Source organism: Microcebus murinus, chromosome X (assembly GCF_040939455.1).
Source record: "Microcebus murinus isolate Inina chromosome X, M.murinus_Inina_mat1.0, whole genome shotgun sequence".
NCBI classification, from domain to species: Eukaryota; Metazoa; Chordata; class Mammalia; order Primates; family Cheirogaleidae; genus Microcebus; species Microcebus murinus.
In genome coordinates, this window is record NC_134136.1 from 114059083 (window position 1) to 114130678 (window position 71596).

General features: G+C 50.1%; 1 long non-coding RNA gene across 1 annotated transcript; it reads right to left on the reverse strand.

Annotated features, from left to right (window-relative positions):
• Positions 1-5014: 5014 nt before the first annotated feature.
• On the reverse strand, positions 5015-30232 carry LOC142865835 (uncharacterized). Its single transcript, XR_012915933.1, has 3 exons — positions 30156-30232; positions 20889-20974; positions 5015-5185 (listed from the first exon to the last, which is right to left on the reverse strand). It is a non-coding gene; the product is annotated as an uncharacterized LOC142865835 (long non-coding RNA).
• Between the last annotated feature and the right edge of the window lie 41364 nt (positions 30233-71596).

The following is a 71596-nucleotide window of genomic DNA, read 5'->3' on the forward strand; positions in this document are numbered from 1 at the left end:
TAAATGCCAGTAGCACCCCCTAGTCATTGTGACAACCAAAAATGCACCCCCATTTCCAGATGCCCCCCAGGGTGGTGCAACGGTGCCTGAATAGGGAAGCGCTATTCATCTCAGGATAAAATTCTTTCCCCTCCACAGCAATCACCAAGCAGCATCTCCCGGCAGGATCAGTTGTATGCGCTTGATTGGCTCAATCTCCATCATGTTATTAAACCCGGAGCCAACGACGCGGCACAGCAGCTCTCTTCTCTCGTTCCTGCACTCGCAGGCTCACACTGTGAGCAGGGACTCCAAACCACCCGAGGAATGCAGTCCCTAAATCTATTCCTGTTTATTAAGGATTAGGTGTGGGTGGCCCCTGATAGATAATTCTCAGCAAAGCGTTTACTGAGAAGTCATTTGTTTAATTCCACATGGCCCCTCTTCCATCACTGGCATCACTTGGAAAAATATAAAAAATAAAAGAGCAACCATTGTTGGAAGAGTTCCATTGGAGCTGTTTGTTCGTCAAGGTCTATTGAGTCAAAATTCCCAGTTTAACCCCGAATGCTCGGCTCCCCTGCCTCTAATGTGAGGTTGGCGTTTGTACCATCAAAAGGGAGGGGGAAATAGAGTCTTTGAAAGAAAAAGAAAAGAACATAATCCTCCCTCTACAATGTCTGTACTTTTCAACGTAACATGGGAGTGTGAGCCCCTTCCACCTGGTTCTGCCGGGAGGGAAAATCATCTGCTCTGACAGGGACATGGCTTTGTACACACCTGCTGACAACTCTGCGTGTCTATGGGTCTAGCTGTAGCATATCCAGATACCTTGGGCCGTTTTCCTTTTTGGAGCAATAGTTCTCAACACCTGTAGCTTCTTGCTGGGGCCATAGAAACCCACTTTCCCAGTGACAGCCTAAGCCTGAAGCGTTAGGGGGTTTTAGTCTCCTGGTGTCCACTCGTGTGGCTCTGATGAACACTCTGGCCTCTCTTCCCAGGAGAAGACACACGTGTGTACACATAGAGTGTGTAACACCCATGCGCCCACTCCCACGGAATTTTGCGCAGCCATGAAGCCTCCCGACACCTGCCCACGGGCTGTGGCTGAAGAACCACCCCTGGTTCAACCCAAGAGGAAATCTACTGTAAAAGTAGCTTTGGTGGTATGTACAGATATGATTCAGTTCCGAAAAGGAAGGAGACCAACTCTCAAATCGTTCTTCCTGAAACGAGCCAAGAGCCTCGTAAAGACGATGGCCCCTATAGATAGCTTGAAAATACAGCAAGAGATAATGAGAGAAAGCTTCCGAAGACCACTGTCGCTCCTCAACACACCAAATTTATGTGGACTACTAAGGAGAGAGCCCATAAAGCAAAATGACCTTGAAAAACTCAAAGCCCATTGCCCCGAAGTGAAACAATTCGTGCTGATGGCAGTTCCTGTAGATAATAACACTGCATTGCCTTACGCTTGCACAATGCTTTACACGGCTGGAATGGCTTCCACCGGCATTAGTCATCAGTCTCACAACCACTCCGTGAAGGCAGGACCAATGTGATTGTCCCCATGTAGAGGCTGCAACAAAAACAGAGGGCTTGAAGAGTTGAGCTGATGCCTGAAAGGACACACTGGTTGGCAGCGGTAGGACTAGGAGAACTTGGGTGTCAGCTGACCTGAAGTCTAACGTTCATAGGAATGCTGAGGGGATAACGTGCCATCATAGAGTAACCTACTAACAATTCAGGTAAAAGCCACACTCTATGCTAGTAACCCAGATCTCTATAGGCCTACGTGTGCCACAACCTCCAAATATTTCCCCTTCCCTCCCCTCTGTCAGACTGCAGTTAGAGAGTGTTGGAGTGGGAAGGGGCTCAAAATGTTGGAAACACTCTCCTAGACATTGGCCTAGGCAAAGAGTTTATGAAGAAGCCCCCAAAGGCAATCACAGCAGCAACAAAAATAAATAAATGGGACATGATCAAACTAAAAAAAGCTTCTGCACAGCCAAAGAAATAGTCATGAAAGTAAACAGACAACCTACAGAATGGGAGAAAATTTTTGCATCCTATGCATCCGATAAGGGACTGATAACTAGAATATACTTAGAACTCATGAAAATCAACAAGAAAAAATCAAATAACCCTATTAAAAAGTGGGCAAAGGACTTGAACAGAAACTTTTCTAAAGAAGACAGAAGAATGGCCAACAAACATATGAAAAAATGCTCAACATCTCTAATCATCAGGGAAATGCAAATCAAAACCACAATGAGATATCACTTAACTCCAGTGAGAATGGCCTTTATCAAAAAGTCTCCAAACAATAAATTCTGGCGTGGATGCGGAGAGAGAAGAACACTCCTACACTACTGGTGGGACTGCAAACTAGTTCAACCTCTGTGGAAAGCAATATGGAGATACCTTAAAGCGATCCAAGTGAATCTACCATTTGATCCAGCAATCCCATTGCTGGGCATCTACCCAAAAGATCCAATGACACTCTACAAAAAAGACACCTGCACTCGAATGTTTATAGCAGCACAATTCATAATTGCAAGGCTGTGGAAACAGCCCAAGTGCGCATCAATCCAAGAATGGATTAATAAAATGTGGTATATGTATACCATGGAGTACTATTCAGCTCTAAGAAACAATGGTGATATAGCACATCTTATATTTTCCTGGATAGAGCTGGAACCCATACTACTAAGTCAAGTATCCCAAGAATGGAAAAACAAGCACCACATATACACACCAGCAAACTGGTATTAACTGAGCAGCACCTAAGTGGACACATAGGAACTACAGTAATTGGGTATTGGGCAGGGGGGAGGGGGGGGCGGGTATATACATACATAATGAGTGAGATGTGCACCATCTGGGGGATGGTCATGATGGAGACTCAGACCTGTGGGGGGAGGGGGGGAAATGAGCATTTATTGAAACCTTAAAATCTGTACCCCCATAATATGCTGAAATAAATTTTTTAAAAAAAAAGGGAGAGAGAAAGTAGGAAGAGACGAGGGAAATTATATAAAAGAGAAGCCTCGTACTGAAGCAGCAGGTAGGGAAGTAATGGAATCTGCGAGCAGCAGCCAGTGGGGCAGGAAGCACTGACGCCAGCAAGACCCAGACGCGGTTTTATCAAATATGTAGCCCCTGCCTAGCACAGGTCTCTATCCTCCCAGCCTCCTGACCACCTGCCACCCAACTCCAAGCCAGTGCCATACATCTGAGCATTGTTATGGCTGAACCTCACTTCTGGCACCCATTCTGTATAGGCTAGGACCTTTCATTAAAAGGATTTGTTCTGTAAAATTTGGATTCAGTCAAAAGGCCACACTTAAGGAGCTAGAAGGCCACATGTGGCCTGAAGGCTGCAGGTTCCTCACCCCTAGACTAGGTTACCCTGGGATAACAAGCAATCTCCAACATCTCGCTTCCCGATCCCCCAAGTCTGGTTCCTTCTGTCTATGTGGTCTTTTCATCTCAAGGAGGCTAGACCAGGTTTTGTCACATGGTGAGGGCAGTAGATAAAGTAGCTGTCTTAGTCTGTTCTGACTTCTATAACAAAGTATCGTAGACTGGGTAATTTATAAACAGGGATGTATTATTTACAGTTCTGATGCTGGGAAGTGCAAGATCAAGGCACCAGCAGATTTGGTGTCTGCTGAGGGTTCTCTGCTTCCTAGATGGTGCCTTGTTACCATGTCCTCCCTTGGCAGAAGGGGCAAACAAGCCTCTTTAATAAGGGCACTAGGCCCACTTATGAGGTCAAAGCCCGCATGAACTTATGCCCTCCTAAAGGCCCTACCTCTTTCCCGGGCTAGAGTGCCGTGGCATCAGCCTAGCTCATAGCAACCTCAAATTCCTGGGCTCAAGCAATCCTTCTGCCTTAGCTTCCTGGCTAGCTGGGACTACAGGCATGCGCCACCAGGCCCGGCTAATTTTTTCTATATATTTTTAGTTGGCCAGCTAATTTCTTTCTTTTTTTTTTTTTTTTTAGTAGAGACGGGGTCTTGCTCTTGCTCAGGCTGGTCTCAAACTCCTGACCTCAAGCGATCCTCCCGCCTTGGCCTCCCAGAGTGCTAGGATTTCAGGCGTGAGCCACTGCGTCTGGCCAAGGCCCTACCTCTTGATACTATCACATTGGGTGTTAGGTCCCAACATAGGAATTTTGGAGGGACACAAACATTCAGACCATAGCAGTAGGCAAGCCTCAGTACTCAAGTACTTGTCAAATCTTATTTGTACCACGCTGGCTGATGTCCCATTGGCCGAAGCAAATCCTGTGGCTAAACTCAGTGTGAGAAGGGACTCCCCTTTCCTGTGGTTATGGAGGTGTGACTGATTGGGGGTCACGTTTATAATAATCTACCACACACGTGAGAAAAGTATCTCCCCACCCACATCATGACTGAAATACCATCATTTATCTCTCAGACCGTTGGCCTAAGCCAGGAGTCCTCAAACTTTTTAAATAGGGGGCCAGTTCACTGTCCCTCAGACCATGGGAGGGCCGTTGGAGAGTGCGGCGCACATTCCACACATGCGCACTGTGGGCCCAGACGAGTCGGCTGCTAAGCAGGACAGGCAGCGGTGGCAAAAACACCTGGCAGGCCAGATAAATGTACTCAGCGGGCCGCATGTGGTCCGTAATTTGAGGACGCCTGGAAGCAGTGACCTGTTTTTGCTTGCTCTTTGAGAACCCAGGCATGGCTGTGTTGCATATCCTATGGCACAGCGAATTCATTTCGAGGTATAAAGCCAAGAGCAAGGAGTGCTTGTGTCCAGCAAAAGCCATGCACACAAATACACATAGCAGTTTTATTCATAACAGCCAAAAGCTGGAAGCAACCTAAATGCCCATCAACAGAACTGGTAAACTAATCATGGTATATTCATACAACAGGATACTATACAAATTGAAAAAGAACAAAGTACTGTTATACATAATGACATGGATGAACATTCCAGACAATGTTGAACAAAAGAATATATACCCACACAAGAATATATGTGGTATGATTCTATTTATTCGAGGTTCAAAAACAGACAAATGAAGTGTATGTTGTTAGAAGTCAGATAGGCTGGGCACAGTGGCTCATGCTTGCAATCCCAATACTTTGGGAGGCTGAGGCGGAAGAATCGCTTAAGGTCAGGAGCTGGAGATCAGCTTGAGCAGCATAGTGAGATCCCATCTCTACAAAAAAAATTTTTTTTAATTAAAAAAATTAGCCAGGCATGGTGGTCAGCACCTGTAATCCCAGCTGCTCTGGAGGCTGAGGCAGGAGGATTACTTGAGCCCAAGGGTTCGAGGCTGCTGTGAGCTAAGATCGTGCCACTGCACTCCAGCCTGGTTGACAGAGGAGACACCCGTCTCTTAAAAAAAAAGTCAGAATAATGGTTACTTTTTGGGGGACAGCAAGCATAAGGGAGCTTCTGGGGCAGGTGCTGGGAATGGCTTATACCTTGACCTGACCAAGCACGACTCTGTACGTATGTAAAAAGTCATAGACCTGTGCACTTAAAATTGGTGGGCTTTACTGTATGTATGTTACATCTTAATTGTTTTTAAAGTGCAACATTAAGAGTAAGAATGAGTTTCCTAGTGCAGCTGCTCTGGACAGGATAGCAGCCTCGGGAGGGGGCCTGAGGAGGGGTGGATGGTGGCCCCCTTTCTCTCTAGTTTGTCCCTTGCCTTCTCATAAGCCAGCTGGGAAAAGACCTGGCCCAGGTCCTGAAGGGCTCCTTGTCTCCAGCCCTGGGGGGCGGGGGAAAGGGGGCGATTTCAGGCAGTGGCGTAGTGGTGGCCATGCTGGTCACAAGGGCTCCTCCGTGGGAAATGCTTTGAAGAGCCTTTGTTCCCAAGAGTTGATCAAGGAAACAAGCTGGTAATGAACAGCAGAAATAACAATGCTTAATAATGGGCAGAATAAAAATGGATTTCAATTCCTGCAGCTAATTTGCCAGGAGACCTATTCCTGAGGCAGGCAGTGCTCCCCCCTCATCAGACTGCAGGGTAAACAAGGAAGTGGCAGGACCAGGCGGGCCAGCTCCAGTGGTGGGGAGAGGAGGAGGAGGGAGGGGGGAGAGGGGAGGGAAGGAGAAGCAGCGGTCTGAATGGGCTCTTTGGAAATGTGCACAGCAGGGGAGGTACAAGTAACCCTGGGGAGTGGAAGTGGGCAGGGGCTCACCCGGTTCCCAGGCTAGGTCCTGGCCCCCCCACCCTGCTAGGAAGCTCTCAGAGGCCCTCCAGCTTCTTCTGCCCTCATGATGGCTGCAAAGCCCAGGGATCCTCCCCCAGATCCCCAGATGGGCCTCTCTGTCTCTGAAACACATGCCCCACCAGGACTGCCTCCCCAGGCGCTGGGCGGTGGGGGAGACCACATAACAATGGAAGGAAAACCCTTGTCAGAGAGGGAAGATCCTATTAATAATTGGAGCCCTAAATGCTCCAGAAAGATTATCTTTCCGTTTCCCACTGCAGAGAGCAACTGACGATCACCTCCCCCTAAGCTCTCACTGTGTGCCCCTGCCCCACCCCACCAGGGCTGATTTGTATACCTTTTATCACTGCATTAAAAATGAGTGCTCAGAGATTCTTCTTCCAGGATGGGGGCAAAAGGCAGCCTGGGCCGCCTCTGTTATTTTTAACGTGAGAGATGTCAGCTTGGAGCCAGTCTGAAATCTTGGGGGGGGGGGGGCAGTTAGGACTTGTATGTGAGGGTCTCAAGTCTATTAAGACCTGCTCCCAAGCAGGGTCTTCAGATGACATTGTCTGTGGCCAGTGAGAAAAGTGCTTTCCTTCCCACCATGCCATTCCCGTCTGTCCCCAGTCTCCCCTCCAGCTGTCCCTGGCTTCTCAGCGTTCTTTGCCTGCCCCTCCCACAAGGGCCCAGGCTCCAAACCTTGCTGTTTGCCAGCATTATCTTCCCTCCCCACTTTTGTACCCCATGTTGTTCTGCAACATGCTCATCAGGTGTAAGGGAAGCCAAAGCCTACGTGTACATCTCTGTCTTTGACCATGAACCTGTTGGAGGCTCAAGGCCGATGGATGGGCGTTGAGTGGCTGCTTACATTGACAAATGGATTTCTCTCTTTTCAAGTTTAGCAGAGTGGATTCTTCTTGCTAAAGGCTAAGTACTCGCTGAGTTGCAAGTTTTAGAAAATGAGGCCATTGTGGGGCTATTTCTGAGGGAAAGAAAAGACCTGCAGTGCCAGCGCCAGCCCCGTCCACCTCCCACAAGAATTGGGCACCATTATTTTTACATTGGGGAAAATTCCATCTCCTATTTCAAGAAAAACAGCTGAATCTGGCTTCGTCTTCCGCAAAAGTATATACACTGGGAGAAGAGGGCAAGGGTTTAACTCTTAAAGACAGTTCAGAGCAGGTGACCAAAAGGGACTTCAGGATGAAGATGACTTTCCTGTGTCTAAGAAGGCTTTGCTGTGAAGCCCCTGCAGTTAGAGTATCAGCTACAGGATAACAGGGGGAGAGGAGAGAGGAGAGAGCCCCCCACCATAGCATCCTGCTGAGAGCATCTCCAGGCAGAGGGCAAGGAAGAATGGGGTTCCTAGTTGCTTTCAAAACCAGTTATATCAGTTTCCTAGTGCTGCCATAACAAAGTACCACACAGTGGGGGGCTTAAACAACACAATTTTATTTTCTGGCAGTTCTGGAGGGCGAGAAGTCCGAGATCAAGGTGTTGACAGGGTTGATTCTTTCTGAGGCCCCTCTCCTTGGCTGCCTTCTCGCTCTGTCCCCACATGGTTTTCCTTCAGTGCGCCTCTGTGTCCTGATCTCTTCTTAAAAGGACACCAGCCATATTGGATTAGGACCACCCATATAACCTCATTTTACCTTGGTTACCTCTTTAAAGACTCTGTCTCCAAATACCATCATATTCTGAGACACGGGGGGATAGGACTTCAACATGTGAATTTGGGGGGGAACACAATGTAGCCCCTAACACCAGTCCAGGGTTTCCCTTCTGCTTCCATAATTACAACCTATTCAAACTGCAGTTGACATCGTGCCAGGCCCGGGAGAAGCTGCAGGGTTGTGAACTGTGTGAACCACACAGAAAAAGGTCCCCATCTGCCCTACCCTTCGGGCTCCTTCCTGCCTAAATTCTCCAGGGTATACAAGTCCTGCCTCTTCCAAGAAGCCTCCCTGACCCTTGAGCTCACATGGAGTTTTCCCTTTGTCAGAGTTCGCAAGGAAGAGTCATCAGAGTTGTACTCTCTGTACCTTGTGTACAAATCTGCTTTCTAAGCTCTTTGAGGGTAGGTAACCCCACCTCTACCTTAACCCTCACCACCACTGCCAGTATCCATTCCCTCCCTCTCCCAGCCAGGCGGTTTGAGGCTTGGGGTTGGCTACATACCCAGCTCCAGGGATCAACTGGATTGGCTTAATCCGAAAGGGAGAACACACATGACCAAACTGGTGCCATGAGAGTGAATGGCAGGGCTCTTGATTAGCACACTGGGACACAGAGTCTCTCTTCCGGACGGGGTTTGCTTGTGGGAGAATGCACGGCTTAGAGTAGAAGAGCTACAACTGCATGGGGGGGGGGGGCGCTACAAGCTCCAGAGATTTGCATGGGACTCGGGGTGGGAGCAGCGAACAGCCACTATGTACGACCATGAAGCCCATCCACAGGGAACAGCAGATAATGGGTGGTGGTGGCTTCATTTAAGTCCCAGATCAAGCCATACCTAAAGTAGGTTACCTCTGGACCATTCAGTAATATCAACCAATGAATTTCCCCATTTGCTAACATTGGTTTGGGTTCACAATGGAAAAAATCATTAACTGATATTAATAAAATTTCTTTCAGATCCTCCAAAGAGCCTCGCTGCAGGATGGCCGGACACTCAGTAAATACAAACATGCACTGAGTAACAGTGTTTAGGTCAATGGCAGATCATGTAGATGACAGTGGTCCCATAAAATTATAATACTGTGTTTTTACTGTATCTTTTCTATATTTAGACATGTTAGATACACAAACACTTACCATTGTGTTACAGTCGCCTGCAGTATTCAGCACAGTCGCATGCTGTACAGATCTGTAGCGTAGGAGCCACAGTCTACACCATGTAGCCAGGTGTGCAGTAGGCTACACTATCTAGGTTTGTGTAAGTGCACTCTAGGATGTTCCCACAATGACAAAATCCCCTACCGACAAATTTCTCAGAACACATCCCTGTCATTAAGCACCATGTGACTATACTACAGTATTACAAAGTCTCAGCCCTTGAAGACTTTGTAGATAAGGAAACTGTAACCAGGGATAAAGGGATTTGCCAACCCTTGTGGCCAGTTAGCGACAGAGCCTGGATGACAGCCTAGGTCTCCAGTCTAGGGCCATCCCCACTGCACCAGAAGAGATGCAGGCTGCTGTTCCTCCTCCCCTGTCCCCCCCCCCTTGTCCCTGGGGGAAAGGGAGGGGCTGAGAAAGCCAGTGTGAAGCCGCAGCACCCTCAGTCCCCCAAATAAGAAGACTCAGTTACAAAGCAGAAGGCCAGAAGGGAGGCGAGGCAGGAAATTGAGTGACTCCATGTCAACCACACGTTCTGAGTCACCTGGGGGCTGTGAGTAAGAAGCTACTGCAATATGGTGAGCAGCTGCCAACCCAGGCAACACACACGTCACTGTCCCCAGGATCTCAGGGGACCTCGCTGCATGCTCTGGGAAGGCTTCCGCCCTCAGGAAGGCTGTCCCCAAGCGTGGCGGTGTGCTTGCTTGGCAGGCTCCAGAAGGGGCAGAAATCTGTGAGCAGACTCATATGTCTGGTGCCTGGGCTGGGAAAACTGAAACATCTGGCTGGGGCAGGGGAGGGGGGTGGCCAGGGCAGGGAGAGTATACAGAATACCTGGGATACCTCAGGCATCTCTCTCCTCTCTTCCCAGCATGGCAGTTTCAGGGTAGCAAACTTCTTAAATGGCAGCTCAATGCTCCAAAGACCTATGGGGAGGGAGGGGGTGGGGAAAGCGAGGGGGGGTGAGAGAGAGAGAAGAGAGAAAGTGCCAGGTGGAAGCCATATCACCTTTTATGACCTAGCCTCAGAAATCACACAGTTGTCACCTTTGCCTCATTCAATTCATCGGAAGTGCCTGGCCCTTATTCAAGGATTGGGGAATTAGATGCCACCTGGTTGGAATGACTGTCAAAAAAAAAAAAAAAAAAGTCCAGACATGGTTTTAAACCATTAGAGAAGCCATACATGGCAGAGCAACAAGGAGCTTGGACCCTTGACCTGTGCGATGTCAGAGCCGCCGGGCGCCGTCTAAATCTGAAGTTCCTAAACATGAGAGAGAAAGCAAATGCTGTCTTGGACATGTCATTTGGGGTTTTTGATTGCTCTCAGTCAAACCTAATCCTACTTGACACAGAGAGCATGAACCGCCGTGTCCCATCCCTGGCATGCAGCAAGCTCTCCAGCTAAGGCTCGCTACTTGAGCGTGGACGGGCTGAAGGGACAAGGCAGGGAAGGGGAACGCAGCAGTGGACATGCTGGACCACAGATCTCAAATACGCTGTCCCGTCACCCCATAGATGCACTTGTATTTGTTACACTGATCCCGATGCCCATGTGTTACAGCGAGAAAACACACAAAGGAAATGTCAGTTAGTATAGAAGGCAGTGGCGGGGGCAGGCAGTAAGTGCTCATGGGTGAAATCAATGAATGAATGAATGATTCAGTAATTAGGGGCATAAACAGGTCAGAGAAGGTCCCCAAAGCAAAGGCTCTCAGATGTGGCCAAGATGCCCAGGCTGGCTGGAGGCCACATTATGAAAAAGTCCTTTGTCCTAGGAGCCTTCTCTTTTTCCTCTCCTCCTTCCCTCCTCCTCCTTCCTCTTCTCCTCCCGCCACCCATCTGTGTCTGCTCACACCTACCTAGTACATATTCTTAGTGCCCCACTCCTGGGAAACCAGGCCTTTCCTAGTGCCCTGGAGAAAACCAATCAAGCCATCAATCCCAGGTCCTTGGCAGGCCAGGCAAATGTTGTCCCACCATGCTGTCCATTCTTCTCTCCCCCACCACCACCACTTCCACCCATGCTGCAGGCCCCTTCCCACATTCTTTGTCCCTCCCTGCCTCTGCAGAGATGCCCATTTCCCCTCTGTGTTCAGGTTTCCCCTCCGTGTTCAACTCCTACTCATCCTTCACCACCCCACTCAAGATGTCGCCTCCTCTGGAAAAGGCATCAACCCAAGCCTACACAGCTGGCCCCGTTGGGGTAGGTGTCCTCCTGGGAGCTCCCAGAAGCCCATGCTCACCTGCGTCAGAACATTCAGCCCACTGGGGAGGAACAGTCTGCCTTGGTCTCCGATAAGAGACACAGAGTTGCGGGGAAGGTGTATTCTCATTGCAGAACCTCCAAAAGCATGCCTTCCAGAATGCCTGCAATAGTGACTCTGCTGGCTTAGTCATCCCTGGCTAACAGCGAAGACTAGCCCAGAAGAGGGCAGTTCCTGGGTTGCAGGACATGGGGTAAGTGCCCTCTTGGCGCCTCTCACATCAAGGCAGGTGGGCAGCCCCTATATTGTGTCTGGGCCCAAAGGCGCACTGGGTGTTCCTTGGGCTGGTTCCCTGGAGTTTGAATTTTTAATATGTTTAAGCCATGTCTTTCCCACTCTTTCTCTGGACACCTCTGTTGTGATAGGCTGTATACAGCCATGGTAATATTTCCAGTCCCATATATGTTCTTCCAGAATCTTGCCACTCCCGTCAAGAGGTGGTGTCTTTTTCCTCTCCCTTTGAACCTGGATGGGTTAGTGGCTGTTCTGACCAATAGAATGTGGTGTAAGTGATGCTATGTGGTTTTTGGTGCTATATCATCAAATGCAGCTTCCACTTGGTCCTCTCTCATTCTCTCTTTTTTTTCTTGAGACAGAGTCTCACTCTGTTGCCCAGGCTAGAGTGCTGTGGCATCAGCCTAGCTCATAGCAACCCCCAACTGCTAGCCTCAAGCGATCCTCCTGCCTCACCCTCCCCAGTAGCTGGGACTACAGGCATGCGCCACCATGTTTGGCTAATTTTTTTCTATATATTTTTAGTTGTGCAACTAATTTATTTCTATTTTTTCAGTAGAGACAGGGTCTTGCTCTTGCTCAGGCTGGTCTCGAACTCCTGAGCTCAAATAGTCCACCCGCCTCAGCCTCCCAGAGTGCTAGGATTACAGGTGTGAGCCACCTCGCCCGGCCGCTCTCTCACTCTCTTTGGGGACACTCGCCCTTGGAACCTAGCCGCCATGCTGTGAGGAAGCCCAGGTCACATGTGGGTGTTTGGCCAAGGCTAAGGGCTTTGAGGACAGCCGGCATCAATTGCCAGACATGTGAGCGAGCAAGCCTCCCTCCCAGGATCTGAGTGCTTGCCTGACAGCGAGGCCCCCCAGCGTCTGCAGCAGCAGAAGTCCTGAGGCAGAAAACACAAGGCACAAATGCACAGGACTCACACTGGGTGAGATGCTGGCAGCGTGAGCTGCGTCAAAGCCCTCACAGAACTGTTCTCCACGGCCACAGCTCGAAGCAGTGGCGGTGAGGCCTTGAGGAAGTGAGCCAGGGCACCAGAGGCAAATGATCCAGCAAGTTCTTTAACCCCCTCTGTCTCCATTTCATCACATGCAAAATGGAAATCATAACAGGGCCCATGTGAGGATTAAACATGATAACCCATGCAAAGTGCTCAACAAATGTTAGTCTACTAGGAAAGAAAAAGGGTTTTGAGGTCCCAGGAAGACTTCCCTATCACAATTGACCACGCTTGAGAGCCATGATTTCCAAATGCAAATGAGGAGGTTGTTTTGGAATTCTAAACTTGACTTTTTAGATGCCTTGGACTTGGAACATTGTATACTAAAATATATAGAGCCAGGGAGGGGGAATGAGAGCAGTTTTTCTGCCACTGGGGTGGGAATTGAGGTTCCAGCAGTTTGAGAGGTCGGCTGGCTGGAGCTGCAGAGGTCAAGTGGCCCTGGCTAAATGCAGGGCGTCAGCAGTACACCCAAGGGCGGCCTAGGTCCTACACACGCCAGCACGGTAGAGAGCGTGGCCAAGAGCACTGAAGCCGCCACAGCACCCAGGAGAGCCAAGCAGGAGTGCTGACCAAAGGCACCCACCAGGGGCAAGAAGAGCAGCCACAAGCAGGGCCTTTGGACTAGAGGCCCGGACATCAAGTTCCATGTTCAAGTCCAGAAGGGACAAGCACAATGTGTCCAAGACCTGGAGCCCAGTGAGTAGGGCCAGGAAGCAGAGGCCAGCATGTGGACACATGTCCCTTGCTCAATGCCAAAACAGTGTAGGACCCCCGCCCCCACTCCCAGGGCTGCAGCTCCACACCTGGAAGAACGAGCAAGAGAGAATCCCGAAGAGACAGCATTTGCCTAAAAGTGACCATGATTTAAACCAGAAGTGACTATTACCTTGACTTGGCAAGTTGAAGTTGTCCACCATCAGCAGAAATGGGGGCTCAAGGGCCTGGTTAAGGCTGCAGTTGGGGAGGAATAAAGAAAAGCTATATCTTAGCACACCTGAGTGCCAGGAGAGTCAAACTTAAACCTGCTACACAAGGCTTTACTCAAGGCTTGGGAATAACAGAAGAAAATTAAGCCAGTGCGGAGCTTACACATAAATAATCCAGTTGACAAGCTGCGACTCGCTTTCCAGGGTCCCCATCCCTGCAGGAGGCACACACAGGGGAGGGGGCAGGCTGAGGGAGGAGGGGAGGAGGGGAGGAGGTCAGGAGTCTGTCCAAAGCAAGACAAAAATGTGTGACTCTCCTTTTTGGATCCTGCTGCCTCTCTCAACAACTCTTAATTACTAGCAATCAGCTCTTAATTACCTACAACAAGAGAGACCAGGGAAAACACAGATAAATGAAATCCACAGATAATCCCCAAACCCCAATTTGGTCGATAACATCATCCAGCTTCCCCGAGTAACCTCTTGCCAGGACTCCGGATCTCCTGACAAGTTGCAGAACAGAACGATCCCCGATTCCCTGTCTTTCTTTGCCCTTGCCCTTGCCCTTGCCCGCCTTCCACCAATGCAAGAGAAGAAGCAGGTGGGCCCTAAGTAATTCCCCACTGGATGCTCTTTCCTCCTGTCCGTGGGACGCGGCTGCCAGGGCCCCTGGCCGGGTGCCAGGCTCCGAGCCTCCTGGCACTGGACTGTTTTCACTGTCTGTTTGCCCAACAAACAGGAGTGCTGGCTGAGCATTCAAACCACCTTGGAGGGCAGGAAGGGAAGACAACAGGCTCCCGGGCAAGCCTCTGGAACCACCCGGTCCGGGAGCTGTCGTGGGCTATCACGAGTCCCACAGACCCAGGGGCCTCTACGTCCACACTTGAGGCAGGTGGCTGCCTAGAGGCAGGGGCAGAACCAAGTCAGGTTAGAACCTGGAACGAGAGCAGGGACGGAGGAAAGATGGCCCAGCCTGGGGGCTCCCTGTTTCCTGACTTTTCCACAGTCAGGGATTTGTAAATTCGCTCTGCTCTGAGTGGGCAGGCAGGGCATATGCCTCAGGCCCCGCGCCTGGGCTAGCAGGATCCTGGGAGGGCTGCCTGCCTGTCTTGCTTAAAAGAATGTTTAGGGGTCATCGCTTGAGGTGGGGGCGGGGAAAATGTCCACGAGTGACCCAGCAGCATGGCAAATGGCCCAGTATCAATTAAAGAAAAAAAAAAGAGAGAGAGCAGGGATACCCATAAAATCCACTGTGCCCCCTTTCCCCCCCTCCCCCCAGGGATGGCCAAGGCAGCTACAGGCTGGTGTCCTTTTGAGTTCAGAGGAGCAGCCACAGTGGAGCGTGAACCTGAACATGGTTCTGTCTTTTCTGACTTCTTTTTTCCTACCGTCCAGTTAACACAGTGGACAAGCCAATCCTCATTCCCGCAGGCCTCGTTAATAAACCTGCAGTAGCAAGTGTGCTTTCTTATTGCTGGAAACCTGGAAGGAGCACGCTCCTCACCGCCGCGCAAATACCACACGGAAAGGGCTCTCTCCCCTCCCCGCCGTCCCTCTCCTGTCCTCCCCACCTCTCCCAGGGTTGCACAGCACTGAAGCTACAAGAGCCCCAGGCCTGCTGGGCGGCCTATCCAGGGTGTGGCCCCCGCCCTTCCCCCTCCCCCTCCCGGATTTCTCCAGTGTTGAGTCAACCAGGAGGTGGCACCCATGGAGGTCCCAGGGGGGAGGTTGACTCCTGCCAACTGGGGCCAGACCATGCGTTGAATGGGGACTCCCCCCCAGGTTGAGACTAAGGAGTGCTACAGGACCACTGTGGCAGGGGAGGGGGCAGGGGGCTGCTGTGGCCTCTCCTCTCCACCCTCTCCCCTCCTGGCCCTGGCTGGGTCACAGCCCCTTCCACACTTTCAATGGACATTAACGCAGCCAGCACTAACTAGATTTCGTCACTGGGAGACAGAGATCATTTTTCTCCAGTCTTCGCTTTTGCTATGTCGGTCTCCTCCAAAGGGGACTGTTGGTTCTGCCTCATAAGGTTAGATTTTCAGGCTTTTTGGCCTTTCCTTACTCCGTTTTGAAGACCATTTGAGTAAGGAAGAAGCCAGGAGGAAGAGACAGAGAAACACCCAGGCTCCAGGGACAAAGCAGTTTGCTACAATCCAAAGCCAGCATGTTTCCAGGGGGTCATTATGCATCTCTCCTGTGACCTGGTGACCCGGGACCCCAGAGGGCCCCTGGCACAGCAGGTGAGATGTGCCAACAGCCCTCCTCACCAAATTGATGTGAAATCAAATAATGCAGGGAAGTTTTTAGAAGGGAAAAGAAGAAAGAGAGAGAGAAAGACAACATTCGATTTCCCCCGCTGAGGAGGCTGACATCACTCTCTGCCAAACAGAAATTGCCTGCCTTTCTCGAAGCCAGCATTCTGGAGCTGTTTTCTGATTATTTCAATCAGCCTAATAACGTGTAGGCTTGAGACAGCTGCCTTTGCGGTTTGGAGGCTTTGGCTTTTCTGCTGGCTCCTGCAGAAGCATAATTTTTGCTCCCCGAAGTTCACGTGCAGCTAGGGAAAAGGGGTTTGAATGGATTTTCTGACCCCCAAATATAACCATTCCAGAATGTGTTTGCAAGGTCCAGCAGTCTTTTTCCAACTGACTGGCTGGATCAGAGTCCTCACTGCTGTGTCTAGTTCAGTGTTCTGCCTCCTCAGCTGCTTTCTTTGCTGCTAATAGGGACTGGCAAAATTTGGGTTCTGTTCATTCCTGTTTGCAGTCCCCAGGCCTCGGAGCCCCGAGGGGCGGGGTGCATCTGGCTGCCTGGAGTCTGAGTACTACGGCTCCTTTCGAGGCTTATTTCATCAGGCTAGGCTTGTGCAGAGGGACTGCTGACCATGCCTCAACCCTAATATGCTGAAATAATAATAATAATAAAAAAGAGCCACAGAGGGGAGACTGCCGTTCATGCTGCCTACCGTGTGCCACAGAGCCAGTGAAATGGGTGCAATTCATTTTAAAGGACAGTGCTTAGCTCAGGGTGGCTCTAGAGGTAGACAAGGTTAGAATAAAGCTTTATTAGGCAAAAAAGAAAACGAAGGCCAGGCGTGGTGGCTCATGCCTGTAATCCTAGCACTCAGGGAGGCTGAGGAAGGCGGATCGCTCAAGATCAGGAGTTCGAGACCAGCCTAAGCAACAGCAAGATCCCGTCTCTACTAAAAATAGAAAGAAATTAATTGGCCAACTAAAAATATATAGAAAAAATTAGCCGGGCATGGTGGCGCATGGCTGTAAGCCCCAGCTACTCAGGAGGCTGAGGCAGGAGGATTGCTTGAGCCTAGGAGTTTGAGGTTGCTGTTAGCTAGGCTGACGCCACGACACTCTAGCCCAGGCAACAGAGTGAGACTCTGTCTCAAAAAAAAAAAAAAAAAAGGAAAAAGAAAAAAATTCAGAAGATCATCAGAGAAAGTTAACTAACATATAGGACATATAGGAGGACTGTGTTTATTAGAATACTAACTATCAAATGTCGAGTGCCTGCTATGAGCAGGAGAAGGACTGAATGTTTTTGCAGGCATCACCTTACTTAATCCTCACAAAAAGTGATGCAGATATTAAAATCACCATTTGACATTCCAGAAATCTAGAAAACCCTCCTGTGAGTTCATTTTTTTTACTGCAATTACAAATGTTACCTTCTCCAGGTCTCTATGTTTTTAAAACACATGCAATCCAAAATGACCCTTAAAACAGCACTGTCTTCAGCAAATGGTGCAGGAAGGGATCTGTCTTCCTAGATGCTATATCTGGTGGATGGCTCGGGCCAAGACAAGGTTTCTAAGGGCTCCTCGCAGCTGTCTGCACCTACCTCCCCATCGTTCAGAAATGCTTTCTTTTTACTTTTTTTTTTTTTTAGGTGGGGTGGGGGAGCTAGTCTATCCGTGACTGGAAATTTCTTTCAGACACGAATGCACACATGCACAAGTTGGTTAATAATATTCCTTCTTGGCTGCAAAAAAAATGATCACCAGGCTGCCCTGAATATTTCCTGATGCTCGTTATGATGCAGGTTCTCAAAAAACGGGGAGGAGGTTGTTGCTGATGGCCGAGGAGCCTATGTCCACTGCCCACTGCAGGGGGCAGAGTGGCAATCAAGCAAAGCCGTGCTGGAACGTCCCAGCACTGGGCTGCCCAGAGCTCACAAAACCCACCGCCAAAGCCGGCGACAGTGTTCTGTCCCCACTGAACCTGGCAGAGCCTTCACAGAAAAACTCGCTAACAGGGCAGGGTCATAGAACCAGGAGCCTGGCCAGTCCCCTAACGCAGGGGCCCCCAACCTATGGTGAATTGTATAATTATTTCATTATATATTACAATGTAATAATAACAGAAATAAAGTGCACAATAAATGTAATGCATTTGAATCATCCTGAAACCATCTCCCCCACCTTCCCTGGTCCATGGAAAAATTGTCTTCCACGAAAACGGTCCCTGATTCCAAAAAGGTTGGGGACTACTGCCCTAACTGATACCCAGAACATATACATCCAAAGATGCCTCCCTCACCGCTGGAAATGTATGAGGCCACAGACTTATTTCAGTGATGAAGGTGTGGCTTAAAACCTCGTGCAACTCCTCTTTCAGAACCACTATCAGAGGCAGTTGAAAGACGACAAGGAAAACAAGAGTTTCATTGCATTAACCCTAGTCTCATGTTTGTTTGCTCTCTGAAATAATATTCTCTGAGTACAGGTAGTCTGTTTGGAAGGTGGTCCCAAAAAATACAGTTGAGAGAGTGGAGAAAGTGAGACAAGAAAGAGGGAAAAGACCAAGAAAAGTGTGTTAATGAGTAGATTACCATTGTGGGAATGGAGACCCAATCCCATTTGGGCCACTCTGGGAGACAGTGTAAAACACACCTAGAATTGGCCCACTGAGTCATGATGAAATAGAGACATCGATCCATTGTCTCCCCTGCCTCATTGGTTGAGTGTCGGTCCTGAGGTCCTGAGGGGGCTCCTTCCCCAGCCCTTTTAGTGGCATTATCCTGCCTGCAAGCCACATCTGGCAGAGATGTACAGGAGGCCATCTGCAGGTACAAGAATTGTCTGCAGAGGACCTCTGGGGTAGGCAGGGGGCACATGGGCACCGACAGCACCTGCTACAAATGTGAATGACTTTTGAACCGTCAGCAAGAAATCAAATCCACCTTTGGAAGGTAAAGCTTTCTATCGGCAGAGATCTATAGAGGAATAATAATAATAGCTGAAGTTTATTGAGTGTTTATTGTGTGCCAGCTGCTGTTCTAAGCACTTTATACGCACTAACCCATTTAGTTCTCACACATCTGTATAGAACAGGCACCATTACTATATCCTTTTGACAGATAAGGGGATGGATGTGCCACAAACTCCAAGGCAATTCCACAAACATCTTGGAGCAGTGAACCCGTCATTGGAATAAACAAACAGCCACCCAGGTGATAGTTCTAGGGAGATAAGGTAGATTGGTGTATATATAAATATATGTATATGCAAATGCATTTGGGTATGTTTGTTAAAAGCAAAAATAGTCTCATGACTTATACATGAACCAATGAATAACCAATTGAATTTTGACCACTCTAAAAGCCCTAGGAGTTTAGAAGCAGGAAGAGAATGTGCTGGAAATACCAAAGGAGACTTATGGAAAAGATGGGCCTGGAGCTATAGTTGAAAGGTGAGGAAATAGCATGAAATAAATCCTAGAGACAGGATGGACTAGGACATAGAGGGGACCAGTTCATCTGGCATGAGTCAAGATGTCAATGGTGATGGTCACCAAACATTTCCAGCACTCTGTTTTCCTGGCATAGGGTAGAATTATATTTTCTTGGCCCCCTTTGAAGTCAGCTGTGGCCATGTGACTTAATTTGATCAAGGAAATGTTAGTTACCTGTGTCCCGTCTAAGTGGAAGCTTTAAGAGTCAGGGCACGATTTACCACGTTCTCTCCCCGCTTGAAGGTACTCACAGAGCACAAATTAAGATGACCTCTCCATGTCCCTGGACACCTGAGTAATGACCATGAGAACAGCCTCCCCCTGCTGATCTTTGAAAATATGTAGCACAAGCAAGAAATAAACCTTTGTTTTTGTGTTGTAAGCCATGGAAGTTTTGGAGTTGTTACAATAGCATGACCTAGCCTATCCTGACCAATATGCTAGTCTTATGCTGCCATAACAAACAACCCCAAGATCTCAGTGACTTAACAATTTCATGTCCATGCAAAGTTCGCTGCAAGTCTGTGGATAAAGGAGGAAAAGTGCTCTGCTCCATACAGTCACTCAGGCACTCAGGCTAATGGAGGCTCCACCATCTGGAACATTGCTACTGGTCACCCAAGCAAGGGTTGGGAGAAGTCAGAGCATCCTATAGAGCCATTTTATTGTCTCAGTGTAAAATTCTCACATATCACTTCCACATATATTCCATTGGCCAGAACTAGTCACATGGTTCTGCCTAATCACAAAGGGTCTGGGAAATGGGATGTCCCCTCTGCCCAGGAATGAAAGAACTGGCTGTTGGTGAACACTAATAATGTTCCCCACACCTGGCTTCAGAATCCTGGCAAGAAGTAGGCAGCTGGAGGTGTGACGAGCATGCGCACAGGTGAGGAAGGCTTTTGAGAACCAGAGCATGATCCATGATGTATTAGGGAGCCACTACAAGTGTATGGGCAGGGCAGGGACATGAGGAAGGCCAACTTAAAGTATCACTGGACTAGCCGTCTAATGTTGGGTAGGCAGGCATGCTGAGGCAAATGGAGGTGGGCTGGGGACTATATATGCCTATAAGCAAGGAGATTTGCTGGGAGGCTGTTGTATTAACCTAGGCCTGTGTTGCTGATGGCATGACACCCATTGTTGTTAGAGGAAGAGAGATGAGGAGTGAATCCTGTGGCATTTTAAGGAAAGAGGAAGTATGATGTATTGGGAGACTAGGCTTTGGCATTAGACAGATCGAGATTCAAATCCCACCTCTGACACCTACCAGCTTTTTGCTCTTAGGAAAAATACATAATCTCTCAGAGCCTCAGTGTTCTCACCTGCAAAATGGGGATAATAATATTATTTGCCTTATACAGCTGTTAGGAGGATTGAAAGACCAGAGATTATGGTGGTAAATTGACAGCAGAAGTGGTAGTGACAGTGAAGATGGTGGCGGTGATGGGATGGTGGCGATGGTGGTAGTGGTGGTGGTGGAGATGGTGATAGGGATGAGGGGGTAATAATAGTGACAGTGAATCATTAAAGGGCTGAGGTTAAGGCTTTGGGGAATAAAATACCTGGAATCAGGAGATGAGATGAAGAAGAGGCTCCCAGTATATATAATGTAGAAGTAGTAGTCAGAAGATGGAAAGAAAACTATGGTCCATGGCCATACCACCCTGAACTCGCCTGATCCTGTCTGATCTTAGAAGATAAGCAGGGTCAGTCCTGGTTAGTACTTGGATGTGAGAAAGTAAACTCTGAAATCCCAGGTCCTAAAAACCAAAGGGGAAAAAAGTTTCAGTAAGAAATCTTAGGCTCAAAGTGGACAAGGAAGATATGAACAACAACCATTGGGTTTTACAAGAATAAAGTGACTACAACCTGGTGAAGGGGCAAGTTGGTGGCAAGGGATTAAGAGGGACCAGCCATCCGAGAAGTGGGGCCCGGCTGGTGTGGACCTCCCTCATAAGGAGTTTGCAGTGGAAGAACAGAAGATCAAAGAACCTGTATCAGTCAGAAATGCCTTTGGCTGCAAGTAACAGTATATATACTTTTTTTTTAAATCAAAGATGTAAGAAAAGAAGCCCATGGAGATAAAGAGAGGAGAAATATTTGTAAAAATGCTTTGCATTCAGAGTTGAAAGGATCAGCCATAGAGAGGCAAAAAATCAATAGCTAAAATTAAAAACAAGGCTCTATTTAATTTATATCTCCCTTCCTTGCTTAACAGATCTTTACAGAGCATTTACATTGAAGAAGCCCCATATTTGGGTAAGGTTGAGCTATTTGAGTCTTTGCTAGCTATCCCTGAATATCTCCTCTGGTGGCCACCCAGGAGAAAGACTAATTCCCCAGCCGTATGTGGTCATGTGACTAAGTTTTGGCCAATGGGACTTGAGTGAAAGCATGGTGTGTCAGTTTCCAAGAATCTTCCTTAAAAGATAGCCAGTCTCTGTGAGATACTCAGAGTAGTCAAAATCATAGAGACAGAAAGTAGAACAGCAGTTGCCAGGAGCTGGGGGCAGGGAATGGGAGACTGGGGAGTTAGTGTTTCATGGGTACAGAGTTTCAGTTTTACAATATGAAAAGAATTCTGGAGATGGATGGTGGTGATGGTTGCACAACATTATGAGTGTATTTGATACTATGGAACCATATATTTAAAAATAATTCAGATGGTAGACTTTATATGTATTTCACCACATTAAAAATATGGAGGGAGGGGGAAAGACAGCTGGCCTGTGCCTTGTCATCTCTTTCTTTTTAGTCACTTCCTCTATCCTGCTGTCTTAAACATGGATACTGTGGCCGCCATCTTGGATTATGGGGCTAAAGGCTCCATTGTTTGAAAGGCAGGTCAGTGAGTTTGGAGGATCCTGGATCCTTGAGGATTTCATGGAGCAGAGCAACCATTCCAGCTCTGGACTGCAGCCAAAAGCTTGTCTTCCCAGATACAGTCCCCAAGGAGGAGACAACTGGCCTGGCTACCCACCAAGAACAGTCTCTAAAATTCACCCAGACAGACTAACACTCTCTCTGGGCATGGCAGTTTGACCTCCCCAGTCTTCGTAGGCTCCACTTTGTAGGAGGGAGGAGTGAGGTCCACATTGCCCTTGGCCTCCTCAGGCTGCAGAAATCTTAGAAGAAAGGTGCCCGGAGCGGCCCTTCAGGGCTGCTTGTGAGACACTTGGGCTTGGCGTTGGCTGGCTGGCAGGAGGACAGGTTCTGATCTCAGTTGTGCATAGCTAACAAGCAGTGACCTCACATTGGCGAGGCAAGCCGATTTGAGTGCTTTCAAGGACAAAAACATGTCCTGATAATCTGAAAGCAAAAATGAGAACCAAGCAGCACTGCCTCACTATTTCTAGAGGCAAAGGACAAGATTTTGGAGGCTTGGTTCCATGTGTGTTCTAATAGCAAGGCCTCCCCTCAGCCACACCAGCCCCCGTTTCCACCCCAAAAGAGTTTCTACATCATTTCTCCTCATGGGCTCATTCGGCACATCCCGCCCACTGCCGGGTTCTGTGGTCATCTTTCAGGTAGGTGCCCTACTTCCCCTGCCCCTCCCATGACCCCCATCGTGAGCTCCAGGAGAGCAAGGACCCCACCCCCTTCACTTTTGTAACTTCCTTCCGCGGCACCATATCTGGCACATGGCAAAGGCTCAATAAAGGTTTCTGATTAATCACCACTGCATGTAATTTGGGGCTCCTCACTTGCAAATAAGAGGGAGTCAAAAGAAGTCATTTGTGCCAATCCCCTGATGCCGGCCCAGCCTAACACAGCGGCATCTAGTCCATTTTGAAGACCTGTCTCTCATAACGCCCCTCCCCCCACCGAGATGCAGAAAGAATTTCCACCAGTCCTCCTCCGTAAGAGGTAGTGATATAGGTTTTCCAATGACGAGCCTAAATTTCTCCTGTCGCAGTTTATAACCACTCCATCTGCTCTTAACGTCAGTGTGACAGCCCAGCTGCTCACAGCCACCTACAACCTGGGCTGACATTCAGTCAAAATGCACTGCTACGCGACAGCTGTACTGGTTGTTAAAATATTGAAATGTTTCTGTAAGTGTATAGTAAATAGCCACTGCCCCAGGCCCCTTAAGTGTCCCCTCCTGCTATCCTGGCCACACTTGGTCACTGCCCTGGAACCCCCAGATTCCCCTGTAATCCAGAGCACAGGGGACCTCCAGACCCCGGATCTCAGAGAGTGTTCTGAGCTGGTAGCCATGTGTGACTTTCACCCAGTCGAGGCATCCTCACCCTTCTCTTCCCTGAGCTGCAGAACAGTGACTCCAGCAGCTGTTCCCCTCCCCTCCGGCATCAGTGTCCAGTGATGGCAGCCCGGAGAAGATGTGTAGGTCCTTGCCAGCCACAGACTGGGGGTGGGTGGTGCAAGTCGTCCATGCCAAGAAAAGAAGTGAAGGCCCTTACCCAGGATAGTTAGGGATCAGATGCCCAGAGAGGGGACAGGAGGCCAAACCCTAGTCTTTGAAGCCCCTGGGAGCCACAATGGGGCTGGGCTGGATCCCGCTGGATGCCTGGGAGAGACCAGGTTCTAGGGCAAGTGTGAGGTCAAAGCGAACCATGCAAGAGGCCAGCTCATCTGGGCTACTGGTTCCCTCTCCCAACCCTGGAAATGTCAAAGCAGTAAGAAGGTAACATATATTCCAGAAGCCAACCAAAGACCAGACAAACGCCAGGAGATACTGAAAGCTGCCTTGAAGTGGCATCTGTAGGGATGATGGGCGGCCGGAAATGAAAGAATAGGTCAAAGTGAAGGTTTTTAAATTTGGCTCTTGCATCCCCCATCTGTCTGAGGCCTTGGGACTGCCATTCCCTGCCTATTCATGGCAGAAATTGGTGGCAACACACCACGTTGTCAGTGCCTGGATACCAGGGACTTTCCTTAAACTCCCTGGGACTGACATCTACCAAGGCCTGGCCTTCAGCCCTTCCCCAGTGCACAGGACCAAAGCATGAGGCCCCTGAGCCCAACATTTATAACAGAAGAAAGACATCGGAGCCAGACATCGGAACCAGCCAAAGCAGATGGAAATGATCAGAACAAAGGGACCCAGCTTTTAAATTAAGCCTGAGGAGTGTACTCAAGGAGAGAAGAGAAAGAAGTAACAAGAACACAGAATCATAGAAAAAATATGAAGTGGAAATATAGAGGGAGGAAAAAGAAGAGATGAAATAAAGGGCACATGCACTGGGATAAATGCTAGGATGGGCACCACTGGAGAACAGATGAAGGGACAGCCCCCGAGCACAGCAGGAAAGGAGAGAGAGACAGCTCAGCCACGGGGCGGATGGGAGCAGAAGTGCCCCACTGAACTCTCCGTCTCACATCTTCAGCTCTTCCCTCTGCCTGCCTGCCCCAGTTGTCCCCTGCAGCCAGCCCACCTCTCCTTCCATCCTTTGGCTCCCCACCCAAATGCCCCTGGCTCTTGAAACCTTCCCTGACCCTTCTCTCTCGCCAGACAAGCCCGCCACCCTGTCACATGGCTCTGCCACTCCGGAATGAATGCTTTGGGTGTGATCTGCCCCGCTTCCACAAGCGGCCCCTCTCTCCAGGCACTCGGTTCCCAGGGGCAGCGCCATATTAGTAATTCGTAACCCCATGCTTCAGTGAAGTTGATTGGTCCAGAACTGGACACTTGACCAAGCAGAACCAATGAGACCCTTCCCCAGAATTTTGGAGCTGAAATAGAGAAAGATGAGTGAATCTCTGACTCGGTGGCTGTGAGGTATAATGCCCCGGAGCATCAGCCATTATAGTCTCTGTCACAGGAGGAAAAGTAGTCTGCATGAGAGAGAAGAGAGATACCAACGAGCAGAAGGAAGACATGGAGAGAAGAGGTTCCTAGGTTCCTAGTGTTCTGAGCCCAGCCACAGTGTTGCCTTGAGTTCTATGAGATGCCTGTTTCTCTATGAACAACGGGAGAGCTTTAACTCCATTTTCCTTTAAGCTACCTTGAGTTGAGTTTTGTTCTTCGCAACAAGAGAGAAGCAAATGTCAGACTTTATTGTAAGCACCTATTTCATTGATCAACTTCTCTGCTGATGGCAAGCTCCTATCCCTGTCTTCTTCTTCCCTGCGGAATCAGGGCTCTGGGCTCAATGCATGGCATGTGCTAAGTGCTCAGTGCGCTTGTAGGGAATGGTGGTGGTAGTGGCAGCGGGTGTGGCAGCTGCTCATTGCTGCAGAACAGGCACAGCCATAGATTGGTCATTGAATCTCTCCAGTGGCTGCCCCATCTGACAGCTTTTGTGACCCTTCTTGTACCCCAGGGGCCAGCAGAGGGGAGGAGAAGGCACAGGCTCTGGGACTCAGGTCAGTTCCGTGCTTTAGGAACACAAAGAGGGCATCGGACAGCTTTAGTGACACTCCTAAGTGGCTTTGGACCTGACGCAGGGGTGACCCCCACCATAGGTTCAGGAATGGGTCGGCTGTTATTCAGGGACTCTTTCATTTCCACAGCCTGATGATGAAAACGAACGCCATGGAAACCCACTCCTGCACGGCCCCTGGCATTTCCAGAGAAACGGGATCCTAGTCCAGCGGCCCAGCACACTGACATTTGAGGAGCCGAGGAATACATCCCGGCTCACATCAACCCGCAAACGTGTCCGCAAAATGCATGTGGCATTCCGTAGAAATCTCAGCCCCTGGTCATGAGCAGAGGGTGGGGCAGTGTTCTGTCACTCCTCAGAAACAGCACAGCCCAGGAGTGGAAACACCAGCCCTTTTGCCCTTGGAGAGCGGGTGTTTCCCAAAATGGATCCACAAAGGGCAAAGCAGGTTAGGTAGTGAGGTTTAAATTAGGCATAATTACTCAGTGTCATAGTCGCAGGCCCTACTATTTTTTTTTAGATCTACAGAAGCTTCTAGAAGCCACACAGGCCTGTTACTCTCCCTTTCTTCATTTTCCTCTCATTTTTAATTCTGCTATTGCACTACAAAGATATTTTATGTCAATGTTTTAATATGTATTATCATATTGGCATGGGACTTACTTTTATTTATACAATAAAAAGTCACCGTCTCTGTCCCCTATCTTCCCAGTGCTCCCCACCCCCACACATCCACCACTATTAGTTTCTTGTTTCTCTTTCCACAGTTAATTTATGCAAATGCAAGCAAATACAAATGCATATATTCTTATTTCTCTCCCCTTTTTACGTAAAAGGTAGATGCTATATACACACTGTTCTGCACCTGGCTTTTTTCACTTAACAATCTACCTTCAGGGTTTTTCCAATCATACACAGAGGGATTCTTTGACCTTTTTCAGCTGCAGATTATTCCAGAGTGTGGCCGTCATAGATGATTTTAGCCCATCCCCTACTGATGGCCATTTTGGTTGTTTCTATCAATGTCAATGCTGTAGTAAGTAACCACGTACAAATGTCATTTGACACATGTGGAGGATTGATTGCATTGATGGCCCCAAGTCTTCGCCTCTCCCTGTATCCTTGCCTTTTGACTCTTGACTTTGCTGCTTCTCCCACTACAGAGGCAGAGTACATCTCTTTGCCCCCCTCCCCACGCTACTTGCTCAGCAGACTTGATGCAAACAGAAGCTTTAAAAAGCACTTGAAGTTTCCGTTTCCTCTTTTGTTAGCCTATAATTGCCATGAAACATGCCCGGGCCAGCCTGAGAAGAAGCCAGCCTGCTGGAGAATCAGAGCAGGTACGGACCCGCATTGCCCGGCCGAGGCCGCCCCAGACAAGCTGGCCCCTGGCCAAGGCCCATCAGACCACAGACACGCCAGTGAACTTAGCCAACATTAACCTAGTCTAACACAAATCATCAGAACCACCCAACCAACCAACTAGTGAGAAATAATAAATAGTTGTGGTTTCAAGGCACTAGAATTCGGGACAATTGGTTATACAGCAATAACTAACCAATACAACATACAATACATGTGAAAGTAGGATAAATTCCCAGAAGTGAAATTGCTAGGTCAAAGGGTATGTGCATTTGAAATTTTGATAGACATTGACAATTTCTGTACATAGGTTTGGACTAATTTCTGCTCTTACAAGCAATATGGGAAAGCACTTGTTTGTGGACAGCCTCACCAGCGGAGCATTATCAATTTTTCAGATTTTTGCTAATCTTCTAGGTAGAAAATCATCTCAGTTTAGTTTTATTTTGTATTTTCTTATTATGAGTAAGAGTAAGCACCACCTCACATGTTTAAAAGCCATTTGTAAGTCCTTTTCAATAAACTCTGTGTCCATATGTTTTGCATATTTTTCCTATTGGATCATTGATATTTTTCTTATTGATTTCTAGGAACTTTTAATATATTGGTGATATTAGCCTTTTGGCTGTGATTACCCTTCCTCAAAACCATCTACTCCCAGATAAGAAGCCTAATGGCAAGCAGAAGTGAAGAAATAGGGAAAGCAGAGTTTAGATAGAAAGTTACTTTTCCTCCAACAATCAATAACTATACATGGAGCACTTTCTCATCTCAAGGCTCTGAGCTGGGTATCCCAGCATACTCAGAAAAATTATGATATAATACAATATTCAAGGAATGTTGTAGAGATGACTATTATTAAATTTCCACATATATCAACCTAGAGTCCATGCTTAAGGGGTAGACTAGGGGACTTATATATATTCCACATGGCCCACCCTCCCTGGCCAGTGCTGATTGGCCAGGGCAATACACTTGATCTAGAGCCAATCCCCAACCTGGACTAAACCAATTAGATTATCTTCTGAGATTTTGAACTCAGAGACATAAAATCAGACAACAGTGGGCCCTGCAGCTGTCGGAACATTTCACAGAGTTAGTTCTGCCATTTTGGACAGCCAAACTGAGCCATGTGCAATCAGACAAATGAGCCAAGGAAAGGCCAGTGAGCGGAGACAGAATACTGCTGTCACACAGAGAACCATAGGGAGGAGCGACCATGGGTCCCAGACTGAGGGAGAGAGACAGACAGACTGCAACCTCATTTCTAGCTCTTCAGGTCCCAGCTCCTGTCCCCATGTTCCCCAGTAGTTTTCCTGCCGTTGTATTCTATAAGGGACCCTCGTATCCTGTTATTAACGTCCTGTTTCCTTGAGCTAATTCAAGTAGTATTCTGATCCTTGATATCAAGAGTGTCCTAAGACAAGGCATTTTCATATCAACTGAAAGAAGATAAAGCATTTTCATTTTGTCTGACTTATCTCTACTTTCAAGAGTTTTGTGGGTGCAATCACCCCTGATTTTATAGCTAGAGAAAGTAAGATTGGAGAACTTGGGGGCTTGGCCAAGGTCACCCTGACCACAGAGGGCAGAGCTCAGCTGCCAGCTGGAGGCGTCTGCTGCCAAGTGGGCTTTCCCTCCACCCCACCTTGCTGTCTGCAGGCCAAAGCATTATATAAGCACGTGCTAAATCATGGGGCTGAGGCTCTAAGTGCTGACCAGTTCCCTGGAGAGGGTGATCAATACAGCTAGTGTAGCCAGGGAGGCTGGCCAGGGGGGCCAGCCCAGCCCCAGATGACCTCTCTGGCTCCCACCCGTCCCCTACCACACACACTTGGGGATGCTTCCCACTGTCACTCGTGCTTATTTATGTGTACAGCGCCCTTCCTTGGAGGAGGGCTGGTGTGCTAAAGGAAAATTTGGACACTGGTCTCCCAAAGAGACAGGCTTGGCCTGCAGGGCTGCTCATGTGGCCCCTACAAAAGCCTGGCCACCTCTTCAGGGATGCACGTGGCCTTGAATTCCACACAGCATCGCTCTTCCCACCTACCTGTCATCCCAGCCATATTTCACACTGGAAGTGGGGAAAGGGGGACACTGAGCAAAGTGGCCAGCCACGGCGTCCGTCACAACTATACCCTCTCCCAGCAATCAACAGAGGGGCCCAGAGGGCTCAAGTGGCCTCAGGTTCGCCTCCAAAGATCCTGATGTTCAGGTGGGGAGGGCCACACTTGGGAGTGGGAGAGGATAGGCCACAGCAGCGGTGGAGGGAGGGGGGACAGGACGGCTCTCAGACCTCCCCGGTAGGGGCAAGCGGTCCCCTTGAGGAATGCACTCTGGACTTTCTACAGCCACATCAAAGAAAATAATTAGTTCACCCAATCTTTCCTAAGCACCCACTATGTACAAAACTTCCTGCAGGGCGCTGGCATGCGTTCAGGAGGCTTCTGGGTGCATTCTCTATAGGGGGAGGGGACCGGGCTGGAACGTGGGGGAAGGGGAAGCAGGAACTAAATCTCATGCCAAGTAGGACGGAAATTGCATTTCTTCCCCTCCTCCTCATCCTCCTGCCTCCCTCCCAGCCCCTCCCTGACGACTCACTTTTTATCTCTCTCCAATTACAGTTTTAAGCATTTAGGGTGTTGCTGTTTTAGTTTTAAATTTTGTTAGGCTCAATTTATGCCACTTAGTAAAACCTCTATTCCAAATGAAGCCAAATTAGAACTAAAACACTGCAAGCAATAAACTGCGAGCATTACTTTGGGGTTGGGTTGGCTTTTTGATTGTTTGTGTAAATGAAGCCGAGAGGATTCCACAGTTTCTCAGGCCTGGGTGAGGGGAGCGATTCCCCAGGGTGGCCCTGGAGGTCTGTCAGCTGGCTCGGGCCAGCCTTCTCCCTCGCTGCCCAGGTCTGGAAGAGCAGGTTCATGTGCAGCCGGGCGAAAAGCGAGCCTCTGAAACAGGTCACAGCATCCCTGGGCGGTGCCCTCCGCTCGCTGACCCCTCAGCTGGCAGTCGCTCTCCCAACAGCAGCGTGCCAGGGCTTCCTGCTGCATGGCCAGCAGCACTCTGGCAGGCCCTGCATCAGCAGGTGACAGCCACCCACCGCCACTGCTCTGTGTACACTAAATAGACGTTGAATTGAATTGAGCTGGCTGTAACCGGGGACACAGTCTGGAAACGTCTCCTCCACGCCCTTGCCGTGCAATGCCTGAAAATGCGCCCTTACCTTCAGTGACCAGCCCGCTCTGCTCTGGCTCTGGGGTGCTCATCTGGGTGAAGATGAGGCCTGAAGAGGAGGAAGAGGGGGGTGAGGAGGAGGAGGGGGAGGAGGAGGAGGAGATCCTGAGCTGCTAATTAGGCATCTGGTGTTAGGGGAGGTGGCTGCCAAGCAGGTCAGAGAAGTTCCCAGCTGATGAGCCAAGGATTTGAGCCCTGAGCTGGGCCTCCTTGGGGCCCTCAGGAGGTGACATCTGGGGTTCCCAGGCTGGCCACGTCTGTGCCAGGGGAAGAGGGCAGGGAATACTATGACGACTGAGAGCCGGAGAGGGGAGACTAAGGCAGCAGCGATGGCCGCAGGGACGAGATAGTGACTAAGGACCGCTGTGCAGCTTGCCAAGTGACTTGGCGTGTCCCCACAGCAACAATAAAGGCCTAGTGTCTGGCAGGAGATGGGGATTTTGTGTGCAGAGGGACACCTTACTCCTGACCCTGGCAGAGAGCCACAGTCATCACGAACAAGAGAGAACAGACATAAGGGGGGCAGAGATGTCCTTCAGAGGAGCAGGGCTGGCCTGGGGCTGGGGGAGGGTTGTCTGGGGAAACAGGACAGGATAAATTCACGTTGAGGGCCAGGGGTGGGGGCAGGGGTTGCCCTACTGAAGGAGTCTATTATGTTTGCAGTAATCTCTCAAAGCAAGGGGGAAATAAAGTACAATCAGTGGAGGAAACTTCTGGAACAATTTAAGGGAAACTGGACAAAACCCCCAGAGACTATAATAAAATGGCATCTGGAGTCCTGCTGGTTCCTGCAAAGGAATCCATGACCCAAAGGCATAGGTTACCCTCTGTCACAGGCTGGGGTCTCTGGAGCAGAGAGTTTTGCAACAAGGGTTACCTGGCTCAGTGTCCTGCCTTGAGCCAAAATGGCAGGGCCCTTATCACAGACCCCACCCCAGTTCAGCCACCAGATATGGGCCACCCCAGGAGAGTATGGCCTGGGGCAAGGCGCTCTCAGCAGCTGAAGCCCTGAGATGAAGCCCATGCCAAGACCTAACAGCTAGAGGCTGTCTGGGGACCGCACAGCTGGCACTGGGCAGTCAGGCCTTCCTTGAAGGGGGTTCTGGGCAGCGCCTCTCCGTGTTAGCCACATTGTCTCCGTTCCTTAATTTCTCAGCTCCTAGCACATGTGGACAGATAAATCTCTTTCTTTTCTTCCTGGCTTGGTTGCCCCCCCACTGTCCCTCCGGAGGCTGATGCACGTCTGGAACCTGGTCTGACCCTAGCCCAGCCCAGTGTTTTTGATTTGCTAAATAATCCCAGCGCCTGGATGAGAACTCTGGTCTGATTTCTCCATTGTTCCTCCTATACTCAGGCACTGCGTCCCGGTAACCACCGGCCATCACAGCTTGCTACTGCCGGGAGCCTAATGCTTATGGCTTGTTTGGGGGTCGGTTCTGCCGGGCCAGTCATTGTGCCACTCACCGGGCACTGGCCAACTCAGGATGAGCCTCAGACGAGCCGAACCACACTTATATAGGACAAACCAATCAGGACCACAAAACGTCCATGGCTTGACCCATCAGCTGTGGTGAACATGGTCCCCAACCCAGTCCCCCTTCTTCCCAGGCCTTGCCAGTGAGACGCTGTTACTTGTTCCCAGCCATGTAGCTTCACACCCAAAGAATCCAGAGCTCCAGCTCCACTTTTCAGCCTAGTGGTTGGAATAACCGGCACATTCTCCAGATACCCTCCAACTTCCTGATTTGCCTTGGCTGTTCAGAGGCCCAACTTCTCCCTCTGGACTGATTTTAAGGGTCCTGAAGAGGAACAGAACTGATCTGGGGAAACATAAGGGCTGAGCTAAACATCCTGGGCAGATCCCAGCCCGCATTTCCCCTCCCAACATATGTCCTAATCTCCCTGCTTTGCAGCTCTCGAAGAAAGCCCATTTGGAGTGGCTGCTTCCCTTGGCACAAATTATGGCCCAAAATGACCAGTGTTGGGGGCTGATCGAGGAAGCCAGGAGCAGCTTCCGGCTTACGTGGTAGTAGGAAAGGAATGCCTAGCGCACTTCTCTAATACAGACTGGGCAAGAAGTTAGGGGAGGGCATGGCACACACAGCAGACATGCACCAGCCAGTGCCAGCTGCACCAGGAAGGTGGTCTTGGTTGGAGCTGCTCAGCCCACTCTTGTTTGTAACTTGGGTCAGCAAGAAGCTGTGGGCTTCTGGGGGTGGAATCCTACAGGCCCACTTAACCCCCATTACATTCGTTCCCTAATATACTTTTCACCTTCAGCAAATAGTGCAAATTTAAATTTTTACTCACTGATCAAATATTTACTCTGTGAGCTGCCAGTCTGGCTGAGCTTGACTTCTACAATTCTGCACGTTTGTATTAGATGAATTAGCATTTTATTGTTGGCAGATTCGAAGGTGAGATAAGGAAGACCAGAGGTAGCAGCCCAAGAGATTCTCTGTGAAGAATGAGTTCAGCTTAGTCTTCTGTCTTGGTGTAAGTGACAGGTCTTCCAAACAATTCATCAGATATTTGAAAACATTGTTTTGGAAGTTATAAAAGACAACTGCTTCTAAAGAACAACAACTTTCTGTACTTCTCATATTCATGGCACAACCTTCAAAATCTGTTATCTGGAAAAGTGGGTTCAAGGTGTATCTCATTGATTTTTTTGCCATATAAGCTTGAGCAGATCAGGTCACCTCTCCGAGCTTTAGTTTCCTTTTTGGCATGATGGGTATAGTAATATTACCCCCATCAGAAGATTGTTGCAAAGGTCAAAAAGAAATATTCCAGGTGACAACACTGTAAAATGTAAGGCAATAAATGAAGAGTTGTATAAGACTAGAAACTGAGGCCATTTTAAAACATGGCCCCCAAATTCTCTGATACTCCTCCCATCAAGAATTGGGGTCGATACCCTCTCGCCGTGGATCTGAGTGGGCTCATGACTGCTTCAACCCATAGACTATGGCATGAGTGACACTGTGTGACTTCTGAGGCTGGATCAGAAAGGTGTATATAGTTTCTGCCTGGTTCTCTTGGGACAGTAGCAATGGGGGATCTAATCACCACATAAGAAGTCTAACCATCCTGAGACTGCTGTGCTGGGGAGGCCACATGCAGATGCTCCAGGTGATAGCCCATCCCTGCTGAGGCACCAGACATGTGAGTAAAGCCATTCTGGACCCTCTAGACCCAGCCCACTCACCACTGGGTGTTCTCAGTAGATGCCACAAGGAGCAAAAGAACCGTCCAGCTGAGCCCTGCCAGAATTCCTGACCCACAGATCCGTGTGCACAATAGAATGGGTGTGGTTTCATGGCACTAAATTTGGAGTGGTTTGTTACACAAGAATAGTAACTGGAACAAAAATTATACACTTATTAAGTTCCTGTATCTGCCAAGAGATCAAAGCTCCTATGTCATTTTGTTTCCTCATTCCTATTGGACTCTAGGAGACAAGGTGAAGTGGGATTTCTCTTGACTAACTTTGCAAATATGGGATCACAGTATTTTCAAGAGTACATGGAACAATGAAAGACTTGAACCCAGGAGTCTTACTTCCCCCATAGGACAGAGCTGCCAGGTCCTCAAAGGGAGGGTTCTAACCCCACGTAAAGAAGTTAATGGGAAACTCCTAATTACCCAAGCAATAAAGTAGAGGGGTGCCACAGAAAACCACAAACAGCCCAGCATCCCCAATTAATTTCATCTTGATTCTGGAATGCTGGGGGTTTTGTTGTTGAAGCATGCTGTCCTTCCCACTTACACCTGGGCTTCTATTAAAATGCAAAAAAAAAAAAAAAAAAAAATGGCTTTCCCAGAACAGAACCTACACTGCCTGGAAGAAGCGTGGTGCAGCCCAGAAGGGCGTGATAAGTGTGTGGCAGTGACCTGCCAGGGATCTCCAAAATACCCAGCTTCAGAGACTCCAGAAAGCAAACAACCTGCACAGAGCTATCCAGCCGCTCATGAAAAGGCATATAGATCCTCCATGACGTCAAATCGCTCTTTCAACTGAGCATAATTTCTTTCAATGATGGGCTTGGAGGAGTTTCAGCGACGGTGGGGTTGTTTTTTTTTTTTTTTAATGAATCATAAACATGCAGATCAGATTTAGTGTTATGACTGTGGTGCGCAGAGCGTCACTGTTAATTCTTGCTAAGCGCTGACAGCGGGATCAACCCCCAAACAGCACAAGCAAATACACCATCCCAGCCCTGGGGGCTTAGAGACTGCATAATTACAGACAAGGCACAGTAGTCATTATCATCACCGGAACACTTCAGCCCAGGCACAGCACACCGCCACCCCCCCCAACCCACCTCGATCGGGAGTGCCCCCCCCCTCCGTGTGCCTGCCAGCTCCTTTCCCTCAACCGGGGAGCAGTTTGCTCCCACCTTTAGACCAGAAGGCGGGTAAAGGTCACCAAGAGCGGGGCAGAGCCGGAGTGCCCACACCTCAGTCCCGAAGGTTGCAAATCCGTGGCAGCTGAAGCTTCCTGTGAAATGCTACTGAGGAGGAGCTGGGGAGGCCGGCGTCTAGGACTGTGTGGAGTACACGCCAGATTTTGCTAAAAGCCGAACAGCTGAACAAGTCCCCAGGGCTGAGGATCACTCGGTGTGTCTCATCAAAGGCGGAGTGTGGGGGCTGGCGGCAGAGCGCTGGGCTGGCGGCAGAGCTCTCGGCTGGGGTGCCCGGTCACTGTGTATGCCCCAGGATTGCCCAGGGGGCCTCGGGAGCCACCGCTTGGCTGTTTTCACAGCAATCAATAAGGGCATCATAAAACTGCGCATCTGGATTTCCACACCACCCTTCCTCCCGAAGATTTAAAGGGAAAACCAAACTCCTGGGGTCTGTTGAACTCTGCTGGGCTCTTCTTCCCCTTCTCGGTCAGCTTGCGAATATTTAATAAGCCTCAGCCACTTGCAAGTCTTTGAGTTGGAGCTAAGAGGGCAAAAGAAGATAGAAAACAGGCAGCCTCGAGACCTGGAGGATGGGAAGGTGATTTTAGATCTTTCGGCTTCATGTTTTCCGGCGCAGGAATGCCAGGAACGATCCGTGATCATCCGGCATTCGGAGTCCCTGCTTTCTGCTACTTGCTTCTTGTCCAGGTCTCCCTCGGCCCTCCCAAGACACCGCGAGGGGGGATTACCACCTGCTTGACAGGTGAGGAAACTGAGGCTCAAAGGCACTCTGTTCTTCCTGACGCTGAAGGCAGACGGTCCCTGCCCTGGGCTGCACGAGGACTTCTCTGGGGAGCTGTTACAAACCCCCACGCCCAGGCCACATCATAGACCAAAGAAGTGTGAATTTCTGAGGCTGGGCCAGAGGCATCAGTACATTTTAGAGCCTCTGAGGTGGCTCCCACACGAACTTCAGGCTAAGAACCAGAGCTTTGTACCACTGTAGTGATCTTTCTTTCTCTTTCTTTCCTTCCAGCTGTCCTCCCTTCCTTGTGACAAGCATGCATTGAGTGGCTATTAAATACCAGGCCCATAAATCCCTGGTAAATGAGCTCCCTTCCCTCCAGAGCAGTGGTTCTCAGGGGCATGTGGAAGGGGGTGTCCCCCACAGACTATCACCCGGAGTGATGAGGGGTGACCCTAACAGGAAGGAGCTTGCCACAGTGGAGTCAGAAACAGGGGTGTGATCTAGGGAACTGGGGTGCCCCGAGGAGCCATCCTCCCAGTCTGCTTAGAGGCTTCAGAAAGAGTGGAATTTGGTGTTGACCATTCCAGGCTGGGAAATTATATCCCTAAAATAGTTTGCATCTCTCTGAGAGGAGAAAAATGCATGCCAACAAAAGACTGAGCCCAGCCCAGGCCCCCAGGGCCACACATAACCAGGGAGGGGCTCTCAAGCCACTCCTACTGCACCTACCAAGCTGCTGGCCTGGGCTCAGCCCCACCAAAGGAGTCCCCTTCTCTATTGTCAGGAACAGAAGGAAAATGGGAATGCCCTGCCCCTATTGTAAAACCCTCCCTCCCTCCTGGAAGCCAGGGAACAGTGCTGCAAATCAATTGTTTTCCAACTAAAGGATGCTCTGATGTGCTTGCTTCTTGCATATTGCATTCAAACGAGTGCCAGACTTCCCATGTCAAGTGAGATAGAGTGAATTTTTTGGGGTAGCCTGCAGAAATTTTTTATCTTTAAGCCATAACATGTAAAGAAAACACTAACCCTGTCTCTTAACCAGCATCAGGGAAGAATGGATTTTTTGAAAGAAATGAATTCGCAAGATAAGTAAAGCTCAACCCCTGTAAAGTCCAAAACCGAAAACCAAAAGCACACCTATTTTCAAATATACCAAGTCTAATCTGCATCACACATATCCCTGTTTCCTTGGATGGCACTCAGATAGTCAGTGTTGTCTTGGTGGCCCACTCAGCACCAACAACTGCGTCTTGCTGAAAGACAAGGAGGCCTGCGTGGCTTTGTCCCTTTGTCGGAGGGCCCCGCCCTGCTAGCCTCTTCGAACTCTGGTCTCCAGTGTGTCCCCATCTCTTCCTTTGCTCGGATGCTGACAATAACCCCTTTCTGCTGCTCGTAGTGTCCCTCTCAGTCTATATCCAAACCTGAACTCATTCATTTTCCTTCCCACTCACTCCTCTTCCTCTTCTAGTCATGGTTCTAGTCACGGAAGTCAAAAACAAAAAAACAAAAACGAAAGCAGGAATTGGAAGATTTTTAGAGCCATCTAGTTTGTTAGAAGTGTGTGTAAAATAAGAGTGAAGAGTTTCTGATGAAAAAGTATCTGAGCACTTCCGCAGGGATGACTGTCGAGGAACTTCAGAGCAGGGAATTCCCGACAGATTTCGTCTCTTCTTGATTGTTCCAGACACTTGATGTTGATAAGTCAAGTCATTTCTGGGTAAGTGAGGCATCATGGTTCATAGTGGGGTTTTTTGTTTTGGTTTGTTGTTGTTGTTGTTTTTTGTTTTGGGGTTTTTTTTTTTTTTGTCTGTTTCCTTTGGTTTAAGGCATCAATTTTGCATCATTCCAGAAATAGGCCACAATTTAGGGGCTCCATGGGAGCTCTGCGGCCTCTCTCCCCATCTCAATTCCCCCATAACGTAATCCCCCAAAGGAGATTCCCCAGGATCCCAAGTCGGAAAGAGCAACTGTCAGGCCAGGACCGACGTGAAGTGAGACCTACGCCTCCTCCTTCCCTCTTCTTCTTTTCTTTTCCTCCTCAGTGGGGGCACCCCCACCCCACCCACGCCCCCACCTACCTCGTGCAGCAGCCAAAAACCAGGGCAGAGGGTAGGGCTGACCCAGAATAAGCGAGCAGCCTTGCAAACAAGACTTGCCAAAGTTCCAAAGGGGAGTCCAGCTCCCAGACAGGCGGAAGGAGGGAGTACCCAGGCAGGCCACCCTAACCAGGAGCTGACCCAGAAACGGGATGTGATCAGCACACCAGGCCAGACTCACAGTCTCCAAACGTGAAAGATGGATGCGTAAGTCGGAGGCCAACACAGCCATTGGCAGCCGGGTCTATTCCTTTCCCAGGGCTGAAAAACACATGCCCACCTCTGGGCCATCCTCTTTCTGGTTCCTGGGAAACTGAGTCTGTGATCAGAATGTTGCATGTGTGTCATGGAAAGGAGAACCCGAAGTCACAGCAAGTGTCTCCACCCTGGGTGGCCTTGAATAAAACCTTGCTGATGTTCACTTTAGACCTCTTGACTCCCTGCTGACCACTCCTGCCTTTAACACAATCTGTCAAACTGGTCATAATATGACAGACGAAGCCAGAGCCATCCTTGATGTCCTGAGACAGTATCCCTGATGTCCTGGGTGGACCAAGCTGTCCCAGCTCTCACAAGCCCACAGGAGATGAGAGGGAACAGGAAAGGGTTTGGGAGGTCAAGGAGGGTAGACTTGCAACAGACAAGATTCTCATTTTCCCAAGCTCTGTAGCTCCGTAGTTCCTCATGGAAAGCCCCTATAAGCTGACTCCAGTGCCACTTATAAAACAAGTCCCTCTGGCCTCCCCTCCCTCCGGCTTCCAGGAGCCTTAACTGATTTAAGGTTCTGGATTCTCAGAGAATGCCTGAATGAGACAAGAGTGGGTGTCATGTCTCGCTTCCCCTGAGCACCGCATGGGGCCCGGCTGCTCAGGGCTGCCCAGGGACCACCGTGCCCCCTGCCCTGGTCTGTCACTCACTAGCGGAGCCCTCCTCGACCTCATGGGAGCCACCCAGAGACCAGCCTGGCGAGGCAGCTGTTCACAGCCTTTCACCGACCTCCCGGGCAGCTTGCTGGAGCCGTCTCTCTGGTTAACACGGGAGCTTTGGAATGAGGCGGGCAGAGAGAGACGTGGGGGTGGGGGACCTTTCTCAGAGCTTATTAAAAATCTTTTGTGTGCATAGAATAAGTCCAGTCTTGTCCGTCTTGCTCCCTCTGCACTTAACTTTTTCAGGCCCGACAAGCTTAAACGCTTCAGTTGGTCCATGAAACCAAAGACCTTCCTTGGCCTTTGACTGTGTCTAGGTTTCCTTTATGTGGCCATCATAATCAGACAGTGGCCCGACCCCAGGGCCCGAGGTGCCTGCTCCAGCTCTCCACAGCCCTGTCGTGTCTCCAGGGACCCACACGCTGTGCCAGGCTGGAAGAACAGTCTGGAAGGAAAGCCCGTTGTCAAACAAATTATCATTCTGGGAACACAAAGCCGCGGGGACCCTCAGGGTGCTGCTGACACTCGGGCGGGCAGCATCAGAGAGTCGCGTCTCCTGTGTGGCGCTGAAGTCCCAAGTTTGGAGACAGAAAGCTGGCTGATGGCCAACAGCAGCAGCAGCGGACACCTTATCTAAACAAAGGGAGAGGACACAGGGCACCAGCGGAAGGGGTGGGTGGACGCTGCGTGGGTGGTTTCGTGTTGCGATTTTTTTTTCTTTTGTAGCTGTTGTTTTCGTTTTTTATCTATTCAGTTTTGTAGTATTCAACAGCCGGGCACTTGGCAAAACCTGGCAGCGCTACCCGCACGGCCGTTTCCAGTCCAAACGGCCCCTGTCAACTTTTACAACCCTGCGCTAAAACTCTAGGCACGTCTCTTATTGCCAGCACCGGGTTATTTATTTGCCCGGCCTGTCTGGCCTCACATTTTTCACGTGTGTGTTACCCCTGCAGTTGCTTCAACTTCCCTCTGGCCCTTAAAATGCCAGTAAACGCCCAGTCCAATTTAGAGCTGGGAGGTGCTGAGCATCTCATCTTTTCAGGGTCCTGCTCTGGCTGGTGTCATTTTCGCCTCTGTTCAGCTTCTGACCTGAAGGAAGAGGAAGACTTCTCCATTGTGCAAATCGCTGTCTTTCACTGCAAACCGTTGTTGCTAATAATAACCTCACCGGGTACTCCATCAAAGGGCCCAGATGCCCCCTGCCCGCAGGGGGTGGGACGCACACACGACTCCGAGGGGACAAGGCTGGCCCAGGTCAGCAGGTGAAGGCCAACGCCTCGGCCACTCCATGTTCGGAAATCCCGGTCATATTCTGGAATTGGGCCTTTCATTCTTTTTTAATCCTTTATACAAACTGTGTGCGTGTGTATGTGTGTGTGTGTGAACATGGGTGTGTATATGTGTGTGCGTGGCTTTGAAATCAGCCAGAAAAGGGTTTTCATGGCTGAGCCTGACCCGGTGCGATGCAGAATATATTATTTCTTTCAGAGCGTGGATAGCAGATCTGCACGTGAAACACAGATCAAACACGGCTCGCAGAAACAATGGTCGGAAGCATAACCAGAGTGAATCGATTCCTTGATCCTGCTCTACCAAAAAATTAAAGAAGAGCATTCCTGGGGTTTTTAACCCAGATAAGACTTCAGCCACCGCCGTGTTTCCCACGTTCCCGGGTCTCCCGCTCCGGCGCTCCTTTTCTGTGTATGAAACGAGGGATGGAGTGAGCAGTGTCGAGTTCTGCTGGTCCATCTGGCTCGTTTAAAAAATTAAATGGCTCCATCCCTGTGCTCTCAACACGTGTGTGTGCGCATACACGGGCTTGTTTTACCTTTCCCGCAGAACCGGACAGGACAGACTCTGCCATTTGTCCTAACAGGACAACAAGAAGGCAGAAAGGGCCCCCTCCAGCAGCAGCTTTTAAAAGGACAAATGCTTAGAGCAAAAGTTTTAGTCCCCCAGCCTGAGGCCCATTCTGTCTCTCCATCCCCAAGTGATGACGCAGCCCCTTTACTCTGAAGGGTCTGTTTAAATATGTAGGTGGTCTTCCTCAAGATGGCTGGGTTTTATGTCGACATTGACCCGGGGCTGACCCCAGCCCTGAAGATCCCAGATTGCCCTGCTAGCTAGTGCCAGAAGGTGGATCTTGCTATGAGCGAGGCCAGCCCTCTCCCGGCCTTCTGATGGGCCACTGAGGCCACCCTGTTGGGCTGGTCAGCTGCAGCTGGCGTCCTCGCCTGATAGCTCCTCTAATCCCAAGGACACCCTTTATTTAGACACCGCAGTCCAGCCTGATCCTCAAGTCTCAGATTTGCTGGCTGGAGATGAGCCAAGGATGGCCCCAGGCTGACTCTAGGGGATCCCCAAAAGAGGCCAAAGAAGCCTCAGGAGGCAAGACTGAGCTGGAACTGAGAACTCAGGTTTGAATTCCTGAGGCCTGAGTTCAAATTCCAGCTCTCTCACTGGCAATGACCTTGGGCCACGGTGTAACCTCCCTGATCCTGGTCCCTGCAGCAATAAAATGGAAGGCCACGTGAAGATGGAGCAGAGAGAGATATGAAGTTGCTGGCCTTGAAGTTTGCAATGATGCAGCCACAAACCAAGGAATTCCAGTGGCCACCAAGGATGGAAAAGACAAAGAATGGTTCTCCCCTGGGTTTCCAGAGGAAGTGTGAAGTGCAGCCCAGCTGACACCTTGTTTGGCCCAGTGCAACTGATTTCAGGCTCCTGGCCTCCAGAACTGTAAGCAAATACATTCCTATTGTTTTAAGCTATTGATGGTGTGGTTGTTGGTTATGGCAGCAGTAGGAGACTAATACAGACTGGACTAAGGGCGGCTGGGAGGCGATGACAGAAGGGTACTAGATATTGTGACCCGGCCTGCGTTATCTTCATGGGCCCTCACAACAAGCTGGTGAAGTAGGGGGCAGGGTAGGCCCCACCCACGTTTTACTGATTAGGAAATGGGAGCTCTGAGAAATTGAATGTCTTGTTCAAGGTCACATGCTGTTTGGTGGCAGAGCTGGGACTGGAACAGAGGTCACCCAAAGCCTGGTGCTGTGCCCTCTCCACCAGCCACTCTACCTTGTGCCCACCCTGTCCCCTCTGAACAATTCGGAGCAGGTGGAAAGGAGGGCCCAGCCCCCAGCAGGAGCCTGGCAAGGCCTCTCAAGGGCTTAGAGGACAAGGAGACCCCTCTTGGGCCACCTGCCTGGCTCTGGGTGTTTGCATTTGGACAAGTGCTGTGGCAGAGGCCCCACTCGGGGATGGATGCCCCACCCTGAGTTGAGTTGCGTCTCTCCTCTTAGAGGAAAGGGAATCCAGGGACTTGAATTCTCTCTCGGTGACTCACCTCCAAGCTTTGTCAGGTCTCCCCGGGCCTCAGATTCCTCTGCGATGACATAGAAATACTAACAGGGCCGCCCTTCTTTGAGGAGCTCTGGGACTAGAGAATGAGCCTGAACAAGAATGCCCATGATGACGTAATTACCTAGCTCCGCTCTCCCCTGGCCCAGGCGGGTGGCCCTCTGGAGTCCTCTGGAACAGGAGGACCTTAGGGAAGCTTGCCAGGGATACCACACGGAGAGCCCACCAGGGAGGCCTTGCTCAGACTCTCACCCACGTGGGCCCCAGGGAAAGCCTGTGGCCTGGCCATGACTCTTGATCCTGGGACAGTTGGAGACCCTGGGGACTGAACTAACTGCCCCTACAACTCCATCCCTACTGAGTCTCTTTCCTGCTTCCCCGCTGTCCTTGCTCCCTTCTCCCTTCTCCTGAGAGCACAAGCTCCATAAAGCACATACGAGGGGTTCCCCACCTCTGGCTCTGCTTCCAGAGAATTTATATCTGGGATTGCTCAGTAGGTTGCAGGTAAGCAAAACCAGGAAAGGTGTGGCCCTGCCCTCCAAGAGCTCTGGCCTGGTGGGAGGAGCAGCTTGCTGGGGAATGCGGGGCAATATCCCACGTTCCAGGCGCTGCGATGCAGGTCTGCTGAGCCCAGCATGGAGCACGAGGGAGCAGGTGATCTGCTGAGTGTATGGAGGGATAATCAGGGAAGGATTCATAGAGGAGGTGACCCAGGTCAATGAGGAAGTGGCAAAGGGGAGGGAGGTGAAAAGGAAGCAGGAGAGAAAAGACAAGGCTCCTGTCTAGCCCATCAGGGGGCTACCAACTGCTGTGTGTAGCTGGAAGGCGGGGTGACGAGGTGGGGGCCCAAGACGAGGCAGGACCCCATCATAGCAGGCCTTGGGGGGCTCAGCTAAGGGGCTCAAACTTTCTCCTGAGAGCAGTGGGGAGCCATGGAAGGTTTTGGAGAGATTCGGGTTTGTTTCTGAGAGGTTCCCTTCGCAACACAGTAGAAGGATTTGAGCCAGGCAGCTGGAGGCAGGGATTTGGACAAGGTGACCTCTCAGGTCCTTTTCATGTTCTAGAAGTCTGCAGAAAAGACAGGAAGAGCTGTGGGGCAGGGAGAAGAGAGCTGGGTAAAGGCTGGCCTGTTTAATGCCCCCAACAGCAGCTATTGGGAGATAGTGATGAGCAGGCAGAGACCCTCCCTGAGGACTGAGCTCAGCCACACGCTTCCAGCCCTGACCCTGAGCCATTCCCACTTGGGCCCATCATGTGGCCAGGCCCTAGGGTCCTCGAAGGTGCCCAGGGCTGGCAGACAGGGCAGGAGGACAAACCGGGATGGCTGAGACAGCAGAGCAATGATGGACCAGGGAGAAGCTGCATCAGGCCCTAGGATGGAGCCAGGTGGGCACAAAGCCCTTATTTGTCTGCGTGATATGGGCACTTGGGGCCCCTCCACCCCTGCTCAGCCCTCATGCCTGTCCCTCTCCCGGTGACGTGCACGGGGCCAGCCAGGGTGAAAGCTGTTTTGTCCTTCAAGAGTAGCCTGACAGGCCCGGGCAGGGCCCGGACACCCGTCCCCCCGCCACCACTGCTAAGAGGGAGGCCCAGCTTGTGACCACCCCGAATTTTCCTCGCAGCCTCTTGGCTGGGCCTTTCTGCAAGTCTGGCGACAAGCTGGGAGAGCTGACAGCAAACGAGCCGAGGCCCTGGGTAGGGAGGGGCGCGAGGAGCTGCTCCATCATTAGAATGCAGCGCGACGCCGCCAGCCTTTCTCCGGTGCCCGGAGCTCCTGCCAAGCGCTGTGCGCGGAGCTGCAGGGAACAGGGCAGGACAAGGCGCCCAGAACCAAGCGTCCCGGGAAGACAAGGAGATGCTTGTCGGAGTTCTGGGAACTGGCGGAGGCCACAGGGCCAGGGACAGGCCCGGGCTGCCTGTGGAGGCAGCACAAGGAGCCCTGGTTCCCAAGGAGGGGCACCGGGAGTCTGGCCAACAGCGCCCCAGCCCTCTGTGCCACTCCACCCCACCCCCACTGTTCTTTCTGCCTGACTCCCTCTTCCCTGGCTTTAAAGAAGCCACCTTTAATCCCTTTCTGTGTCAATCCACAAACGCAGAGAGCTCCCACTAAACGGGGAGGATGAGGAGGGTGGGGGCCGGGCTGGGTGGGCCGGGAGCGAGGTCTCTGCCATGCAGCTCTAAGTTATTCTCACGCCTGCCCTCCGGGAGTTCACAGTCAAACGGGGGAGACAGATATAGTCACGACCACCCACGATGCAATCAGATAGAGAGGCTAAGTAGCATCTATACTTAGTAACAGAGAGAGAAGCGAGAGAAGCGCTTTGGGGAAAATCATCACAGTAGCTAACGCATCCGGCATTACCTGGCCCCAGGCGCTGTTCTAAGTGGTTTACATGCATTAACTCATTTCTTCCTCATCACAGCTCTCAGGCAGATGCTAGTGCTAGCCCCATCTGACAGATGAGGAAACTGAGGCACGGAGATGTTGAATGACTTGCGCAAGGTCACACAGGTGGAATGGACATTTGTCCCAAGTGGCCTGGCTCCAGAATCTGTGCCCTTAAGCACCAGGCCGGACAAAAGGAATAATAAATGGCATGTCCTTGGTCTTTGCAGTGGAATTGGTGAGCAGTGGAGAGCAGAGGGCCCTGGGTCCGGTAGACCTGCAGCGCTTGTAAAGTAGCCTTGGGCAAGCCCTGTGGCCTCTCTAAGCCTCAGTTTTCTCTCCACTCAAACAAGGAGAGCCACAGCACAGTACCCTCCTGAGGTAAAGGGCCACACGGAGCAGGTGGCCACAGACAGTGAGCAGTGCTTGATTTACACCAGCCCATCAGAGCCACGAGACCCTTCCGTGTTCATTCAGCTGACTTGGCAGAGGAGGATCCAGGGGCACCTGTGGGGCCTGGTGCCAGGACTCTTGGAGGGATGAGGGCATCAGGAATGGCTTCTGAAGGGGGCGGCCCCTCTCCCTCCCCAATAGAATAGCCAGGTCCCCAAAGTATCTCCCCTGAGCCCCCTACCTGGCTTGACCTCACTGTCAGACTCCTGAGCTGTCACCCAAGGAAGGGTATTGATCATCATCAGGGATACTCCCAAGTCCAGCAGCCCCCAGTGTTCAAGGACCAGGAGTCCCAAGCAGGTGACATCCAGATGAAGGTCCCAAATCTGAGGCTGAGGGTGAGGGAGGAGAGGCCTGGGGGAGCCCCCATCCCCCCCACTGAGGAGCTACAGAGCCTGCCTGGGGTTAGCTCTCCCCGGGAAAGCCACCCCCAGCCGTCACACCCTGTGCAGAGATTTGCAGATGGTTCCCTGATGCGATCTAGGGCCCTCCCTGGCTGGCATCCACCAGCTTCACATGCAATTAGGGGAAAATAATGTGGAAACGAGAGCTGGGTGGCCTGCCGGTGGCTCGCACCTGTAATCCTAGCGCTCTGGGAGGCCGAGACAGGAAGATTGCTTGAGGCCAGGAGTTCAAGATCAGCCTAAGCAAGAGCAAGACCCTGTCTCTAGAAAAAACACAAAAAAAGAAAAGAGAGAGAGAGAGAGAGAGTTGGAAGTTGTCCTGCTGTGGGGGTTGGAGGCAAAAGCTGGCTCCCTCTTAGGCTTTAGCCCTGGGCTGCTACCCACCTCTGTGACCTTGCAGCTCTGTGACCTTGCAGCTCTGTGACCTTGCAGCTCTGTGACCTTGCAGCTCTGTGACCTTGCAGCTCTGTGACCTTGCACCGGCTCTTCCTCTGCTGAGCACCCTTTTCTACCCCATATTGTCTGCCTGAAAATATCTGCTTCCAGCTTCGTCTCCTCCACGGCACCTCGTCTGATGAAATCTCCCCTCACACGCACATGCACGTGCACACACATGCACACACGTGCAACATATGCACGCATGTTCACGCACATGCCACACATGCACACACAGGGTAAAGTTTACCTTCCTCCCCTTATGCCCATGTTGCAGCACGTATACACTTTTATTGAAGAGAGTACCGCGTGGTGTTACATTTTTTTCTTTTACCTATCTCCCACTTCCAGTTAGCTATTGCTGCATAAAAAAAATCACCCAAAACTTAATGGTTTAAAACAACGACATTTATTTTGCTCAGCGATCTGCAATTTTAGCAGGGCGCAGTGAAGACTGCTCCTTTCTGCTCCACTCAGTGTCAGCTGGGCTCACATCAGCTGTTGGTTTGGGATTATGGCTGGGGCTGGGGCCAGAGCCCTATACGTGGCCTCTGCATGTGGCCACTGGGCTCCCTCTCAGCATGGCAACAGATTCCAAGAGGGGCATCCCAAGAACATGAGGCAGAAGCTCTAGTTCCCTTTATGACTGCACCCCAGATGTCATACAGCATTACTTCCGCCATAACCGTGAGCCTGTCAATTCCCAGGGAGGGGACACAGAATCCCTCATCTCAGCATAGGAGTGTCACATCCAATTGGAAGAAGACCTTATGGGATGGGACGTACTGATGCAGATACCCTTAGAAAATACAATCTGCCACATTCTCCCACTAGAGTGTATGACCCATGAGGATAGGTGGCATAAGTTGGTGCTAAAAAATAAAAATGCTTGCAGAAGAAAGGAAGAAGAAAGGGAGAGAAAGGGAGAGAGGGAGGGAGGTACTTTATAACAAAAACATGGTCGGCTGTGGTGGCTCACACCTGCCATCCCAGCACTCTGGAAGGCTGAGGCAGGAGGATCACTTGAGGCCAGGAGTTGGAGGTGGCAATGAGCTATGATGATACCAGGGCACTCCAGCCTGGGCGACAGAATGACAGTCTATCTCAAAAAAAAAAAAAAAAAAAACAGCAAAGGTAGTCACAGACCCTTTAGAGCTGGAAGTTACTGAAGAGATCATCTAGTCTGACTCTCCCATTCTACAGATGAGATAACTGAGGTTCTGAGGTGTACACACTCCATCCAAGGGCTCAGAGCCCTTTCAGTAATTTCCAGTCTCTGAGTCACTCTTCTCCCCATAGTAGGGGAGAGAAAGCCACTTGACACCAACATGGGTCTTGGGCCTCTTCCAGTTCCCAGATTCAGTGCCATCTTGGCATTCAAGAGGTGTCAGCCCAGTCCTTGGGCTTAGCATTTCAAGACTTGTTTCTCAGGCCTGATCCCCACCACACCCATACACCAGTCCCTGCCTGGCTCCCTCTGCATGGGAGACTGGACCCTGGGCCTGCCTGGGGCTGGAGCCTGCCTTGCCCTCCGGCCTGCTGTCAGCCTCCCTGGACCTCCATGTGCCAGCCCATCCTGGGCTCACTCGACTGTCAGACTCAGTGGAGACAGAGAGGGAGCACTGGCTGGGGAGTCTGATGAGTCTCCATCCAACTAAAGGCTCAGGTAAGCACACCCTAGGGGGCAGGGCCTCCTGACAGGTGAGTGGGGCAGAGAGTAGAGGGAATCTCATCCATGGTGGATGCCACAGCTCATTGGAGGTGCCGAGAAATGGCAATTCCTCTTCTCCGCCTTTTCCTGATCCTCTATAGCCTCAGGAATGGCAGTAGTGCCCAGCCCAGGGCTTTCTCAGATTCTGAAAGTTGGAGCTTGGGAGGGAAGAGGATGTCTGGTCTCTTAGCCCTGGCCAGGAAAGCAGCAGAGAGCTCAGCTTGTTCAGCCACGGTCTCCCTGTGGAAGGGACAAAGACTCACCAGTCCTCTCCCAGCCTGGCAAGAATATCCCTCAATATCAACCAATTCCCATTACACCACTTCTGAAGTTACCCAATAGTCTAGTTAACTCTTGATGCATAACAAAAGACCCCAAAGCCTAGTGGCTTAAAATAACAGCCTTTTTATTATCTTTCATAATGTCAGGGGTTAGGAATTAAGGCAGGGCTCAGTTGGGTGATTCTTCAGCAACACAGGGCATTGACTGGGGTCACTTGGTAGCATTCTTCTAGTAGCTGCTCTGATCTAGAGGATCCAAGACAGCCCCACTCCTGTGCCTGGTGCCTTGGCAGAGGAGGCAGGAAGGCTGGCTGAGCTGGGCCTCTCTCCTTTCCCATGTGTTGTCATGACCTCTCTACGGGGTCTCTCCAGCAGTGTGGTCCAACTTCTGACATGGTGACTTGGAGCTCCAATAGACCAAGGCAGAAGCTGCTGGTCTTTGAAAAGGCTAAGCCTGACACTGGCACAGCATCGCTTCTGCCATCCTCCACTAGCCAAAGCAGCTGGAGCCTGGCCCAGATTCAGGGAAGGGGAAACACGTCCTACCTCTCAATGAGGGAAGCATGAAAGCATCTGTGGGCCTCTTTAAGCTGCCAGAGCCCAGCAACCTTTAGACCCAGGGCCTGGGCTCCTGAATAGCTGTCTGCCCACCAGGCAGTTCTGTGCCCAGGACCAATGCCACTGCTCACTCCAGACTGAGCTTGTTATGGGTCGAATTATGTCCCCTCACCATTTGTATGTTGAAGTCCTAACCCTTGGACCTCAGAATTTGGCCATATTTGGATATAGGGCCTTTACAGGGGCAATCAAGTTAAAATGAGGCTGTTAGAGTGGACCTAATCCAAACTGACTAGTGTCCTTATAAGAAGAGGAAATCCGGACACACAGAGGGACTTCAGGGATATGTGTGCATAGAGGAAAGGCCATGTGAGGACACAGCAAAAAGGTGGCCGTCTCCAACCAAGCAGTGACACCTTGATCTGCTGACACCTTGATCTTGGACTTCTAGTCTCTAGAACTGTGAGAAAATAAATTTCTGTTGTTTAAGCCGCCCACTCAGTGGCATTTTCTTATGGCAGCCCGAGCAGACTAATATGGAGCTCCTACAGGTAATTAACACGCTGGCATTTCGGTCTCTATCACTCGTTGGGAATGTGGGGAAGAGTCTATTACTAGCTGCTTGGAGAGTTTGATTAACATGACAAAGGAGGCTCACAGAATGGGGGCAAGGGTAGAATCAAGGTCCTGTCCAGCAAGGTGAGGCTTGGCCAGGCCCCCTTGGAGTGCCAGGCAGGTACAGGCCAGGTGTGTGGCAGCCCAGAGCAGGCAGTTAGTCAGGGCCTGCCTGTCCTCTCCATGCCACCCCAGGGTCCGGGGAGGAGTGGTCAGCCTTAGCTGGGCCTTGGTCAAGATCCCAGGACCTTTTTGGAGAGACACTGAAGGGACAGATAAAGGATTCAAGTCAGGTTTGGCATTCAGAGCATCTAGGCATCCGCTGGGGTGACAGATGTTTGTCACACAGGCCATATCGAGCTCCTCTATGGCTTCCCCCACATGGCCATTTCCACAGCCTCCTCCACCGGGGATGGTGCTGCTTAATCCCAAAGGATGGCGATGGCCTCCAAGAGGTAACATCCACCGACGCTTGAGTGCCAGGAGGCAAGAGATGCCCAGCAGTGAGGTGGTGATTGTTACTGTTGTCCTTCCAGAAAGAGGCAGCTGTGATCACCCTGGGCCCGGACTACCTGCCCCGCCCCCGCTCAGGCCAACTCCTGGTCAGTGTGCCCACCATTGCCCATGGCGGTCGGGTCACTTGATGGAGGTTTTCTGCACCTAGAAAACAAGCAGAGCACCAAGAAGAAGGTGACAGCCTTGTCGAGAGCTCTGCCACAGCCCCTGAGCTGCCAACCTGGGCCTTGCACTTCCACCAGAAGCCACCCACTCAGGGACACCTGGGCTCCCAGGGCCTTCGGGCCGGGCTCGTGTTACCCAGGGCAGTCTCTTCTCATGCCCGGGAGAGGGAGCTGGGCGGGTGGACACGCGGCAGAAGCAGACGCAGGGAGCGGACTCAGGAAACAGCCACGGGCGCTCGCGAGCACAGGCCTGCAGCTCCCGGCCGAGGGCCTCAAGGACAGAACATGGCTTCCTCCTCACCGCAGCCTCAGTGGAGGCTGCTTCATTTTAGCTCCCTTTGTAAGGTCGAAGGGAAGCTCAGAAAGGGGAGGCGATAGGTTTAAGGTCAGGCAGCTGCTATGAAGCAGAGCCCAGATTCAAGGTCCCATCTGGCTGATGCAATTTCTCTGCCCTTAAACTCTGCTCTGTGTTACACCTCCAGACTAACGCGGAACAGAGCGTGCGCGTACATATGTACGTGCACGTGCGTCTGAGTTTAGAGTAATCGCAATATATTTCAGCACAAGTAACAATCACACGACACTTCACTGTTTTGAAAATTCATCACACTTCCTGGCATCAGGAAATTTGTCACTGACCTCAGTTCATGGCCATGTTCATGGGCTTCTCTCCTTTGGTCCCCCTTCTCTCTCTGGCCCTTCCCTTCCCCACTTGCAGACTGTCCCCTGGAAAATTCTTCCTAATCTATTAGGCAAAAGAATTCAGTCCTCATCAGCCTTACGCACCAACCCAGAGCCGGGAAAGGCCCCGCCGGGGGTCATGGAAGCGTCGTAATGGCTTTAGGCCTGCCAGAGGAAATGGCTCTGGTCTCTGCCAGCCCACCCTCCTCTGCCTTCTTTACTCTCCACAGTTCGACACTCTTTAGCTGGAAAAGGCCCAGCAGCAGGTAGAGCAACTGTGTCACTTTACAGATGAGGACACTGGGGCTCAGACGAGTGATGTGGTTTGTCCAACGACAAGGAGCCCATTTCTGGAGATTTGTGGCTAGAACCCAGGGATAGAGATGCCAGATCATACTTAGCCTGGTACTTCTTACCATTTGATGGGTTGTATCAGTAGGATGGGCTTTGGCTGGTGTAGTGATAGGAAGTCTGTATTAGTTCTCTGTTTCTAGGTAAGAAATGGCTCCAAAACTTATCAGCTCAAAGTAGCATACTTTTATTATTTCATACAGTTTCTGAAGATCAGGAATGTGGGAGCAGCTTAGTTGGATGGTTATGGCTCAGGGTTATTCACAAGGCTGCAGTCAAACAGTGTGAATACCAGGAGGCGGGATAATTGAGATCTATCTTAAAGGCTGCATACCAAAAAAGCCCAAGATAGTAGTAGCTTAAACAAAAGAAAAATGTATTTCCCTTCTCACAGATAAAGCCTATGGAAACAGTCCAAAGTTAGTATGATGGTTCCATCTTCATGAGAGATCCAGAGGCCTTCCTTCTTGTCTCTTTGCCACCTCATGGTCTAAGATAGCTGCTCAAGCTCCAGCCATCACATCTGTGCTCTGGCCATCATATCTGCACTCAGCCAGCAAGAAGAAAAAAGGTTGCTTTCCCTTTACAAATATCTCCTGAAACTTGCACATAGCACATCTACTTACATCCTCTTGGCCAGCAATTAATCATAAGGTCACTTCTAGCCTACAAAGGAGACTGGATAATATAGTCTTTATTTCACACGGCCTATGTGCCCAGAAAGAATTCAGAGGCTTTATTGCTGGGAAGAAAGGGGGGGGGGAGTGGTTGTTGGGGGATACTAGCAATCTCTGTCTTTGATAACCCAATAAAGGCTATGAACTCTTTCACAGAAAAAAAGAAATCATGTCTATGCGAAAGTGTGTATACAAATTTAGAGGGCTTGTGGACACCTGCGAAGCCAGTTCATGGATGTCACACAAAGAACCTCTGCACCTCTAGCCAGGACCTTAGCTTGTTCCCATGTGTAAACAGTGTTTTACTGTTTACAGTAACTCTGACCCTTTGGGCAGAGTCCCTACAAGAGGTCAAGGGACAGGACCAGCACATTTCCTCAATGGAGCATGGGCCACTTCATCTGATACCGACCTGGTAGGATGTTCCACCCCAAGAAGTGCCATGCTGGTGTCCAGCAGAGCGTGGACCTCACTTTCCTTCAGTGACTTCATGCAGAGCAAGGGCTGATAAGGAAGCAACAGACACAGGTTGGCGTCATGGGTCGTCATGCTTAAAGACACCCATTGGTGTTTTTTAAGAATCAGCGAATAGTGTTAATTGGGATTCTAAATCAGCTTTTCTCTGTTGATATTTAAATTGCCAGGTTACAAGCACACAGTCATGGAGCCATTGTCAACACTATTCAAATTAACCATACTTTTCCTAGAACTGAAAAATAGTCCAAGGTTAAAACCATAATTAGATACCACTTCACATCCACTAGAATGGCTAAAATAAAAAAGAGTGACAACACCAAGTGCTGATGAGGATGAAAGCAAGTGGTGCTGTCTTACGTTGCTGGGTAGAATGGAAAATAGTACAGCCACTTTGGAAAACAGTTTGACAGTTCCTTAGAAAGTTATACATGCACTTACCATAAGACCCAGCTTTCCCACTCCTGGGTACTTACACAAGAGAGAGGAAAGCATTTGTCCACAGAAGAATTTGAACATGAATGTTCATAGCAGCATTATTCACAGCAGCAAAAAATACCTCAAAACAACTTGAATGTCCATCAATGAATATGCAAACTTTGGTACATCCACATAATGGGAAACTACTCAGCAATAAAAAGGGGCAACATATTGATAGACACAACAACTTGGATGAATCTCAAATACAATATGCTGTGTGAAAAAAGCCAAGCACAAAAGAAGACCCACTGTGTGATTCCATTTATATGAAATTTGACAACAGGCAAGATTAAGCTATGATGATAGAAATCAGAAAAGGGAAGGAGCATGAGAGAACGTTCTGGAATAATGGAAATAAGCTAAATCTTGAGAGGAGGATGGATTATGCAAGAAAACTCCTCGAACCATAGCACTTAAGATTGGTACATTTCGGCCAGGCGCGGTGGCTCATGCCTATAATCCTAGCACTCTGGGAGGCCAAGGCAGAAGGATCGCTCAAGGTCAGGAGTTCAAAACCAGCCTGAGCAAGAGCAAGACCCTGTTTCTACTAAAAATAGAAAGAAATTCATTGGCCAACTAATATATATAGAAAAAATTAGCCGGGCATGGTGGCGCATGCCTGTAGTCCCAGCTACTTGGGAGGCTGAGGCAGCAGGAATGCTTGAGCCCAGGAGTTTGAGGTTGCTGTGAGCTAGACTGACGCCACAGCACTCACTCTAGCCTGGGCAACAAAGTGAGACTCTTTCTCAAAAAAAAAAAAAAAGATTGGTACATTTCACTGTATGTAAATTACACCTAAACTAAAGAAAGGGAAAAAAAAGATCTGGCAAAAATGCAGGAGCCAGCATCCTACAGACCAAACCCCAGCCAGCTGCTTGCCCACCGTGCTGAGGCGGACTCAGGGCTGGGCCAGGCAGGGAAGGAAGCTATACCCCGGGCCTGTTCTAAGACAGTCCCAGCTAGGCAACATGCAAGTATTAATAAGGACAACAAAGCCAGCTGAAATCTGGCCCTGTCCACGTTCTGCTGAATGCATTTCCTCTGCTTGGAGCAACTAGCTCCCCAAAAGGCACAGGGGGCTCAGGCTAGTACACACCAGCAAGCGTGCCCTTTCCATACCCTTCCATCGACACGAAGACCACCAACGTGACCAGGAGGGAGCAAACATAGATGTAGCGAATGTCAGTTCCCAGAGATCCTCCCGGTCAGCTCTGCATTTCATAGGGGAGGAAACTGAGACCCAGAGAGGGCAGGACCTTGACAACTGTCACACCAAGACCGAGTGGCAGAGCCCAGAATAGCACCCCATCCCTGGAATCTCACTCCAGTGCTCACATACCCATAAACAACTTCTTCTCTTACTCAGTATTTCCTACCAACATCCAAAGGGGTCAAAATGAGCAAAAAAGCCTGTTTTCCTTCATTTTCTTTTAAAAATTTATATGGAAAAAAAATCATTTCTCAGTGGGAGTGGATTTCCCCTCTGGTGGATTACAGTCCGTGTTGTCCAGAGCATTGCAAACATAAAGAGGTCCGAAAGTTGCGGGGGCTGGTCCTCATCCGCCAAATCAAAAGCCACCGGTGCTTTCACACACCCCGGCAGGCACAGCTAAGGCATGTTTCAGACAGTGGCGTCAGGGAGTGAGGCCTACCAGAGCCGTCCCATCCCCTCCCTCAAGCTGTGGGACAAGAAAATGGCAAGCAGAAACCTCAGAACCCCTCTCCCCTTCGCAAGGAGCAGGCACCTCTTGAGGCTCTTCAGTTCACACTAAGAAGGACCAAAGTACCAAATGAAAAAGGCCTTTGCCCCAGACTTGAGTGGCACAATGACATTTGCATGTCCAGGTATCTTAGAACTCTCCCCTTTGCAGCTGCACCCGTCTTCCCCCAACACACACGGAATCTGAAAGCCTAGCCCAGCCCTCTCCCTTCCCCCGACTCCTTAGACTCTATACTACTAATACAAGAGCAATTGTCATTCATCGAGGACCTACTATGCGCCAGGCGCTGTATCGGTTAGAGTCCTTTGATTGCAAATTCTGATTAACTCGGGCAAAAGGGAATTGACTGGAAATTGGCATGATAGATCAGAAAGCTGAAGAAGAAGAAAGCTTGGTGTTTGCAGGAGCCAGGGCAGACCCAGAGACAAACGAAAAGCAGTCAGCATTCTGGTGTCTCCATCCTTCCTCCCAAGGTTCAAATGCCAGTCAGGAGTATAAAGTGGCACAGCCACTTTGAACAACAGTCAGGCAGTTTCTTACAAAGTTTAACATCTAACTACCCTACAACCCAATAATTACACTCCTGGGTAGTTACCCAAGAGAAATAAGAGCATATGTTCATAAAAACGCTTGCACACGAATGTTCACAGAAACTATATTTGTAATAGCTCCAAAGTGGAGTCAACTCACATATCCACCAACAGATGACTAGGTAAACAAATTGTGGTATACCCATATAACGGAATGCTACTCAGCAAGACAAAGGAAAGTGCTACTGATACTCTCAACAGTGTGAATGAATCTCACAGATAGTATGTCAAGCAAAAGAAGCCAAAGACAAGACAGCACATGCAGTATGATCCATTTATACAAACCAAGAAGAGATAAAACTAATTTATGGGCTGGGCTCGGTGGCTCACGCCTGTAATCCTAGCACTTTGGGAAGCCAAGGCAGGAGGATTGCTTGAGGCCAGGCGTTTGAGACAAGCCTGAGCAAGAGTAAGACCCCATCTCTACAAAAACAGAAAAAATTAGCCAGGCGTGGTGGTGTGTCCCTGTAGTCCAAGCTACTCGGGAGGCTGAGGCAGGAGGATTGCTTGAGCCCAGGAGATTGAGGTTGCAGTGAGCTATGATGATGCCACTGCACTCTAGCCTGAGAGACACAGCAAAAGATCCTGTCTCAAAAAAAAAAAAAAAATCTAACTTATGGTGGTAGAAATCAGAACAAGAGCTGCCCGCGGTGACTGGGGAGGATTGGCTGGGAAGGAAACAAGGGCACTTTTGTGAGCAATGCAAATGTTCTAGATCTTGATTGTGGTGGTAGTTACACAGATGCATATATTTGCCAAAACTCATCAAACTGCACACCTTCTGTGCATTTCAATGTATGTAAATTATGCTTTAATTAAAAATTAAATTAAAAAAGAATCGCAGGCAGGGCTTCTGCCAGGAGCTGGAGATGCAGTAGCGAACAGGGCAGGCAGAGCGAACTGTCCAGAGGGAGCTGCCATCTGGCCCCAGAGCTAATAAGTGACAGAGCTGGGGACGAACAGAGATTATCCTGCCTCCCAAGTCACTCCCGGCTTTCCTCAGCATCGCCCCTGGACAGCACACCCCAGAGCACGACGGGAGCTCCAGGGAGATCACCGGCAACTGCCCCAGAGGCCAAAGCCCTTCCTCCAAAGGGGCTCAAGGCTGCCCCGGGTGAGGAGACAGGCTGGGGGCTGCAGTTTCGGCCCCACGCAGGGGCTGCTGGCCTTCCTCTCATCTCCCAAAGACCTCTGACCCACAGGATTTCACACAAAAGGGAAATTTTATTGATTTATTTCTCAGCAGAGGAAATCTAAAATACTCAGAACCAGAAATGAAAATATCAGTGGGAAAGTACCAAACTATTAAAGGGTTTTCTTGCACATTCTGGCTGGTTAGGAGGTGAGAGGAGAGAGTTGGAGACCCACAGCTTCTGAGGAGATGGGAAAGGCAGGCGTTCCCTTTCAGGGGGTGTGGCTTGCTGGTCACCGTCTGCTGTCCACTTGGGCTAAGGTCTCAGAGCAACGTCAGGCAACAGCCGGTTACTTAATGACTGTTCAGGCTTTTGCTGCTCTGGCCCCTCCAAGAAGCTAGAGTAGCCAGGGAAGCCCACCGTGGTGGAAGCTGTCACCCATATAAACAGAAAGACCCTGGCCCATCAGCAGCCAGGTCCCACAATCCTGAGTGCAGCAGGCACAGCAGGGAATGTTCTCAAGACCACCAACCGTAATTCCTTCTGCCTCGTAGCATTTTGCAGCTTACACCATTCAACAAGCCCTACCTTTATGAGGCCATTGTCATTGTCCCTATATTACAGAGGGGAAACCGAATCTTTGAGAGGTTGCTTTGAGAGACACAGGCAGGAAACAGCAGAGTCAGGGCAAGAACCAAGATCTCCAAGTCCTGCATACAAAGTTGTTTTCATCACATTTACTTGTGATGAAGAGGAACTTCTCAGGCCCCAGAACTTTCTAGGTCAGTGAAGCTGACCAAGAGCCTGCCCTCTGTGGTAGGCAACCTCTAAGATGCTCCCCAATGACCCCCACCTCCTCGTATTCATGCCCTTGGAGGATCTCTTCCCTCTGAGTGTGGGCTAGACTGAGGAACTTGCTTCTAACAAATAAAATAGAGTGAAAATGGCACTTCCGAGATCGGGTTACAAAGACTGTGACTTCTGTCTTGGCCTCTCTCTGACTCACTCACTCTCTCTCCCTCAGGTCACCAGCTGACATGTCCCAAGGACACTGGTGGGCTATGCAGAGACCCACATGGCAAGGAACAAAGGGCTGACAGCAACCACACGAATGAGCTTGGAAACGGATCTTCTGAGGCCCCCCCAGTAACAGCCGCAGGAGGGAGCCATCTTGAAAGCAGATCCCCCAACCCCAGTCCAACCTTCAGATGACTGCAGCCCCAGTGGACATACCAACTGCATTTCAGAAGAGACTGTGAGCCAGAACCACCCAGCTAAACCACTCCAGATTCCTGAGCCCCAGAAACTGTGAGGGATGATAAATGTTGGTTATTTTGAGCTGCTAAGTTTTGGGGTAATTTGCCACACAGCAACAGACAACTGACACAGCTTGTAACTAATACCCTCACACTACTGCGCTAATAACTAGTACTCCCCTCACCCTCAAGTCTTCTCAGGCCAGAGCAGGTGACCCTGACTTTCCCAGCCTCACAAACACACACACACACACACACACACACACACAAACAAACACACACTTACTCCTTTGATATCGGTGCATTAGTTGACTTGATTTCCTTTTCACATTTTCTCTCTTCTCTTTTCCCTAAAAAGCATGTCAAAGTCGGCCCTCCTGCACGGGGAACAGTTGGAATTACAGTTGCACGTCCTCGGATAGAGCGAACCTTGAGGTTCTATGCGCTGTACCAGTTACCTTGACTGCCTGGAATACGTTCCCGGTGCCTTTGCATGACTGCCTTTGTTTCGAGCACACCCTAAATTGCCTCTGTGCCAAATGCTGAATGTGACCAGAAATGACACAGGATGAATAATGTGGCATATAATTATCACCACATTTCAGACGAGGGCAATATGCATTTTTCTCGGAACCGAAGAGATGCAATTTTATTTTGTAGCACAAATGCTCCATTTGGGGGTCAGTTTTCGAGCAGCCCTTCATTCTGAAGCAATTTCACGTGAATAAAAGCATTTGTATTCATGCGCTGCGTAATGCGCATTAGCCCAGCCCTGACTCCTGGTGTATACTTCTCCACGTGATTCCAGCTCCTCTCAGTGAACTGACCCCAAATCTGAATGTGAGAAGGTGAATATGACAATGTTTTTGACCTATTTCAGGTCTCTGAATCTTTGTCTGCTTTTCTGCCAAGGGAGGATGGGCTGGTTTCTCTACAAACTGCTCTCAGGCTCAGCCATGGGGACTGGATCTTTAATGCTCAAAATAAGACCATACAGACCTTTGTGTAGCACTGACCTTTTGTCCCTGAGTGATGATGTCTTAATTTTCTTTCCCTCCCAAAGCAGACGCTGAACCGAGGATGTGGGCCTGGGTAACTTATCCGGGAGGTATATTAGTTTCCTTAGGCTGCCATAACACAATACCACAGGCTGGGTGGCTTAAGCCACAGAAATTAGTTTTCTCAGAGTCCTGGAGGCTGCAAGTGCAAGATCAAGGTGCCAATAGGGTTGGATTGCTCTGAGGCCTCTGTTCTTGACTTGAAGATGGCTGCCTTCTCACTGTCCCCTTCACATTGTCGCCCTTCTGTGCACGTGCACTTAGCATCTCTTTTTGTGTCCAAATTTCCTCTTCTTGTAAGGACGCCAACCAGTCAGATGGGATTGGGGTACCTCATTCTAATGGCCCCATTTTAACTTCATCACTTCTTTGAAGGCCCAAATACAGTCACATTCTGAGGTCTTGGGAGTTAGAGCTTCAACATATGAATTTTTTCTTTTTTGAGACAGAGTCTCACTGTCACCCTGGGTAGAGTGCAGTGGTGTCATCATAGCCCACAGCGACCTCAAATGCCTGGGCTCAAGCAATCCTCCCACCTCAGCCTCCCGAGTAGCTGGGACTACGGGCACATGCCACCATGCCTGGATATTTTTTGTAGAGATGGGGTCTCGCTCTTGCTCAGGCTGGCCTTGAACTCCTGAGCTCAAGCAATCGTCCCACCTCAGCCTCCCAGAGTGCTAGGATTACAGGCATGAGCCACTGCACCAGGCTGGCATAGAAATTTGGAAGGTACACGCTTCAGCCCACAGCAGGAGATGACCTGGGGAGGGAGGAGCCAATAGAGGGTGCATTGATGAGTGGTTTGCTGGGCAATTGGGGCTTAGGCCCTCGGGGGCATCGGGAAAGTGCAAGAGAGCACACCACAGAATTGTCCCACCAAAGAGTGAGAAGAGTGGGACACTGACGCGCGATGGATTCCACATTGGTCAAGAGTGCACTCCTGGAGGAGCTTCCTCCCTGGTGCTTTCCAGGCCCAGGACACACCCAGGACTAGAAAGCACCCTTAGGCAGAGACACAAGAGGCCTCAGGTGTACACAGGAAGAGCTGCAGGTGAGACACTCCAGAAATTCAAACTAATGGGCAACGACTTTGAAATGAGAGAACAATAGCCAGATTTGTATTTCCACGTTGGAAATGGTTATCATGTAAAAGTCACAGGTATAAGATCACATCATCTCAGAACTGAGTCATCTACTCCAAGCTCCTTGCTTTACAGACAGGCAGCTGTGGCCTAGCAGGGTCACCTGCCATGCCTGACGTTGACAAAGTAGAGGGGAGAAATTAGAACTAAACCCTAATCTCCAGACGCCCAGGCCAGGGCTCTCTCCACTCCCACGGGCTGCTTCTGCACGTTCCTTCTTTCCTCAGTGAGCAAGAGCAGGCTTGGATTTGATAGTCCCTTTGCTCACTAATAACCTCTCAGATTGCGAGAAGACGCAGATGAATAACACAGAACATCTAGGAAAGGTCTGCAGTCCTTCCCTTCCCACACGCCATTTCCACATCAGAAGCCGGCTGGAGACCCCAGTAGCCCATCAGAAAAGAGAAGCCACCCTCCGGTCACAGAAGGTTGGACATCGAGCCAACCCTAAGCCCCAAATGTGAGTACAGGAGGCCTCCACAAACTTCAGGATCTTGCCAGAAAGGTACCAAATTCTTCTAGGTCCTCCATCCTACAGAGAAGCACACTCTCCCTAGGGAGTCTGCCCCATCAACAATAATAAACAAGACATTTTTATGGATTTCACAATTTATGTTGCTCGTTTATTCCTCACAACAACCTTGTGAGGTCAATATCGCTGGCCCCATTTTATGGATGTGCACACTGTGAACCCTGGCTCAGTGAATGTCATTTAGGACCATACCTTTAGGTAAATTAAGCACTTCACCTTGACATTGGAATGCTCACTGGGTTGAGGCAAAAGTCTCCTCTAAGGCAGCCTGGAAGAGCGGGTCAGAAAGCAAAGCCCTCTCGTTTTTTGTCTCTACAGGGTGCCAAGGGCTGCAGGCACCAGCATTGCAGTTAAAGCTTGTGCATCTCTCACCAGGGCCCATAGGTTTCTAGAATGTTCCAAGAGCAACAGTCCAAGCAGTAATTCATACAGAACTGCTGCTGGTTATGCGCTATAGCAGAGCAAGGAGAAAGCCGCGAACACTTGCTTACAGCCTGAGGAAAAGGCAACGGTGGACAGTTACTCTACCGTCCACATCGAGAGCATCTTCAGTTGGTTAAAGAGGCAAAAGTGGAATTTTGCCGGGCGCGGTGGCTCACGCGCCTGTAATCCTAGCACTCTGGGAGGCCAAGGCGGGTGAATTGCTCGAGGTCAGGAGTTCGAAACCAGCCTGAGCAAGAGCGAGACCCCGTCTCTACTATAAATAGAAAGAAAGTAAGTGGCCAACTAATATATATAGAAAAAATTAGCCGGGCATGGTGGTGCATGCCTGTAGTCCCAGCTACTCGGGAGGCTGAGGCAGCAGGATTGCTTGAGCCCAGGAGTTTGAGGTTGCTGTGAGCTAGGCTGACGCCATGGCACTCACTCTAGCCTGGGCAACAAAGTGAGACTCTGTCTCAAAATAAATAAATAAATTAAATTAAATTAAAAAGTGGAATTTCAAGACTGATGACCACTGAGCTTTTGGAGTCTGTTCACTCACAGACAGACTTAGGAGTGGTGAGCAAGTCTCCCACCAGGGACCAGCTGACATTCTTGGTCTTCAGATATTGCCTGGAAGACAGAGGCCAGTGAAGCATCTGTCTAACTGCTGCTCCATCCACCCATCCATTCATTCATTCTTTCATCCAACAAATATTTAATAAGGCCCACTTTGTGCCAGGCATTGTTCTAAGCACTAAGGACACAAGTGGACCAAACAAAGGAAATCTTTGCTCCGACAGAGGCTTGCATTCCAACGGGAGCAGGAACAGACAACGAACAAGATCAGTAAGAAGGACGCATATGGAATCTCTTCAGTGGCAAATGCTAAGGAGAGAAATAAAGCAGGAAGAGGGGTAAGGAGTGCCAGGGAGAGGGAGATCAGTTCTCAGTAGGGTGGTGGGAGAGGGTGGAGCAGGTTGGAAGTGGAGAGGATGACTGTGGGGAGCAGCAAGCCCGGCAGATGGACAGCCAAGTGCAAAGGGCCCGTGGCAGGTGTGCCCAGGGAGTGGGAGGGGTGGCGAGAAGGCCAGGTGATGGGGTGCGGGGGGACAGGGGGAAAGTGATGGAAGATGAGGTCAGAGGGCTGACAGGGACCATTCTGTAGATGGTTGTAGGCCACAGGGAGGACAAGAGGCTACCTTGAGTAAGATGAGAAACCGCCCACCGACTCTGAGCAAGGAGCAACGTGATCTGGCTTGGGTTTTAACAAGATAGCCTGGCCGCTGCGTTGGGATGGGAATGGAGTGCCAAAGGGAGGGGGCATCGGGAGCTACTTTAATAGCCTGAGGAGAGGTGGCGGAGGCCAAGCCAGGCCGGAGCAGGAGGCGAGCGTGAGAAGTGCTGAGATCCTGGACATATCCTTTAAGCTGAAGTCTACAGAATTCATGGAGAGCTTGCACGTGGGTGTGGACAGAGGAGTGGAGGATGACACTAGGGTTCCAGGACTGCCCAACGGGCTGCTGGGGCTGGAGGAGGCTGCAGGAGCGGCCAGTGTGGGGAGTGGGCTCGGGCCACACTGAGTTTCTCAATGTCTTCCTCGAGTCCTTGGTCCTTGGACCTCTTCTTTTCTGTCTATTCAGCCCCTTGGTGACATCATCCCATCTCACGGCTCCATGTGCATCTGTATGCTGAACTCTCGGCGCTGCCCAGCGAGGCCGAGGAGGCAGGTGGACACGTGAGCCTGGGGCTCAGGGAAGGGGTGCAGAGTGCACCCCACTGCGAGCCGCTCTTGAGCAGGTGCCCGCAGGCCTTAAGAGAGTCCCAATTTGAGACCTATTGGCCTCACCAAAGATGTAGCCAAGGCACCATGGACTGCAAGAGTGGAGGGACCTCTCTAAAGGAGAAAATGACAGGTCAGAGGACGGCCTCTGCTAAGAAACAAGGCACAGCCCCTCCCTCTTGGTGAACAGGACACAATATGCCCTGGGACAAGGAGGTAGGGAATCTGTTGGTGTACCCAGGCAAACACAGAGCAGCATAGGACCCCTGCTGATTTCACGATTGGGCCGGTTTGAGCAGGCGGGAGCGCTGAGACACGCTATTCATGGCTGGTCCGGAGCTGTAATTGCTGGTTATACATGTCCCTGATTTACTAAAAAAAACAACCAAATGAATGAATTCATGACTAAACAATTTATGGGCAGACTCAGGAGGCGACACTCGAGCCACCTCCCGACACTAGGGTAGGGATGAGTCAGGAGGAGCTGGAGATATTATTCTGCAAAGAGAGAAAGCAAATTAGTGGGGGGTGGTGACACGGTGCATGCTGGAAGTGCCAGGAGCTTGGCGTTGCTAGGGCAGAGGGCAACGAGAATTGAGCCAGGAGAGGTGGCTCAGAAACGGGGGTAATAAACCACCACAAGGAACTTGCCTTCATCTCCAGGCTGGAAACCCACAAAGCGTTTTCAGGAGGGAATAACAGAGTCCAATGTGCATTTTTAAGAGACCATTCCGGCCGGTCTGTGGCGAGCAGATTTGAAAAGGATGGGGCAGGCAGTCAGAGGCCGGGAGAGGAGGCGTGCTCCAACTGCATCGGTGGCTTCCCCACCCCCACCCCTGGGGGAATCCAATGGGTCAGGAATCTCTGCCATTCCCCACATAGCCACTGTCAACCTGGAAGCCCCAGGAGAGACATCATGAAAGAGGTCCCTGGAGAAGAAGGGTAGGGACCCACTGCCGGGAAAGTGGCATCCATCAGCCCCTCCGGCAGACGCTGACAGCAGGGTCCCTTGGGAATGCAGGTGACAAGGCATCCCCAGGCCGGGCAGAAGGCTGAGAGGGGAGGCTCCCGCCTCCGGCCAGCCCAGAAAACAATCACTGGAGCGTGGGCTGTTAGTTCACGGCAGGAGTTCACTGGGGAGGGCCAGGCACCCTCATTCTGGATAGAACCTTTGGTCCCCCAAAGGAGACAAGGTGTATTCTTCAGGCCCCATAGCTTGAAGAGAAGTTCCAGGGCTGTCCGGTGCTGCTGGGTGTGTCCTCCGTTACCCTACCCTGTGTCCTGGTTCTGGTCTGGGCAGATACGTAATAAATTCCCAAATCGACACATTGGAGCCTACTAAGAGAAGGCAAGCGAGGTAAACTGAGGCCTAGCTACCTCGGCTTCAGTGCTGAGAATTTAGGTCTAGACTCTGTCCCTCAGAGAAGCTGCCCCCCTCCCGCCAAGCGCAGTCACCCTCAGCCCCCCCTCGCTCACTTCTCACCGCGTTTCTTTGTTTTCCACAAGGATTCCTCGCCCTGGTTCTGCTAATTCCCCAGTGCCCGTGTTAGCTCTGGTCTACACTGCGGGCCTGGGAGATTAAAGAACTTTTCCCAAATCCCCCAGCAAATCAGAGCAGCACTGGGGTAGCCAAGATTCCCAAGCAGAGAGCAGAGAGCAAATCCCATCCAGGCACCAGGGAACCCTCTCTCCGGGTCTCCGAGGCCTCTGAAAGCCACGGGCTGGCCAGCGAGAGACCTCATTAAAACCTCTCGGTGGCCTGCGTTTGCTGCAAACCCATTAAACAGCCAACGTAATCCATTCATACATAAAAATAAGGGAAGGGGAAGGAGTACGGTCCCACAGGATGTGTGTCTGGGAGAAACAGTTTCCATAAAAATCCAAACAGAAACGAAGTTCACGGGGAGGTTTTGGCTGCAGTCGTGTTTTGGCTTCTGGAAATTCTAGCGAGGAAAAGATTCCCTTTGTGGCCCGTTCTGACTCAGATTCACAGAAATGAGGGAGGAGAGAGGGGATTCCTGGTCTCTTCGCTGACCACCCTGCTGCAGCTAAGGAATTATTCTAGAAACCTGGGGTGCTTGTTCAAAAGGGCCAGTTGGGGCTCCGGGAGCAGCTCAAAGGGCTGGGCTGAGAGAGCACGGCACAGGTTAACCCAGGCCTGCCTGCCTCGGCCACCCCAAAGCCAGGCCACTGGGTTGGGTGTCCACAACAGCTGTGGCCATGGAGACACTCCCAGAGCTTTGGAAAAGGGAGGAAGACTCTAAGATTTAAATAACTCAGGCAGCAGGATCCCTGCTCCTTCCCATGGGAAACTATTTCACAGGCCAAGAAACCCCACCATGGGGACCCCTCGCTACCGCCCTCCCTGAGGCCAGCACGCCCACCGTGTGTGCCCAAGCACAGATAAACGTCATCCTGCAGAACACAAGGTTAGGAGCTGTTGGATTATTTTTTTAATAAGCTGGTAAACCAGTATTTTTATTCTCTGTCATCTTAAAAAAAAAAAAAAAACAGAAGAATGCAGCTAGTTTCTTAAATTAGAGATCTGTTGTGTAATTAGTCCATTTTATCTTCTGCGAGTTGTTGCTGTTTTCCCTCTGTGGTTTCCAGAAATGTCATTGGCTAGGCTTAAAAGTAGGGGTGTTTTTTTCTTCCAGAGAAAAATTCTATAAATATTTTCTCCCTTTTAGCATGTTTTAAATTTGAACGACATATTGTAAAGATAGCAAGAGTTATGAAAGCCTCTCTTGGCCGCCAATGAAATGCAGTGGGAAAACTGATTAGAGAGGGAACTTCTGCCCACAGAGAATGCAACTGGGCCCTCGGCAGAGGGGTTCAGGAGCCAGCTCACCCCAGCTGCCTCTGCTCACTGACCCTCGGCCTTGGGAGCTGCAGAGAAGGAAAGGCCACTGTCAAGGTGGGCAGGCAGGCTCTACTTGGGGAAGCAGTGTCCCTTGCTGATGGTCAGAATTTCACCCTTAGCAATTCATTTCTTTGGATGGGATTTTTGGCATGAATTTGACATTGTTAGATATACATTAATGGTTTGCCATGTTAAAATGTATACCTTTGGCAGGGCACGATGGCTCACGCCTGTAATCCTAGCACTCTGGGAGGCCGAGGCTGGAGGATCGTTTGTGCTCAGGAGTTCAAAACCAGCCTGAGCAACAGCGAAACCCCTGTCTCTACCTAAAATAGAAAAAATTAGCCGGGCATGCTGACGCAGGCCTGTAGTCCCAGCTACTCGGGAGGCTGAGGCAGGAGGATCGCTTGAGCCCAGGGGTTTGAAGTTGCTGTTAGCTAGGCTGACACCATGACACTCTAGCCTGGGCAACAGAGTGAGACTCTGTCTCAAAAAAAAAAAAAAAAATGTATGCTGTTTTTTTCCAGCAAAGGTATACAGATAAACTGCATGGGAGTAAAAACCTATGTAAAGGAATGTTCATGGCAGGATTATCTGTAACTGCAGAAGACCAGAGACAGCCTAAATGAATATCCATTAATAGGAGACTGGTTAAATAAAGTCTTGTATATTCCCATAATAGAATGTTATGCTGCAATTAAAAGAATGCAGTAGAACTGTAGGTACTGATGCAGAATGCTCTCTAAGAGTATAGTGTTAATTGAAAAAAACAGGAAATACAGAACTTTATGGCATTTTTATGGTATGCCATCTTTTGTTTTTTCAAAAAGGATATATATGTATAAACTTGCATTAAAAGTTGGAGCCAGGCATGGTAGCTCATGCCTGTAATCCCAGCACTTTGGGAGGCCATGGCAGAAGGGTCACTTAAGACCAGGAGTTCAAGACCAGCCTGAGCAACATAGCAAGACCCCATCTCTATAAAAAATAAAATTAGCCAGGCATGGTGGCATGCACCTGTAGTCCCAGCTACTCAGGAGGCTGAGGCAGGAGGGTCGCTTGAGCCCAGGAGTTCAAAGTTTGTTGTGAGCTATGATCGTGCCATTGCACTCTAACCCAAGCAACAGAGAGAGAACTTGTCTCAAAAAAAAAAAAAAAAGAAGAAGAAGTTGGCAGCAGCTGTGACCTTCAAGAAGAAAAATAGAGTCAGGAGGGTGACTTGCTTTTTACTATATATACTGTACTCCTGCTATACTATTCGGCTACAGTGTGCTATCATTTGTGTTTTTCTACACTTGATCTTAGGCAAAAGGCCAAAAAGCAATTTTTTAAAAGAATGCATTTATATATAATCATGTACATATATCCTCATATATGCCTGTACTATCTCGAGAAGCATATATAAGAAGTCGAGGGCAGCGTAAGGGAACATCTCCTGATTCCAGTGTATGCCCTTGAAGTAATTTGACATTTTAGAGAGATTGTTCTTCCAGGCTGGGGTGGGGCTGATCCTGGGCAGGTGAGCTGGGCCCTCGGGAGGTGGAAGAATAAACTAGACACTTATTCTGCGTGGCTTTGAATCCCCATAGGGAAGCAATAACATGGGTTAATGCTCTCAGCCCTATGTCCCCAAAGGCCCCGGGTGTGTCCCACAACACCCCCTGCTTACTGCTGTTGCTGCATGTCAGTGATCTGAGTTCTTTGCCTGTCTCCACCCCAGGACAGGGTGTTCCTTGCAGTCGGGGTTAAGTTTTTATTCCTCTTTTCAACCCTCAGACCCAGCACAGTGCCTGTGCCTTAGAACTAGGTGCTGGAGTCAGTTAGATCTGGACATGGCTATGGGACTTCAGGCCTCAGAGCCTCAGTTTCCTCATCTGTTAAATGGGAATGGTACTAAAATCTTCTTCATAATGCTGGTAGAAGATAAAGTTAGATAACAAATATGCCTGGTGCGTGGAGGGTGCTCAGTGATGACAACTATTTAGCATAAGACAAGATAGTATCTCAGTAGATGTTTACTGAGTGAATAAATTCCTTCCACAAGGCTAAGATGGGTTAAAATGCAAAGACTCCTGACGCTAATAATTTTAGATGCCGTTGCCAGGCGAGAATGAGTTTATCAGACAGCTTGTTGTCAGGGCCGCTTTCAGGCTGCCTGAGAACACCTAATATCTGTAGAAAGAGGGGGTGTCCACGGAAAAGCAAAGAGCAAGTATCTGCAAAGGACAGGGGAGACAACACCCCAGGGAACAATGGTAGCAGCTACGTCACTGAGCGCGTGCCATGTGGCAGGCATTGAGCCCAGCTCTTTTTTTTTTTATTTTGGCATATTATGGAGGTACAGATTTTAAGGTTTCAATAAATGCCCTTTCCCCCCTCCCCCCACAAGTCTGAGTCTCCATCATGACCATCCCCCAGATGGTGCACATCTCACTCATTATGTATGTATATACCCGCCCCCTCCCCCCTCCCCCCTGCCCAATACCCTATTACTGTAGTTCCTATGTGTCCACTTAGGTGCTGCTCAGTTAATACCAGTTTGCTGGTGAGTACATGTGGTGCTTGTTTTTCCATTCTTGGGATACTTCACTTAGTAGTATGGAGCCCAGCTCTTAAAAGTGTCATCCGAGTGAGTTCTCACAATAACCCTGGAAGGAATCTTTCACTGTCCCCATTTCACAGACCAGGAGATCAGGGATCTGAGGAGGAAATTCACTCACTCAAGTTCCCATTGTGGAGCCAACACTTACACCTAGTTCCATTTGACTCCAAAACTCCTGCCATTTTCCAGCCTTGCCAGCCTGCCCGCTGCTAGGCCTCGTGGTGGCTCTGTAGGCCCCTGCCTTGTGTATGCCAGTTGTCTTGGTCTGTCACACCCCAGAGTGACAGGGAGATCTTTATGCCAAAGAGGCCCGAAAACCTCTCAGTCACAGATGCAAAATAAATCTCTGTCATGTCCGTCCTGGGCCTGTGCGGTTGGAGGTGGCCAGGCCCTGGGCAGTGCTCCTTCTCTGAGCCATCACTTGGCTCTCTCCCTCCTGTGACCTGGATGCCACTGGCTATTTGGAAATCACTAAGCTCTCCAAGGAGGAATGGACTAAACTGCAGGGTGTTTGGAGACTTGTCTTCAGCCAGGCCCTCCCAAGAAGGACCTGTGGCTGTACAAGCCTGTGCCCCTCAGTGCCATCTGGCCAGGGTTTCACCCGGTGTGGACCCAGCGCAGAGAGCAGCAGGGGAAGGGGGACAAGGAGACCTGCAGTCAGCGGTGCCCGCCCGCACCATCCGCGCACAGCAGGGCTTGCTGGAGCCATAGGGGGGTGTGCCAATCCTCCCCCAAGGGGCCCACGTGGCCGGGGAACAGCCTTGCCGGGCGGCCGCGCAGCCGCCAGCAGTGCCAGGTCTCCTCCAGCACTGGCAGGAGACTCTCCTGACCTGCCCCGACAAGCCCACAGGGGAAGGCTCAAGCTGCTAAAATGACACTAGCAGAAGGCAAATAAAGGGCCTTGGGATTCTAGACATATTTCGATTCAGGCTGGTTTAGTGTTTCCCTCAACCTAAGGTTGTACAGTTTTCTAGCACCTGAGCTCGTGGAGGAAAGGGAAGCGTCGCTGCTCAGTGCCTGCCTGCAGAGGGAGGAAGAGCATGCACGGGAGTCAGCTGGGGGTGAGGAGAGGGGACAGGGGCAGGGTGGTCATCCATGGCCGGGAGAACCATCTGCCAGGTCACTCTTAGCCCAACAAATGGCCAAACAAACATGAGCTTCTGAGTGACCCAGACAGCTGAAAGTTGCCAAGGCCAAGGTCCATGATGGGAAGCCAGAACTTTGACACCCACTAGTTTACAGGTCAAAGTTGTATTCATTCTCATTCTCTCTCTCTCTCTCTCTCTCTCTCTCTCTCTCTCTCTCTCTCTCTCTCCAGTCAGAAACAACACTGGAAGCCAAACCCAGATAGAGTTAGTCCTGAGGTCGAACTTTCAGAAAGAAAACTTTGTCCATCCTCAAGGTGAATGTGCAGATTGCCTACTAGCAAAAGATCCAGAGGTCATAGTGGACCCCAGACTGCACAGGCTTTAGAAACGGTCTGCTGTTTAGAGAGAGGTCTAGGTTCACTGTGGAGGGCTTCTGACAGCCTGCTTCCCATGTTCTCTTTGCTCCTACCCCCACCCCCACCCTGGGCCTGCCCTTTAGCAAACTCAAACTAAGCGTAAGATAACTTGATATAAGGCCGGGCGTGGTGGCTCACACCTGTAATCCTAGCACTCTGGGAGGCCGAGGCAGGCGGATGGCTCGAGGTCAGGAGTTCGAGACCAGTTCTGAGCTAGAGCAAGACCCCATCTCTACTAAAAATAGAAACGAATTAATTGGCCAACTTAAAATATATAGAAAAAAAAAATTAGCCGGGCATGGTGGCACATGCCTGTAGTCCCAGCTACTCGGGAGGCTGAGGCAGGAGGATCGTTTGAGCCCAGGAGTCTGAGGTTGCTGTGAGCTGGGCTGACGCCACGGCACTCACTCTAGTCCGGGCAACAAAGTGAAACTCTGTCTCAAAAAAAAAAAAAAAAAAAAAAAAAGATAACTTGAGATCCTTAGGTGTGGTATTTAAAAGCAAAGGCTCCAGATTTGGACAAACTTAGGTTTGAATCCTAGTTCTGCCACCTACTAGCTGTGGTTTTGAAGTGAGTTATTTGAGCTTCCCTTTCCTTATCTGCAAAATGAAGCTAATAATACTACTTACGGCAAGCTAGGGGTGTAAAATTTAAAGAACGTAAATGAAATGTTCGGGGTTTAGCCCAGCGCCTGGCACACAGCAGCCACCCAGGAAATGTTAGCACCTCCGGCTGCCCAGAAGCCTAGCCTGGGACAGCCCGGGGCAGGCTTGCTGAAGCTCAAAGCAGCGAGACAGCTGCCAAAGTGAGTTCTACTCACTGGTGGATTTTCCAAAAGCCCCTCTGAGTCTACGCATCCTGGGCTCTGTCCCAAAGAGGAAGCCAGACCCCTCTGTTCACCGCCCGTCCCCCTGCACCTTCTTATCAAAGCCACCTCCACACCAGGCCCGTACATCTTCCCACTGCCCTTCAGATGGGGGAGGGGGCCGGGGGATCTCCCTGAGCCCCAGCGGAGAGGGGCACCCCCATTAGCAGAGCGCACAGACGCTGAGACAGGCTGCGGCCGCAGCCAGGCACACACAGGTGACTCTCCAAGGGGGGCTGCGCTCACACACATCTTGAGGGGAAACCGCAAGACTGAGCCGTTGTGCTTATTGGCGCCATAAATCACCAACTGTTCGCATCCTGCTGCACCTCCCTGCCCCCGCTCCCTTCCAGTCAAGCTGTCCCCAGGGCCCCCCCACTCCCCGCCTCACCACCCACCCTGCACGACTCCCCCACTCAGGGGCCAGAGCCAACCGCTCACTTACAAGCAAGATGAGTTCGGCAGAGTTTATTTGTTCTCCTTTTTCAAAAATCTGAACTGCCTTTGTTCCCGAACAATGACGAGTGTGCAGCTGTGGAAGGTGGAAGGGCCCGCAGGCCAGGGCGGGGTGGGGTGAGGACAAGGTCCCAGGGGACCTAGGGCAGGCGTAGAGAGCTGGGATGTTCTGCAGGCCCCGGACCAGCGCCCTACTGAACTCTGGCTCCTGGCCAGCCCTCCTCAAAGCTGAGATGACTTCCTGGCTTCTGTATCTAGAACATTTTCTCCATTACACTGTCCACAGCCCTTTTGTAAAAATGGTCATGGGGTTCAACTCAGCCTAACCGGACACAGGCCCAGTCCCTGTGGGCCTTGGGCAAGCCAGGGTAGAGTCTTTGGCCACATCACGTGTGGAGCCCCGCAGCCTGCCAACTTGCTCACTTCCCAAGTGCAGAGCAAGTGTCACCTCTGGGGGTCCCTTCCCTCCAGGACGCTGCCACCAGGTGGTCTTCCTGATTTCCTCTGCTTCAGCAAAGGCTTTCTCATTTGCTCAAGAGTCTGGCTTCATGATCTGGGCAGAAGAGACTCTCCAGATGTGTCCTGGAAAAACCCCCAAAACTAGAGAAAAAGGCCCCAATCAGAGCCAAAGCAAGGAAGGGGAAAAGATGAAGAAGCAGATTGTCAGGGCAAAATATTTTGTCACATATTGGAATTGATATCCCATGTATGCACGCACAAAACACAGTTAGCAAATACTAAGACCTTAACAAAGGTTATCTCTAAATCGGGTTATGCGGGACTTTGATTTGCCTCTGTATCCGAACTCCCCTCTTACTAGCCATGTGATTTAGGGGAAGTAAACTAGCCTCTCAATTACTCAGTTTCCTCATCCATAAAATGGGATCAGAATAGTACACTTCTCAGTGTATTGTTGTGACGATTTTTTTTTTTTTGAGACAGAGTCTCACTCTGTTGCCCAGGCTACAGTGAATGCCATGGTGTCAGCCTAGCTCACAGCAACCTCAAACCCCTGAGCTCAAGTGATCCTCCTGCCTCAGCCTCCCGAGTAGCTGGGACCACAGGACACGAGCCACCACGCCCAGCTAATTTTTTGTTTCATTTTTAGTTGACTGGATAATTTTTTCTATTTTTACTAGAGACAGGATCTCACTCTTGCTCAGGCTGATCTCAAACTCTTGAGCTCAAATGATCCTCCTGCTTCGGCTTCCCATGTTGTGAAGATTAAATGAGATTATTCATAACAAGATCTTAGAGCAGTGCCAGGCATATGTAGTAGAGGTTGAGCATCCCTAATCTGAAAATCAACCGAAATCCGAAACTGGTCAAACTCAAAACGAAGGCAAAACTTTGTTTCATGCACAAGATTACTTAAAATATTGCTTAAAATTACCTTCAGTCTATGTGTATAAGGTGTATATGAAACATAAATGAATTTCGCGTTTAGACTTGGCTCCCATCCCCAAGATTACTCATTATGTATATGCAAATATTCCAAAGTCCAAAACACTTCTGGTCTCAACCTTTTTGGATAAGGGATTTTCAACCAGTAATGAAATCAATAAATATAGCGATTATAATTATTTCTCTCTGTCTCCTTAGCCTTTTACAAAGGGTATGCATTGCTTTTTAAATTTGTTTTAAATGTTGCTCTGTTTTAATTCAAAAATTGAGGAGCGCTTATAAAAAAAATCAAACAATTCCCAGAAAAAAATGTGAAACTCTCCTCTCACTCTCCTTTCTGCTACTTTTTTCCTCGCTAGAGGGACCCCA